Source organism: Rhamphochromis longiceps, linkage group LG17 (assembly GCF_057381845.1).
Source record: "Rhamphochromis longiceps isolate RC_006_pf linkage group LG17, R_longiceps_female_GT1.1, whole genome shotgun sequence".
Lineage (NCBI taxonomy): Eukaryota > Metazoa > Chordata > Actinopteri > Cichliformes > Cichlidae > Rhamphochromis > Rhamphochromis longiceps.
In genome coordinates, this window is record NC_140573.1 from 3,937,742 (window position 1) to 3,998,516 (window position 60,775).

Genomic DNA, 60,775 nt, shown 5'->3' on the forward strand with positions numbered 1-60,775 from the left:
GAAGTGGTGTCTTCATTTGTATATAGATTTACATTTACAGATCACCCCGTCCTTTGATTTTTCAGTGCTCAAAATCAGACATGTTTTATGTGGGTTTAACACTGGGGCAACCATTTATTTCCCATAATGTTTTTTTTTCTGCTACGTATTTTGCCAGCAGAGAAAATTAAGTCTTCAACACATCACTGACTTTTACAGTAGATTAATTGCGACATTCTTGTAAATGATTCAGGAATGATTAAGACACTCATTCATCAGAAACACAGCAAGCAGCTACGTTGGTAAGAGAACGTGTAAATAAAAAATGTTAAAGGAGTAGTGAGAAATGGGTAAGCTTTTGGAGATTTCTCCACATACAGTAGTGAATAGATGTGTGGCATGCTGTAGCAAGAGCGATACATGGAAAATGGTCTTGCTCAGTTCACACAAACAGTTCTTGTCAGTTTGCAGATTTTACAAAACACCTTTTAACAGAGGGTAAAACTGAAAGTTAAAAAAACGCAGCAGTCTCTCTAAAAATGTATGAAGTTCTCTAATACTTCTGGTAAATGGACTGGTTCTTATATAGCGCTTTTCTACTCTGTCTGAGCACTCAAAGTGCTTTATACATCTAATTCATTCACCCAAGCTTAAGTGCTCTTTCTAACATTCATACTCCGATGGATGCATCGGAGAGCAACATGGGGTTAGTATCTTGCCCAAGGATATTTGGCCTGGGATCGAACCACCAACCTTCTGGTTCGTGGCTGCCCTGCTCTGCCACCCCCTTCTGCTCTCGCCTCCTAAAATGTGGACTTTGTTGCTCTATAAACGAGGATTCTTAACGGCCGGTGTCCAGTATTGCCGCAGCAAGGCTCCACCACCGGTGCATGGATGACTTGGCAAGAAGACAGCATCTTCCATGGAAACAATGGGTTGCCAGGCCAACTGGTCTCTAGGTCTGTGCAACTGAGGCCTTAACTGGGAAGCATTTTTTGTGTGAGCCTTCAACAGACCAATATCATTAGACAAAAGCTTTGGTTTTGAATCAAAGTTGTTGTTTTTTTTTACCAGAATGAACTGAGCCCTTAGCCCTGTGTGCCTTTAAATGAGCACATTGCCCCAGAAACCTTTGTTTCTCCAAGTACTTGTGTATAAAAAAAACTATATATTAATGTTTGACCACATTTGGGAATCAGAGCAGAGAGAAGATGACAACAGGTGGCGCCATAGAGCCAACTGACTAGTCTTCTTTTTCTGCTGATGTCGCCCAGCTTCTGTAGGCTGCCACTGCCACTGGAGTGGAAAACTGCTGCCTACCTCCACTGTCTGTGCCACTATCAAAGCCCTACCCACCATGGCCACCTACTTTTGACTTCCATTGTTATATAAATTTAGCTGTTTGCTTCTTTGCTCCTTTGTTCATTCGCTTCTCTGGGATATTTCCCCTCTTTTGAAGGAAACAGATCAAGCAGGCATAACTGATTGTGTTAGTGACAGGAAGTAAAGCTAAACTAAAGACATATAAGACAAAAGACAAACAAAGCCAACTATTGACACTATCAACAGACGAACGTCTTATCAAACTGGGATTCTGGATGGTAAATTGAAATCACAAACAAAGCTGTTCTGTGAGTCTACATGGGTCTCTCTCTGTTTCTTTGGGGAAAACCAGAAATCACTGGTAAAATATTTATTCAATAATAGCAATTGCATAATTGTTTCAAATATGGAATTGGAGATAGTAATTCACAGGGTTGGATAGTAGATTACATAAAAATCAGAAATTCAAATGATAGAAAATATCTTACTTTAGTAATGTATTTTGTATTTGTGTAAGCACATGTGCACCTTAATCCAGCTCAAAAAATATTTCAATTGATCATATTTTAGCTAGAAGCCAGGTCAGGTTTGCTCTCATCAAAACTTAAATGCAAGTGTTTTCTCTCCAGAAGAAATGCCGAGATTTTTTGGAAAGTTTGTGCCCAAAAATAAAAAGCAGTTCTGCCAAAATGTTCATACTAAATTTACTAAATAAGATATTACTTTATATTCTGACAGTCCTTTCTCTCTTTACTTTCCCTTAACTAGTCACAGCAGATGCCTGCCCTCGCTGAGCCTGGTGCTGCTGGAGGTTTCTTTCTGTTAAAAGGGAACTTGTTTTTTCGCCTCTGTCACCAAGGACGTATAAGAATGATTTTGTTTTTCTCTCTGTAATAATGAATGTGGAATCCCTTGTTAATACAGTTTGCTAAGCCTCTGAAACTGAAAAGACTTATTCACTAAATCCATTACTAAGTGACTCAAAATTTGGCAGTTAATTATCCCAATATTGTTCTTAGCAATAAACCTACCCTTCCTCTAAACTGAAAACAAGGCATTTGGAATTTTCTTTAACATATCCACTCTTTTTAAAATCTTTGAATGTAAAAAAGTCACTGTATGCTGCTCATAAGCAGTATGTCATTATCAATTTACCATAATATCAGAAACTTGGATCAATATGGAAAAAGGAACAGACTTTGAACTGGAGGATTATGAATTCACATTTATAACTAGGCGAAACAAAGGAGGAGGAGGAGTGGCCTTGTATGTGGACAAATCCTTGAAATTTAATGTGGTGGAAAAGATGACGATGGTGATTGATAATGTACTAGAATGTATTACAGTTGAAATTTGTAAAGAAAAAAGTAAAAATGTAATCATTAGCTGTATATACAGAGCTCCAGGTAGTAGTATTGAGACATTTAAAGACTGGATAGAAGAAACATTTATTGAAATAGCTCGCAAAAAAGTTTTCATTTGTGGAGACTTCAATATTGATTTGCTAAACCCAAATAAACATAAAACCACTGAGGAATTTATAAACACAATGCACTGTATGAATCTATTCCCTAAAATTACTAGACCTACCAGGATTACATCACATTGTGCAACTCTCATAGACAACATTTTTGCAAATGACATTGAAAATAAGACTGTAAGTGGACTCCTGATTAACGACATAAGTGACCATCTTCCAATTTTTACAATCTATGATAGGAATTACAAGATCAATAAAATGGACAGTAAAAAAGAGTACAGACGAGTAAGAACAGAAGAAAGAATGAATGCATTTAAAAAAGATTTATTGAAGGAAAACTGGGGTGAAGTATATCAGGAACAGGACGTTAATAGTGCTTATAATAAATTCCTTAGAATATTTACATTACTGTACAATACCAACTGTCCAATAAAGCAATATAGTAGGAAACAGAAATATATGGACTGTCCATGGATAACAAAAGGTCTGCAAAATGCATGTATAAAGAAAAATGCTCTATACAGAGAGTTCTTAAGAACGAGAACTAAAGATGCTGAAATCAGATACAAAAGATATAAAAATAGGTTAACTAATATACTTAGATTTAGTAAAAAGGAATACTATAAGAAGCAATTAGATATAAATAGAAATAATAATAAAAGATTATGGGAAATCCTGAACAGTGTTATAAAATGTGGGACTGGACAAAAGAACTATCCCAAGTATTTCATTTGTAATGACCATGAAGAATACAATATGGATGTTGTGGCAAATAGTCTCAATGAATTCTTTGTAACTGCTGGACCAAATTTAGCAAGAACAATCACTCATCCTGGGAAAGCACAGGAAAAACCCGATACACTGATTGACAGAAATCCATATTCTATGTTTCTCACAGCCGTTGATGAAAATGAAGTTCTTGAAATTGTCAAAAAATGTAAAAATCACAAATCTTTGGATTGTAATGATATTGATATGATAGTGGTTAAAAGAGTCATTGAGGCTATTATAAAACCATTTACATACATCTGTAATTTATCATTTCAAACTGGTCGATTTCCAGACAGAATGAAAATAGGAAAAGTTATACCTCTATACAAATCTGGAAACAAACACCATTTCACAAACTACAGGCCTGTCTCTTTACTACCTCAATTCTCAAAAGTTCTTGAAAAACTGTTTAAAAACAGACTGGAAAATTTTATAGATAAACATAAACTACTCACTGAGAGTCAGTACGGATTCAGATCAAGCAGATCAACATCATCGGCACTATTAGATTCAATAGAATACATCACAAATTCCATAGACAAAAAGCAATATGTGGCTGGGTTATTCATAGACTTGACAAAGGCATTTGACACTATAGATCATGATATATTAATAAGAAAACTGGAACGTTATGGTGTCAGAGGGGTAGTTTTAGATTGGGTCCGGAGTTATTTAAGTGACAGAAAGCAGTTTGTGAAAATAAATGGTGGTTGCTCCTTATGTATGGACATTGCTTGTGGTGTACCCCAAGGGTCAGTTTTGGGTCCAAAATTCTTCAACTTGTACATTAACGACATCTGTAAAGTGTCCAAAGTATTAAAAATGGTTCTCTTTGCTGACGATACAAACATTTTTTGCTCTGGTGATGATCTGCAGAATTTATTGGAGGATATGACTAATGAAATAAGTAAAGTGAAGTTCTGGCTTGATAAAAACAAATTATCATTAAATTTGAATAAATCTAAACTTATGTTATTTGGAAATAGTAGTTTAAATACAAATGCAAAGATTCAAATAAATGGTGTTGATATTGAAAGAGTCAGTGAAAATAAATTTCTGGGGGTAATAATAGATGAAAAACTTAACTGGAGAGCTCACGTAAGATATATTCATTCCAAAGTATCACGAAGCATTGCAGTACTAAACAAGGCAAAACAGGTATTCGACAGAACATCACTTCATATTCTCTACTGTTCACTGGTTTCACCATACTTAAGCTATTGTGCAGAGGTCTGGGGCAATAACTATAAAACCACATTACATTCACTTTTTACTCTTCAAAAGAAAGCAATTCGAATCATCCACAATGCAGGTTATAGGGAACATACAAACTCACTATTTTTGCAGTCTGAAATATTGAAAATTGACGATACAGTGAAATTCCAAACAGCACAAATTCTATTCAAAGCAAAAAATAAAGAACTGCCAGGTAATATTCAGAGTATGTTTTTTTTGAAAGAAGGAAGTTATAATTTAAGGGGTTTTTGTAACTTCAAAACAATGAAGGTACGTACTACAAGAAAAGGCTTTTGTGTTTCTGTTCAAGGAGTGAAACTATGGAACAAACTGAATATGGAATTAAAGCAATGTCCAAACATAAAACTGTTCAAAAAGAGTTATAAAAATATGATCTTCTCGATCTATAAAGAAAAGGAAAATATTTAAATTAAGTGAATGTCTCTATTTAAAAACAAACAAACAAAAAATTCATGATGTGATATTATAGTATATAGTATATCAGAAATCTGTTCACTATTTTTATTACAAATTATATCAGTAAGGAAGCTGACTAAATATTCACTGATAATTTATGGGACAGGGGTGGGATTAAATAAGTGTATACTTCTTCCCACTCCCTTTCAACATGTAAATTAATCAGAATGTTTTTTTGTATGTAATTTGTATAGTATATTTTTTTTTCTCTCATTTCTTTTCTAAATGTACTTGTATATTGTTCACATGTTGAAATAAATTACCAATCAATCAATCAATCAGGTCAGTCTTTTTTGGTGGACTCTAAAGGAGGGTCGAGAACACAGCCTGCACTGCCTTAAAGGTTTATTGTGTAGAAAAACTGGTTAATGAAGAGGTATCTGCAGTGGGAAGAATCAGCTCACTGAGCAGGAATCTTCTTCTGCCAAAGAGGAGAAGCACATTTTGGTGGATGTCATTGTTGCAGTGAAGAAATGTGTGTTATGATCTTAACTCTGATTGAGTTTCTTTCTGTACCAGATTTCATGGGGCAGTGGGTGACAGGCGAGAGTTTTCCCAAGATGTATGAAAGGCAGGTGAATTTTCGATAAGTGAAAACACAATTCTGCTTTCCATGGGAACAGATCAGCTGGGGTTTGGTTGTGAGCTCAGTTGGAGAGTTGCTGAGAAGCTGAGAGAGATTGACTGGGGTTATCAATAAGCATCAGAGAACCTCAATAACACATGCATTACAAAAACGATCTGACAATGAGTGAGAGCTCGAGCTGGTGCTTGCATACAGGAGGGCAATAAACTGGTGATGAAGAGGCATGTTGTAGAGCGGGAACCTGTCAGTGGACGGAGTCAAAGGTATGAACTGCCCAACTCCACTTGAGAGCAGAAGAGATAGGAGAGAAAAAGCCTGACCAGTCCTGGACCGTGACACCAACATTATTACAGAAATCATAAATGTTTAAAAATGAAGAACTTCTTAAATAGTCTTTCAAACCACGGTTTGCTTATTTTTAGCTTCTATGGGAGACTATAAATTATAAGTTAATAATTCCTTAAAAGCCTTACGTTCCACTCTGCTTCTACTGCTGTAACTTTAATCATTGCATAATTCACAACCTCCTGTAAACATATACCTGCAAATATTACTCGCCCAAGTCTTTCTGCTTCCCTCCCTCCATGCACTTTAATCTACAAATCCGCCACTGTTCAGCAGTTCCCTCCTCTAAGACTAATCTGGGAATTCAAGTCACCACACACAATAACATTTTGTGTTGCAGTATGCGTTCTGCTGCTATGTTTTAGTATCTCTCCCCCTGGGGTGTGTAATGTGTCTTTTTCCCTCAGTGTTTTTCAGTTGTCTCATCACCCTCCTGTTCCTGAGGAACACCTGGGACACTTGTACAATGAACCAAGTTCAGCAAATCCAGGTTATCTTTACAATACCTGGATTCATTCATCTTATCTCCCGCCTAATCCTAACCACATGAAGCTGGTTATCGGCTCCATTAGCCAACCCAGTGTTTCCCAGTCAAACCATGACCAAGTTCACGTACAAGGGAGAGCTAATTAGCACCAAGAGCAATCATAGACACAGAAAGGTCTGCAGCAGCAAAGCAGTGTTTTGAGTGTGTATTACAAGATAGAAACAAATATTTATTTATTTATTTATTTAAATATTTGTCTGTGGCTTACAATGTAAACAGCCAATGCCACTGTATGAAATCTTTCACAATGTGAATGTGTGACGAGTGGCGATCAAGAATTAGAGGGTATGAATGAAGGAGGCTCTGTGTGCTGTGGACACATCAGAAAGGAAGTGACCATTATCCAGTTCTGAGTAATGAAAGCTGCAAACAAGCAGTAAACAAAGTAGAGATAAATGTTTTAAATGAGTTGAAGGAACCCTTCATTTACAGCAGGTACAGCAGTACAAGAAATCCTAAACAGTGGTTAGGAAAACTATGCAGCACGTAAAAGGTCATACTGGAGAGAGTTCTGTGGGACAGACTGGGGGAATATTAAAGCCAATGGAAAGAGGACAAGACCAAATGTTTCCAGTAGTCTGGATAAGTGGCTGACTAACAAGGAAAATGCATTATTAAAAGGATACTGTGTTTCTACTGAAAGATATGGTGGCTTACGATGAAGTGGGTAGCTTGGTGCCTATCAAACGGACTCTGCAAGTGACAGACTGCCAGAACCAGGCCAACAAGGAGTTAGAGGTGAGATGGCTGAAACTTTACTCTGTAAATGTTTGACCAGAGCTGCTGGAAATGAAGTCATAGTGTTATGATAGAATAACTGCACGACTAACCTCCCCTTCTGTTTTTGCCTCCTTCTGCAGGAACCCAGCAACAAGCACGTCCGTTCTCTCGGCAGGGTGACGTCGCTAGCCAACCTCATTTCTCCGGTAAAGAATGGGGTCTTCCGGCGCTTCGCCCAAACCATCAAGGTAAGCGCTCACGGCATCCAATGGAAACACAGCGCATTGGGGGGACAGGGACATCCCTTTCAACATGTCTGACATGTGGTGTTCTTTCTTTCTGAAGGCCTCTTTCTGGGGCGATGGCAAGTTGCCAGGCATGCCCCAGAAGCCTTGCAGCAAGGCAGCGGCCCCCACACCACCTAAAAGGAGGAACAGCACCTTATGGTCCGAGACATTAGACATCCACCAGAAAGGAACTTTCTCCACCAAAGAGATCAAGCGGCAAGAGGTGAGTCCAGGAGTCCAGACAGGGATGAATTCTACATGCTTGCTAGACTAGTTCACACGTCTTTGTGTCAAATGGTTTAAATTGGACTAGAAGCCATTCAGCCATCTTGGCTAAGCTCACTATGGTTTAGGCTACGATGTAATGACAACCTGATTTACATGTTTACTAAAAAAACATCTGTCTGTGCCTTCTCCCATTCCTCAGGCCATATTTGAGCTGTTTCGTGGAGAACAGCATCTGATTGAGGACCTGCAGCTTGCATGCAAGGTTTGTCATTTTAAAAGCTCTGAGGCAGCGGGAGTACATATAAAGCAAACAGATTAAATCAGTCTGGCAGGCTTTGAATGCAGCGCAGCCAGGAGCTATAAAAAGACAGGGATTGTTCCTCTGTCTTTTTTTTTTTTGTACCCCTAAAACTGTTGACCAAGATATTTTTAGTAGCCGCTCCCAAAGCTCTGCCCAGATATTACTGATCACTTTGCTCCATCCACAGGCGTACCACGACCCGATGCTGAAGCTGTCCATCATGTCGGAGGAGGAGCTTACTCACATTTTTGGCAACTTGGATGCCTACATCCCACTGCACGAGGACCTTCTGGTGCAGCGCTCCAAAGCCACAGGGCCAGACAGGACCGTGGGCCAGATTGGGCAAATTGTTATTAGCTGGGTAAGTGTCTTTGACTTTTTGAGCCATCAAAAGCTTTTACGCTAGTAAAACCGTATTTTGAATTAGCAGTTAGATAAAGAGTCCCTCCTTCCTTTGCAGCTGCCCAGGCTCAATGCCTACAAAGACTACTGCAGTAACCAGCTGGCAGCCAAGGCGCTGCTGGACCAGAAGAAGCAAGACCCACGTGTGCAGGACTTCCTGCAGCGGTGCCTCGAGTCACCTTTTAGTTGGAAACTGGACCTGTGGAGCTTCCTGGACATTCCCAGATCCCGCCTGGTCAAGTACCCCCTACTGCTCAAGGAAATCCTGAGACACACTCCAGCAGAACACCCCGATGCTGCCAGCCTGCAGGAAGCTGTAAGTCCAGGAGACAAACTGGTTCAACACACTGATCCATCATAGTGCCTCTCCCATGTAATAATTAGGCTGCTTGTGTGTTCAGATCACTGTCATCCAGGGAGTTTTGTCTGACATCAACAAGAAGAAAGGGGAGTCCGAGTGCCAGTACTACATCGACAAGCTGGAGTATCTGGACGACAGGCAGAGGGACGCTCGCATCGAACGGTGCAAGAGTCTTCTGTGTCACGGGGAGCTGCGCAACAAGAGCGGCACGGTGAGCACAGCGCACACTTCCAAGTCGTCCTTCGGTGCTTCTCTTTGCATGTTAACACGAGGCTGCCGTCCCACATGAGGCGGGCTATGTGCTCAGATGATGCTCTGGTTTGAAAGTTTCTGTTTTTCCTGGAAATTCTTTCAGAAGCTGCACGTGTTCCTGTTCACCGACCTGCTGATCCTGACCCGCCTCGTCACCAGGAACGAGCGCCAGTGCTTCCAGGTGTACCGGCAGCCAATCGCAGTGCAGGATCTGGTGCTGGAGGACCTGCAAGATGGCGATGTCAGAATGGGCGGCTTTTTCAGAGGAGCCTTCAGCAATGCAGACAAAGGTAAGGCTCGTCCCAGAAAGTGTCCGCTAGTAGCCTGAGCAGCACTTTGCCCCCGTTCCTAATGACGCTCTCTGCTTTCTCTGCAGCCAAGAACATTTTCCGGGTACGTTCCCAAGACCCGAGCCAGGCACAGTCACACACTCTGCAGGTCAACGACGTCTTCCACAAGCAGCAGTGGCTCAACTGCCTCCGTAGTGCCATTGCCGTCCACCAGCCTCTGAGCGAGCCCTCCAGCCCCAGCCCGCCTACAGGCAGCGTCCGTTCCAAGCGCCGCCCTTCCTCCGTTTCTGCCATCATCCACATGGAGGAAGCAGACGAGAACTACCCGCAGCCAGGCTCTCAGTCGGCCCCCGCCTCACTGTGCAACAGCCCCACCACTGCGTCCCCTTCGCCTCGCTCCCCGCCATCGTCCACGACGTCCGTGTCATCGACGTCATCCTCACCCACGACACATAAAACCAAAAAGGACAAGAAGGCTCTGTGTTCTTTAGGGAAGAGAAAAGAGGCGATGGTGTGAGGTGGAGCGTTGGTAGAGAACGTGGATGGACCTCTTTGTTTTTCCTGTACATAAAACAGCACAGCACATTTATGAGTGTCTGCGTGTTATTACAGCAGTGTTCTGTTACTGTCCTCCTTGGCAGCTATTTACCTTACTCCTCCATCCAAGTGCATCCCATAGAGACACAGTATTCTGGAGGGGGGTGCACGTGGTTCAGCTCTAAAAGGGAAGCATGACAAGAAGTAAACCCACGGTTCACACTCGGTGTGGCCAGTTTGCTGAGTTCTTGAAGAAAGAGTTGGTGCATCAGATCCTGTTTACTATAAAGTTCATATTTAAACATTCTTTTAGACCTTTCTTTGGGGGATAATACACTTTATATTTTCAGATCTATCCTAGTATTGTTTTAGGTATTGTAAAGCAGCAGAGTTTTAGCTGTTAGGGCAGGTTTTTGAACATTTGCCGATGTCAAGGTGAAAGACAAAAAGCCGACCCCTAAAAAGGTGAGGTGTACCACACAAACAGATTTCTGTCATAGTTGGGTTTTTAGACTGAGCAGAAGATGTCTTATTTTTATACATTCCTTAAATAACAGATGCTAGAAGCCAGACATTATTTTATTTTATTTACTACAGAGGCATTAATTTAATTCCAGAACAGATGATATGTCAGCAAAAAACCGTGATGAACTCATATCGCAGACGAGATGATGAGTTTTGTTTAAGACAAAATTTTGAACTGGGCCACGTTGGTTTCTTAAAAAGCTGATTCCTGAGAATGAGGCGGATCACTTTTCAGTGTAGGATCTTGCATGGAGCTTTAGTTGTGGACGCCGCTTGCACCTGAAGAGGCGGCATGATGTATGCAACTGTCCCGAGGGACGGGACTGAGCGACGATGAAAGTTGTTGAAGGCAGAAGAGAACGAAGACGAGAACGATTAGGAAGTGAAACGCTCAGTGTGACATGTGTAACTCCCATCAACAGTATTTCCTGCTTCCCATTTGAAACCTTCCTGGGTAAACTGAAAAAGATTGTGCGGAGGCCTCATAAACCTGTGGAACAAATTGTCAAGCGCGTCTATGAGACGCAAAGTATTCAGAAGAAAAGAGAGGATGTCTGTTCCCGCTCCTCTTAAACGGCTTCATAAGTCTGGACCAATAACAAGTGATCTTGGAACTTTTAAGCAGTACAGAAAATACACTGATGGACAGACATGTGTTTCTTGCTCCATGGGAGATAACTGTTTCAATGTAGGGGGAACAATTCTTATTGTGGCAAACATTTTACAGGATTGCCAAGTTGTCAAAGCACTGTGTCAGGTCTTTGAAAACTGTAATGCCTTTTTCAGCTATCCATTGGACTCAACATGCCTTGGAATTTACTTTGTTTCAAATCTGTCTAAACAAATGAATCTTGTATTACTTGATGAATTAAAACAGAAAATGGTGCTTTTGCCACTGAAGGCAAGGCAAGGCAAGTTTATTTGTATAGCACAATTCAACAACAAGCTGATTCAAAGTGCTTTACAGAGACATTAGAAACAAAAACAAATAAAAGGCATGATTTAAAATTGATTAAAACAAGCAAACAAACAAAACAGTATATAAAATCAAAACAGATAAAATCAGAACAATAGATAAAATCAGTAGTTAAATGTAAGTTTTGAAATTTAAGCTTAAAAGTGTGGATTTGGTGCTTTATTCAAATGCAGCTGAGAACAGGTGAGTCTTCAACCTGGATTTAAATAAACTGAGTGTTTCAGCTGATCTGAGGCCTTCTGGGAGTTTGTTCCAGATATAAGGAGCATAAAAGCTGAATGCAGCTTCTCCGTGTCTGGTTCTGACTCTGGGAACTGATAAAAGACCGGATCCAGATGACCTGAGGGATCTGGAAGGTTCATACTGGGTCAGGAGGTCACTGATGTATTTTGGTCCTAAACCATTCAGAGCTTTATAGACCAGCATCAGAACTTTAAAGTCTATCCTCTGACGGACAGGCAGCCAGTGTAAAGACCTCAGAGCTGGACTGATGTGGTCCACTTTTTTAGTCTTAGTGAGGACTCGAGCAGCAGAGTTCTGAATGAGCTGTAGTTGTCTGACTGATTTTTTAGGTAGACCTGTAAAGATGCTGTTACAGTAATCAAGCCTACTAAAGATGAATGCATGGACTAGTTTTTCCAGGTCCTGTTGGGACATCAGATCTTTTATCCTTGATATATTCTTGAGGTGATAGTAAGCTGATTTTGTTATTGTCTTAATGTGTTTTTCTAAGTTTAGGTCTGCATCCATCACTACACCCAAATTTCTCGCCTGGTTTGTGGTTTTTAGATGTATAGATTGAAGTTCTCTGGTGACCTGTAATCGTTTTTCTTTGGCGCCAAAGACTATTACTTCAGTTTTGTTTTTGTTTAGTTGGAGAAAATTGTGGCACAACCAGTCATTAATTTCCTCAATGCATTTACCAAGAGCCTGTACAGGGCCTCGGTCTCCTGGTGACATTGTGATATATATTTGTGTGTCATCTGCATAGCTGTGGTAGTTTATTTTGTTGTTCTTTATAATCTGTGCCAGTGGGAGCATGTAAATGTTAAACAGAAGGGGTCCCAAGATGGAACCTTGGGGAACTCCACATGTGATACTTGTCTGCTCAGATGTGAAGTTACCTATTGATACAAAGTATTTCCTGTTTTCTAAGTATGTTTTGAACCAGTTTAGTACAGTTCCTGAAAGACCTGCCCAGTTCTCCAGTCGTTTGAGTAATATGTTGTGGTCAACTGTATCAAATGCTGCACTGAGATCCAGTAAAACTAAGACTGACATTTTTCCACTGTCTGTATTCAGACATATGTCATTGAACACTTTGGTCAGAGCGGTTTCAGTGCTGTGATTCTGTCTAAAACCTGACTGGAAGGCATCATAGCAGTTATTCTGTTTTAAGAAGTAATTGAGCTGTTGAGAAACTGCTTTTTCAATGATCTTACTTAAAAATGGGAGATTTGAGATCGGCCTGTAGTTGTTCATTTGTGTCTTGTCAAGATTGTCCTTTTTCAGTATAGGTTTTATTACAGCAGTTTTTAGTGGTTCTGGAAACACGCCTGATATTAAAGAAAAGTTGACGATCTGTAACAGGTCTGACTCCAAAGTCTTTGAGACCTTTTTGAAAAAACTTGTTGGCAGGACATCTAAACAGCAGGAGGAGGAGTTCAGTTGACCTAAGATGTCCTCCAGGTCTTTGCTGTTAATCGGGTGAAACTGTTTCATGGTGTTTAAACAGTTTTTTGGTGGACACAGTACATATCCTGGATCTGCTGTTGATGTACCAATTGCTTGTCTAATTTTTTGGATTTTTTCTGTGAAGAATTTGGCAAAGTCATTGCAGGCCATGGTCGAATGAAGTTCAGCTGCCACTGACACAGGAGGGTTTGTTAGCCTGTCAACTGTAGAAAATAAGACCCGAGCATTATGGCTGTTTTTAGTGATGATGTCAGAGAAGTAGGATCTCCTTGCACTCCTCAGTTGTAAATTATAATTGTGAAGTTTCTCTTTATAGATGTCATAATGAACCTGGAGGTTTGTTTTTCTCCATCTGCGCTCAGCTTTCCTACACTCTCTTTTTTCATTTTTCACCAGTGTGGAGTTTCTCCATGGAGATGTCTTCCTTCCAGAGATAACCTTCACCTTAATGGGAGCAATAGTGTCCATTACATTTAACATGTTAGCATTGAAGCTATTGACGAGCTCATTGACTGACCCTCTGGACAGGTCAGGTGTTAATGGGAAGACCTGGTTAAAAACTGCACTACTGTGTTTAGTTATACACCGTTTTGTGATCACTGTTGTTGATATATTTATGTGGGCTGAGATTTTACTTTCAAAGAAAACACAGTAATGATCAGACACGTACGGTGGCCCCTAGAGACAAAGCACGTACAAATTCCAAAACACTTACAAAATCCAAAACACGTGCAAAATCCAAAACACATGCAAGCTCCAAAACACTTACAAAATAAAAAACACATGCAAAAGACAAAACACGTACAAAATACAAAAAACATGCAAAATACAAAACACGTACAAAATACAAAACACGTGCAAACTCCAAAGCACTTACAAAATAAAAAACACATGCAAAAGACAAAACACGTACAAAATCCAAAACACGTGCAAACTCCAAAGCACTTACAAAATCCAAAACACGTGCAAACTCCAAAACACGTACAAAATCCAAAACACATGCAAACTCCAAAACACGTACAAAATACAAAACACATGCAAAATACAAAACACGTACAAAATACAAAACACGTACAATATACAAAACACGTGCAAAATACAAAACACGTGCAAACTCCAAAACACTTACAAAATACAAAACACATGCAAAATCCAAAACACGTACAAAATACAAAACACGTGCAAACTCCAAAACACGTACAAAATACAAAACGCGTGCAAAATCCAAAACACGTACAAAATACAAAACACGTGCAAACTCCAAAACACATGCAAAATACAAAACACATGCAAAATACAAAACACGTGCAAAATACAAAACACATGCAAAATACAAAACACGTACAAAATACAAAACACGTGCAAAATACAAAACACGTGCAAAATCCAAAACACGTGCAAACCCCAAAACACGCGCAAACTCCAAAACACATGCAAAATCCAAAACACAACGGAAGTGCTCCAGGACGCTAGGGGCAGTGTTGAGCTTTTGTTACCTAGTAACTACACAAGCCAGGAAGTACCAATGACCGGATTTGGGGTCTGCAGCCTTAAAGGCCGCATTTTAAGGCCGATTATGTCACAGCGACACGACAAAGACTGTCCCAATTCAAAGGCTGCTCGAAATGCGGCCCTCAAATGCGTCCTTAATTTCCCTGAATTTTAAGGATGGGTCTGTGTAGCCTTCATGGCCCAACATATCCCAGACTTCATAGCGCGGCGGTGGTTTGGATAATTTTGCCGAAAAAAAAACAGCGGAAGCGGAGCGGAAGCGGAGCGGACGAAGAGTAAACTTCCAGAAGTAAGTACTGAATATTATGTCACTTATTTATGCGCAAATGTTTTTATAATGAAGAACATTAAAACATTACTGTTGGCAACATGTCGGGAAAGTTATGTGACATTAGCGACGTTTGTACTAACTTGGTTTTAAAGCCTTCACTTCAAAATATTCGCCGTTCAATAGCTGACTTTAATCTTACAGAGAATGTGATGATTTTATGCGTAATTAAAGTCAGTCATGTCAGTCAGCTGACGGTTCACTCCTTAAGCTGAAAGAAAGATGCTTTAATCACAGGAGTCACACATGTGTCCACTGTACCATCTGGGAACTCTTCTTGTTTAGCACTCGTAATGACACAAACACTAAATCCTCCTTCTCTGGTGCTATTTTGTAGCAGTGTGTACACCTGAGACTGTCACCTGTCTGTCTGTCCTGCACTCTCTCTCTGTTTCTTTCTCTCTGATTGTGGAATAAAAGTATGAACATGTATTTATAAGTCACACTTGTGTTTGAATCCTGCAGCTTATCACACATTTGATTTCTATGTGTGACACCTGCAAGTGTCCAGAGTGAGGACAGACTGAGGGACCCACTGCATTACATCATCTGTGAGGCTTTGCACCCCTGATGATCCACCAGGACAATCTCAGCAGTATGTGAGGAAGAGGAGGAGGAAGAGCCAGCAGCAGCTGACAGATGGAGAGAATAGACAGACTGTTCCCTGTTTGTGAAGGACTGCTAGAAAAGTTTAAAATAACTAATTGTCTGTCCTGAATCAGTCTTATTAGGTAATGTTCAAATAATTTTATCATTCCAGTGTTTCCAGTGTGGGAGAAAGTACTCAGGGCCTTCAAGTTACGCACTATGAAAGGCAGCAACAAGTTTGATGTTCAGAAACCTAAAGTCTGTATCAGCAGCAGAATGGAACTAAAAATAAATGTTTGTTTCAGTTCTATGAAGCTTTGAGTATTTTGGATCAGTAGCTGCTGTGTTTGTTGCATCATATTGCTGTAATTGTTTATATGCTTTATATATTCTGAGGTAAGTTGATCTATAGTGTTACATCATATTCTATAAGGATGTTATGTGTTTGTATACTTTCTGCCCAGTTTGACCCATTTAGCAGACGTCAGCCTGTTTAAAGCTCTGATATCTATTCTGTATGACTTAAAGCAGTTATGACATGGTCTGATTTTCTCACCCAATAAAGGAATATTTAATACATCAGTCTACTCTTCATTTTATCAGAAACATATATATACTATTATATATTGTACATATATTTATTAGTTTCAGATGTAGCCATTCTTGTTTTTTGCTTGTTTACATTATTGTATTTTGCACAACTCTGTTGCTTGTGAAGCTCGCACACAAGAATTTCACTCACATGTGCTGTACCAATGTACCTGCACATGTGATGTGACAATAAAAGTGATTTGATTTGAAACAGCTCACAGCTTGTACATTTTCTTTTTACACATGTATGTAAGCATTTGAGCCAAATTTAGTAATGCCAACATACTGAAGGAACAACATTTGTCTCTTATATATGATACACCTATATATGCACTGTCAATATACATTTTGAACCAGCTGCAGATGTCAGAGTAACAACTGACTGACCCCCACATAAAGTGCGTTACAGTAGTCCACAGGGGAAGAAATAAAAGCATGGATCACGGTTTCAAAGTGCTGCCTAGAAAGAAACGATTTCACTCTTGCCAGTCGCCTTAAATTATAAAAATGGACTGGTCCAACTTAAAACCAAGGGCAGTAACAACAGGTTTAAAATAAACCTCCAGGGGTTCCAAATGAAAAGAAGAGGACTCACAGGGGCCACTGGGTCCAAACACCAACAAATCTGTTTTCTTTTCATTCAAATTTAAAAAGTTTAGAGCCAACCAAGCTTTAATGTCATCTAGGCATGTCAAGAGAGGTTTTATTCAGATGCCATCCTTCGGCTTCAGTGGCAAATAAATTTGGCAGTCATTCCTATATACTTGTCTTTGAGTGAAGATTTAAGGTGGTAAGACATGTAAATAACTGCAACTTGAATCTGTACTGAAGCTCAGTATTTGACACAGAGTTCATGTTCACTGCTATAATGCCTAATAATGACTAATATAATAACCATAATATTGGCCATATTATATTTACATTACCAAAGTGATATGACTTTAGTCTCATGAACAACATTAGCTAATTGTTATTTACTAGCTAATCTTAAATGACTGTTCAGTACAGAAATGAAGCCCAAAAATCATGTTTTACTGTCCTGTGGTCTCAGCCTCAGATACTTATCAAATCACACAAAGCTCTTGTAGAAACAAACCAACAAATGAAAAAAAATATGTTCTCCTTCATTTCTGTCAAAAAAAGTTGTATGACACGTTTCCAGCTGTTAGTATCATAGTTGCTAGGCAACCTGGGAAGCGCAACGGAGACTAGAGCCCATGTGTTTGCAACAAACTTGCCGTTTATTTTACAAATCGAGCTCAACACTGCCCCTAGCGTCCTGGAGCACTTCCGTTGTGATTTGGAGTTTGCATGTGTTTTGAATTTTGTACGTGTTTTGGATTTTGCACGTGTTTTGTATTTTGTACGTGTTTTGTATTTTGCATGTGTTTTGAATTTTGTACGTGTTTTGGATTTTGCACGTGTTTTGGAGTTTGCACGTGTTTTGAATTTTGTACGTGTTTTGGATTTTGCACGTGTTTTGGATTTTGCATGTGTTTTGGATTTTGTATGTGTTTTGGAGTTTGCATGTGTTTTGAATTTTGTACGTGTTTTGGATTTTGTATGTGTTTTGGAGTTTGCACGTGTTTTGAATTTTGTACGTGCTTTGGATTTTGCACGTGTTTTGGATTTTGTATGTGTTTTGGAGTTTATACATGCTTTGTCTCTAGGGGCCACCGTAGACACGCCCACATCAGACACAGTAACCTTTGAAATGCTCAGGCCCTTGGAGATCAGTAGGTCAAGAGTGTGTCCTCTATTATGTGTGGCCTCTGTTACATGCTGAGTCAGCCCAAAGTTGCCCAGAGTGTTACTCAGGTCTTTAGTCCCTTTGTCCTGAGGGTTGTCCACATGGATGTTAAAATCCCCAACAATAATTACACAGTCGAAATCAACACAGATCACAGACAGCAGTTCACCTAGGTCATTAAAAAAGTCTGTGCAGTATTTGGGAGGCCTGTAAACATTAAGAAACACAACTTTGGATGGGGCCTTCAGCTGTAAAGCCACATATTCAAAAGACTGAAAACTTCCAGGAGATAGCTGCTTACATTGAAATGATTCATTAAATAAGACAGCGACCCCCCCTCCTCTCCTGCTCACCCTGGCCTCACTGATAAAACTGTAGTTAGGAGGGGTCGTCTCGATGAGAACAGCTCCACTGTTACTTTGGTCCAACCAAGTTTCAGTTAAAAACATAAAATCAAGGCTGTGCTCAGTGATTAAATCATTAATTAAAAATGTTTTCCCAGCTAAAGATCTATTGTTTAATAAAGCCAACTTAAGTGTTTTAGAGGTATTACTTGTCCCCTCGTGTTTGGGAGCAGTCTGTGGCACACAAGGTATGTTTACTATGTTTAAAGATCTTTTAGAGTGCAGCTCTCTGTGTTTTGACCAGGCCACATGTCTCCTTCTGTCACCTAAAAGTACAGAGATTTTAAAACCTTCTAGTAAACAGCGTCCCAGCTTCTCCTGGGAAAAGTCACCACTGCCATAATCCTCGCAGCCCGGACCCTCCACACATCACACATCAGGCATGAAGGTGGTAAGGAGGAACTAAGGGGGGCGGGGCGGGGCAATGTAACTTTGATTGCTCTGTTGAGGGTGGGGCTCGATGGCGAACCTTTGGCCGCTCTGGTGGGGGGTTTATGGGGGAAAAAAGGGATTGGGCTGGGGGGTAGATCTGAGCCCAGCATTGACCCGCTCCATCATCTCCTCAGTGAATTTCAGGTGTGGGGAGGAGGGAGAAAGGGAGGGGGAGGAGGGTGATGGAGGTGATGGCCTGTCAGGGGTTTGGGGGACTGGGGAAGATCGTGGTCCCTGGTCCTGGTCCTGGTCGTTGGTGTTGCTGAGAGAGTTGGAGGCAAATAGGGACCCCTCTTCTTGCCTTAGATGTCTCTCCTTTCTGAGGCTCTTCCTCAGATGCCATGGATGTCTCTCCTTTCTGAGGCTCTTCCCGGGTGGGGGCAAATGGAGCTCCTCCTCAAGGTTTCTGCTGGGCTTTGTCTGTTCTTGGAGTACTGTTTAGTTCCTCTTTATGAGATAACTCCTCGTTTATCTCAGCCTTGGCACCAAGCACAGATGGATGACGTATGGAATAAAACAAGTTGGAGGTGAACAGTTTCACCCCTGACTTGTTAAAATTAAATCCATTTGCTTTGAACAGATGCCTGCGTTCCCAAAAAATATTAAAGTTGTCGATAAAATGCACTGAGTGGTCAGCACATGCTGATATAAGCCATTTATTCAGTGTAAATAACCTGCTGAATCTCTCGTCTCCTCCTCTGACAGGTCCACTGATGAATACAGCTGCATTCAGAGAGTTTACAGTATTTAGTAATCCAGTAAAGTCCCGTTTCAGAACCTCCGACTGTTGTTTGGACACATCGTTTGACCCTGTATGCAGAACAATGTTTGTCACAGTTGGATATTCATCTGCAATTTGAAGAATTCTCTCCTTCAGGTTGTTGACCATATCCTTAGGAAAGCAGAGGACTTTAGTGTTCTTACCGCACATCCTTTGTACATCCTTTACGGCAGAGTCACCCACAATCAGAGTTTCAGGCCTAGCCTTTAGCTTTCCCTGTGGTCTTTTACTTTTCAACAGATTTTCGGACCTTACTTCGCTGCTTTTAGATGGATGGTTGTCCGATATAGATCCAGGGTCCTTTGATAGTGGAGCAAATCTGTTCTGCAGTTTCACATTCAGTTGTTTTGAAGGTTTGTTGTTAACCTTCCTATTCACGGTTGTCCAGTCCTGTTTCCTCTCGTATACAGGGGTAGAAGAGCTTCTCTGTCTCGTAGGAAGTGAAGGCCAGTCGGTTTCAGAGATTTCAGCTCGCTGTGCTCTGCCCGTGATACGTCCTCCCCCTTCCAGGAGACATGATTTATGTCTTGGTTTTGCACCAAGACAGTCCAAGGGGGGATTATCACTTGAGGATTTATAATAATGCACAGAGTCTACTTTCTTGGTCATGTTATCTGTGCTCCTTAGCTGTGTACTAGCTTGCTCATCGCCATTGTTTTGAATCAAAGGCAAGGTTGTTTCATTTCCACACAGTCCATTTACCTCCACGTTTACTTCTAAGCGATGAATTTTTGTCTCCAGTACTGCAATCTTCTGCAGGAGGCTGTGGTAGTCATCTGTGGAGAGGGAAGGCATCTTGTTGCTAGTTAGCCTAGTGGTTAGCACCTTTCCATGCTATTGAGGCTGTTCGGTGCCCAGACGCTGTAATCAGGCTTCAACTGTGTCTAGGCCACAGACACACGGAGCGCTGAGGATAAGGTAACTATAAAAATGTTGCTGTTTCTGTTAAGAACACTTTAGTCCTAATGATCTATAAGTGTCCAGAAGCTATCGCGGGTAAGCTCATACGGAAAAAAGGGAAAAAATCAGCATAAAAATCAATTAAAGAAGCAAAGCATTTAAGAGCAAAGAGATGAAGCGTCCACACTCACCACTGAAGTCTGGATATGTGGCATTGCCACTGCTGTACTAGTTGGCTTCTTTTTGCTTTCTCACCAGCATGCTACCATTTGCAGTTGTTGATTTTCTGGATGGTGGAGGTGCATCCATAATTCCTTGCAAGTGGTTTACAGGACCAGCGGAAGATTCTTGTTTCTGGCCACCAGGGAGAGTCAATATCAATAAGGATGGAGTTACTCCAGATGCAAACTGGTCACAGTACAGAGTTCGCATCTTGGGGAAAGCTGGTAAGAAGCATTTTTGTTTATTGCTACCAAATATTCTGTCATTAAAGACAGAACAAAAAATTTCCCTGTAATTTCACTAACAACATTTTGTTGATGTATGTCAAAAATTTACAGAAAACTATGAAAATCCCAGGGTGAAACTGCAGAGGTCTGAAGCAACCTCTGATCTGCAGACTGAGTCAGATTCTGGAAGCAGATTGGGAAAAGGGAAGCGGAAAAGGAGGTAATTATGTGTCTTAAAAACGCCTTAAAAGCAACAATTTATTGTGGTGATTATAAGAAAAACAAAAACAAGCTGACAGTATCTTTAGCAGACCATTGCTGCTCACCAGATTTAGATATGATCTTAAAATAGCACTTTGTAACTTTTTGACTTTTAAAAATCAGTTTTAGACTCCTTTTGATGCCGGACTGTACATTAATGTTTTTAGTTTGTAGGACTAACCAGTAATTAAATTGTTTGTGGGGTTTTTTAATATTTTTTTCATTTTAAGGCCAGTGATCCAGGGCAGCACGGTGGCACGGTGGTTAGCACTATTGCCGCACAGCAAGAAGGTCCTGAGTTCAATTCCACCATCATGCCGGGGTCTTTCTGTGTGGAGTTTGCATGTTCTCCCCGTGTCTGCGTGGGTTCCCTCCGGGTACTCCGGCTTCCTCCCACCGTCCAAAGACATGCAGCTTGTGGGGATAGGTTAATTGGATAATCCAAATTGCCACTAGGTGTGAATGTGAGTATGAATGGTTGTCTGTCCTTGTGTGTTAGCCCTGCGACAGACTGGCGACCTGTCCAGGGTGTACCCCGCCTCTCGCCCTATGACAGCTGGGATTGGCTCCAGCACCCCCCGCGACCCTGAAAAGGATAAGCGGAAGCGAATGAATGGATGGATGGATGGATGATCCAGTTAAGCTCGGATGAGGATTGGGACAACGCTGCAGAACAGCCAGAGACCTCATCACCATCAGCAATGGAGAATAGACATTCAAGTGAAACTCCCCACCAGAACGTCACTCATCCATTTGTTCAGCTACCACCACCCTCAACTCCTTCACCTGTGGTTTCACAACCAGTTCCAAGACAACTTGTACAAGCCACCAATACCAGCATGTTTGTACGTGTTCTAACCCTCCTGGAAGACATTAAGGAGACTCAGAGGATCCACAGTCGAATACTACAGTCTCTCCTCAGTGCAATGAAGTAGTGGAAGGTGAGCTCCACAAAAGTTGCTGTTTTTGAAAATAAAATAGATAAAATAAAAGAAGTGATGTCATTTTCGCGGAAATGTAGTTTTTGTTTTTTTTTACCATCAGGGCCTCATGAGCTTATACTGGTGTTTTTAAAAGTTATCTTTGACTTTATGACTTTCGGTGTCGTTTCTGGGATGCTTAGGACTCATACTGCACTGCTGGAAATAGTTTATTTTGATGCATATGCTGCTTTTTTGCAAACTTTCAGTGTAGTATTTATTTTCGTTTTTCCTACAGTATATAAAAATTGGTGTATTTCAAAAATAAAACTATGAAGACACTCAAAATAAATTTCCTGTGGTGGGAAACTATTTTGTGCAACTTTTTTGTATTTACAGTTTTGAGGGATAAGCCTCTTAAATTTCTCTAACTAGAAATATATGTTAAAAAAGCAAAAACGATTTTCAAATTTTTGGGAGTTTATTGCACTTTTTTGCAATTTATGTAATTACTATGCACTTAATGCAGACATATTATTAAAATCTGGGCTATAATGGTTGTATTGATGTATAGCAACTTGAAATGCTCCCAAAAATGGCTCCACAGCATGTAAAAATAGAATATAAGCTCTGGCAGACTTGGTTCTATGGTAAGTCTTAAAGGGTTAATGTTTCCATTAGCACTGAGAACTGTGTTGGTTGTCATGGTTTCTGTCAGTTAGGAGCAATGGTTGATATTTAAAATAACATGGATACCAATGTTTTATCTTTTTACTGTCATTCTCTCTCTGTGCAGTAGAATCATAAATCTTTATCATAGTAAGTTACTGTTTTAGTCTTTCAGCCCTTCACCAAACTGTCTTCACATGATAAGAGCCTCTGTCCTGTAGATGACTGAAGGTAAGGAGCTCAAGACTGATGGGATAACATGAAAAAATCAGCCTGTTTCCTGCCTCTGGCCCTTATCCTGATGAATTTGGTAAAAAGAAACAATGCCTCAGAGTATCCATCAGTTATTCAGCTAATGTATGTGCAGAACAGTGTAATTAATGAGCCCTGCTGCACAGATCGTGTCTCTCTTGGACATATTTTCTACTATTCAGTTAACTTTGGATTTAAAAGTAAAATCAGAAATCTGAACTAAATGTAGAAGAATGTAACAAATGGTTTGTCAGTGTGAGGCAGAGTGATGAGGGAGCCCCATGCCAGAAAAAGCCAAACAGGGGGAAGGTGTATCTGTTCCGTCTTTTTACGTGCTTATAACTCTTGATTTTCTGCCACCTTTTTTCTCTCTGGTGTGGATTACTTGAAGCCAACTCGTGAGGATTAAAAGGATACTGTGTTTCTACTGAAAGATATGGTGGCTTACGATGAAGTGGGTAGCTTGGTGCCTATCAAACGGACTCTGCAAGTGACAGACTGCCAGAACCAGGCCAACAAGGAGTTAGAGGTGAGATGGCTGAAACTTTACTCTGTAAATGTTTGACCAGAGCTGCTGGAAATGAAGTCATAGTGTTATGATAGAATAACTGCACGACTAACCTCCCCTTCTGTTTTTGCCTCCTTCTGCAGGAACCCAGCAACAAGCACGTCCGTTCTCTCGGCAGGGTGACGTCGCTAGCCAACCTCATTTCTCCGGTAAAGAATGGGGTCTTCCGGCGCTTCGCCCAAACCATCAAGGTAAGCGCTCACGGCATCCAATGGAAACACAGCGCATTGGGGGGACAGGGACATCCCTTTCAACATGTCTGACATGTGGTGTTCTTTCTTTCTGAAGGCCTCTTTCTGGGGCGATGGCAAGTTGCCAGGCATGCCCCAGAAGCCTTGCAGCAAGGCAGCGGCCCCCACACCACCTAAAAGGAGGAACAGCACCTTATGGTCCGAGACATTAGACATCCACCAGAAAGGAACTTTCTCCACCAAAGAGATCAAGCGGCAAGAGGTGAGTCCAGGAGTCCAGACAGGGATGAATTCTACATGCTTGCTAGACTAGTTCACATGTCTTTGTGTCAAATGGTTTAAATTGGACTAGAAGCCATTCAGCCATCTTGGCTAAGCTCACTATGGTTTAGGCTACGATGTAATGACAACCTGATTTACATGTTTACTAAAAAAACATCTGTCTGTGCCTTCTCCCATTCCTCAGGCCATATTTGAGCTGTTTCGTGGAGAACAGCATCTGATTGAGGACCTGCAGCTTGCATGCAAGGTTTGTCATTTTAAAAGCTCTGAGGCAGCGGGAGTACATATAAAGCAAACAGATTAAATCAGTCTGGCAGGCTTTGAATGCAGCGCAGCCAGGAGCTATAAAAAGACAGGGATTGTTCCTCTGTCTTTTTTTTTGTACCCCTAAAACTGTTGACCAAGATATTTTTAGTAGCCGCTCCCAAAGCTCTGCCCAGATATTACTGATCACTTTGCTCCATCCACAGGCGTACCACGACCCGATGCTGAAGCTGTCCATCATGTCAGAGGAGGAGCTTACTCACATTTTCGGCAACTTGGATGCCTACATCCCACTGCACGAGGACCTTCTGGCGCAGCTCTCCAAAGCCATGGGGCCAGACAGGACCGTGGGCCAGATTGGGCAAATTGTTATTAGCTGGGTAAGTGTCTTTGACTTTTTGAGCCATCAAAAGCTTTTACGCTAGTAAAACCGTATTTTGAATTAGCAGTTAGATAAAGAGTCCCTCCTTCCTTTGCAGCTGCCCAGGCTCAATGCCTACAAAGACTACTGCAGTAACCAGCTGGCAGCCAAGGCGCTGCTGGACCAGAAGAAGCAAGACCCACGTGTGCAGGACTTCCTGCAGCGGTGCCTCGAGTCACCTTTTAGTCGGAAACTGGACCTGTGGAGCTTCCTGGACATTCCCAGATCCCGCCTGGTCAAGTACCCCCTACTGCTCAAGGAAATCCTGAGACACACTCCAGCAGAACACCCCGATGCTGCCAGCCTGCAGGAAGCTGTAAGTCCAGGAGACAAACTGGTTCAACACACTGATCCATCATAGTGCCTCTCCCATGTAATAATTAGGCTGCTTGTGTGTTCAGATCACTGTCATCCAGGGAGTTTTGTCTGACATCAACAAGAAGAAAGGGGAGTCCGAGTGCCAGTACTACATCGACAAGCTGGAGTATCTGGACGACAGGCAGAGGGACGCTCGCATCGAACGGTGCAAGAGTCTTCTGTGTCACGGGGAGCTGCGCAACAAGAGCGGCACGGTGAGCACAGCGCACACTTCCAAGTCGTCCTTCGGTGCTTCTCTTTGCATGTTAACACGAGGCTGCCGTCCCACATGAGGCGGGCTATGTGCTCAGATGATGCTCTGGTTTGAAAGTTTCTGTTTTTCCTGGAAATTCTTTCAGAAGCTGCACGTGTTCCTGTTCACCGACCTGCTGATCCTGACCCGCCCCGTCACCAGGAACGAGCGCCAGTGCTTCCAGGTGTACCGGCAGCCAATCGCAGTGCAGGATCTGGTGCTGGAGGACCTGCAAGATGGCGATGTCAGAATGGGCGGCTTTTTCAGAGGAGCCTTCAGCAATGCAGACAAAGGTAAGGCTCGTCCCAGAAAGTGTCCGCTAGTAGCCTGAGCAGCACTTTGCCCCCGTTCCTAATGACGCTCTCTGCTTTCTCTGCAGCCAAGAACATTTTCCGGGTACGTTCCCAAGACCCGAGCCAGGCACAGTCACACACTCTGCAGGTCAACGACGTCTTCCACAAGCAGCAGTGGCTCAACTGCCTCCGTAGTGCCATTGCCGTCCACCAGCCTCTGAGCGAGCCCTCCAGCCCCAGCCCGCCTACAGGCAGCGTCCGTTCCAAGCGCCGCCCTTCCTCCGTTTCTGCCATCATCCACATGGAGGAAGCAGACGAGAACTACCCGCAGCTAGGCTCTCAGTCGGCCCCCGCCTCACTGTGCAACAGCCCCACCACTGCGTCCCCTTCGCCTCGCTCCCCGCCATCGTCCACGACGTCCGTGTCATCGACGTCATCCTCACCCACGACACATAAAACCAAAAAGGACAAGAAGGCTCTGTGTTCTTTAGGGAAGAGAAAAGAGACGATGGTGTGAGGTGGAGCGTTGGTAGAGAACGTGGATGGACCTCTTTGTTTTTCCTGTACATAAAACAGCACAGCACATTTATGAGTGTCTGCGTGTTATTACAGCAGTGTTCTGTTACTGTCCTCCTTGGCAGCTATTTACCTTACTCCTCCATCCAAGTGCATCCCATAGAGACACAGTGTTCTGGAGGGGGGTGCACGTGGTTCAGCTCTAAAAGGGAAGCATGAAAAGAAGTAAACCCACGGTTCACACTCGGTGTGGCCAGTTTGCTGAGTTCTTGAAGAAAGAGTTGGTGCATCAGATCCTGTTTACTATAAAGTTCATATTTAAACATTCTTTTAGACCTTTCTTTGGGGGATAATACACTTTATATTTTCAGATCTATCCTAGTATTGTTTTAGGTATTGTAAAGCAGCAGAGTTTTAGCTGTTAGGGCAGGTTTTTGAACATTTGCCGATGTCAAGGTGAAAGACAAAAAGCCGACCCCTAAAAAGGTGAGGTGTACCACACAAACAGATTTCTGTCATAGTTGGGTTTTTAGACTGAGCAGAAGATGTCTTATTTTTATACATTCCTTAAATAACAGATGCTAGAAGCCAGATATTATTTTATTTTATTTACTACAGAGGCATTAATTTCATTCCAGAACAGATGATATGTCAGCAAAAAACCGTGATGAACTCATATCGCAGACGAGATGATGAGTTTTGTTTAAGACAAAATTTTGAACTGAGCCACGTTGGTTTCTTAAAAAGCTGATTCCTGAGAATGAGGCGGATCACTTTTCAGTGTAGGATCTTGCATGGAGCTTTAGTTGTGGACGCCGCTTGCACCTGAAGAGGCGGCATGATGTATGCAACTGTCCCGAGGGACGGGACTGAGCGACGATGAAAGTTGTTGAAGGCAGAAGAGAACGAAGACGAGAACGATTAGGAAGTGAAACGCTCAGTGTGACATGTGTAACTCCCATCAACAGTATTTCCTGCTTCCCATTTGAAACCTTCCTGGGTAAACTGAAAAAGATTGTGCGGAGGCCTCATAAACCTGTGGAACAAATTGTCAAGCGCGTCTATGAGACGCAAAGTATTCAGAAGAAAAGAGAGGATGTCTGTTCCCGCTCCTCTTAAACGGCTTCATAAGTCTGGACCAATAACAAGTGATCTTGGAACTTTTAAGCAGTACAGAAAATACACTGATGGACAGACATGTGTTTCTTGCTCCATGGGTGTAGGTTTTGCTTATAATAACCAGTCCGCTGTAACTGTATGCCAGGCGTTTATTAGCAGCCAACATGAACGTCCGTACACTCGTAACCGGAAGTACACATCACATCTAGAGAGAACCACAGCGACACCTGCTGGAACTCTCCGTAACGGCAGCAACAGGAGGCAGTATGGACAAACATAACATTGCTGTTATCTACATCCCCCTTTTCAGTTTTTTTTTTCTTCTTCTTAATTTTGCACTTTTCAGGCAAACCCAAATCAAACAACACCACAGTGATGGAAGAACTTATCAGGTTATGGATTACACAAAATGAGGCTTCAAATATCAAATGAAATTCACAGTAATCATTGTCATAACTGCGACAAGTATGCAACAACATAACACGAGATAAAACACATTTCAAAACAGAAAATACAGCACAAGTGTGCTTTTAATCCACGTATTTACTATTCGGTTTAGACACTCTACCAGAATTGGTTCGGTACAAGTTGTCATCAGAGCGTACTTGGCATTTTGTGGGTGTTATCACCTGTTCTGACTGTTGTGTGCCATGTTGTGGTGGGTCGAGTTGAACTTGAACTGTTTCATGTTTGTTGGTTTGTGTTTTATTAGGTTCAGTTTCATCCGCTCGTCGAGATGAGTCCAGTTCATCTTGTGTTGTAGCGAGCTTTTCGGGTTGAGGCTCGCTCACAGGCAGAAGATGTTGTCTGTTGCGCCTGTATTCTTTTCCACCCGACTCAACGACATATGAGCGAGGTTCAGCACACACTCTACTTACAACTCCAATCTTGTCATGTCCTCTCTGTGTTTGTAGTCTCACCACCTCGTTTGGTGTTAATGGACTGAGCAGCTTGCTGGACTTGTCGTAGTGCTGTTTTTGAGTTTTACGCTTTTTTGTGAGTTGAGTTTTGATAGTGGTTGTCACTTTTGCTGTTGGTGTTAGCAGTTTTTTGCACACGGGAAGGGTTGACCACGTTCGTCTTGATAGCAGCCTCTGTGCTGGTGAGCCAAGAATGTTGTCTCGTGGCGTGTTGCGTAGATGTAACAGGTTCAAATAGAAATCAGTTCCATCTCTTTTTGATGTTTCAAGGAGTCTTTTAGCACTCCGGACAGCTCTTTCACTGAGTCCATTTGACTGAGGGAACTCAGGGCTGCTTGTGACGTGTATGAACTCCCAGTGTGTGGCAAACTCCCGAAAGGTCTGGCTGGTAAACTGGGTGCCATTGTCTGAGTACAGTTTCTGTGGTATCCCATGTACTGAGAAGTGGTGTTTGAGTTTGTTAATGACTGAGGCAGATGTTAGGTTTTCAAGTTTATCTATTTCAAACCATCCAGAATATGAATCCACGAGCACGAGGTAGTGGCGATTGTCCCATTCGAATATGTCTGTGGCTGTGATGGACCAGGGAAGATCAGGAATTTGATGTAGTTTCAGGGGTTGTTTTTGTTGGTGAGGCTTTAGACTGTTGCAAATGCTGCATGATTTGACTTTGTTCTCAATGTCAGAGTTTATTGTCAGCCAGAATACGCTGTCCCTTGCTCTCCTTTTTTAAGTCTGAACTTGCACTTTTTTGGATTCAGTTTGAGTTTTACTTGTCTGGCTCGCTCCAGGACCTTTTTTAAATTTTTGTCATGCTCCTCTATTCCTTTGCCTCCCACTATGATGTCATCCACTATCACTGCGCATGGATATCCCATGAATATTTGTTCCATGGCTCTCTGGAAGACTTCAGAAGCGGTGTTGATGCCAAAGGGCATCCTCAGGAATTTGAATCTGCCGAAAGGTGTTGCAAACGTAGTGAGAAGAGATGAGGCAGGATCTAGTTTGATTTGCCAGAAGGAGCTCTTTGCATCCAGAACTGAGAAGATGGTTGCTCCCGACATCTGAGCAGCTACTTCCTCCACAGTTCGCATGGGATGGTGAGGTCGCATTAGTGCCTTGTTCAGATCCCTTGGATCAATGCAGATACGAACATCATCTGTATTCTTTTTGTGTGTTGCGACCATGTTAGATACCCATTCCGTGGGCTCCTCCACTGGTTCAATTACTCCCAGGGCCTGCATTCTTTGAAGTTCCTCTTTAACTCTTTTCTGCATAGGAACAGGAACGCGTCTTGGAGGGTTGACGACAGGTGACACGTTTGGAGTGAGTTTCATTGAGTAAGTTATAGGTAAGTTACTGACTTCATCTTTAAACAGGTCTGTGTATTCATGAAACACTTTCTGCGCCAGTGTCTCATCCTGATCTGTGTCAACCTGGTAGACTTCCTTGCTGAAACTAACCAGTTTCATTCGCACGCTGTCCTTTAATCCGATGATGGGTTGCACATCGTGTTTTACAACTTGGAATTGCAGGTCATATAACTGTCCAGCTAGCTTACACTTGAGAGTAACTGTGCCTGTGGTCTTGATCTTCGTGCCTCCGAAAGCAACAAGATTTACCTGTTTTTGTGACTTGAGTAGGGTTTCGTTGTTGCCGATCTTTCTGTAAGTGTCTAGTGAGATTACGTTACATTTTGCCCCAGTGTCTACTTTTAGTTTGAGAGCCTTATCAAAAACTTTGACTGTGCAGTATCCTTCTTTGTTGTGATTGTTCTCACCCTCCATTGTTAGGTGCTCAATGCAAAATGTCCCATCACTGTCTGGGTCAGCATCCTCTGAAATTTGGTTCACTTGCTTGCCTCTGTGATGTGGTTTTGCTGATCTGCATTGTTTTTTGTAATGATTATATTTTTGCAGACGTGACACTGTTGTCCGAAAGCAGGACATTGCTCCCTTTTGGCTGGATGCGAACCGCCACAGTTTCTGCAATTTTGAATGTTCGTTAGAGGTTTATTTATTTTCCTTTTGAACTTGCCATGTTTAATCTGTACAGTGTCCACACTAGCAGATGTAATATGCTTTGGTGTAGAGAGGGCTTTGCTATGTTGATCTGTGAGCTCGCTTATTTGGCATATACGCACCGCCTTGGCAAGAGTGAGTTCCGTCTCTTTAAGAAGGGAACGTCTGACGCTGTCACTGGTTATACCACATACTAATCTGTCTCTGATTAACTCGTCTTGTAGTGCACCAAAGCTGCAGGTTCTGGCCATGTTCTTTAACGTGCTCACGTATGCTTCAATGGTTTCATCGGGTTTCTGTTGTCTTTTGTTAAAGTTATGCCTCTCCATTATGACATTGGTCTCTGGGTTGCAGATCTCCCTGAACTTTCTCTTTAGACATGCGGGGTCTTCCCTCGATTCCGCGGCGACTTCTACTATGCCTTCAGCTGATATGACTGCGGGGGCATACGTGAATGATCGCTCCCTTTCAATGGCCTCTGGTCCTGCCAGATTGAGGAGTATATAGGGCTTAGTCCTAGCATTTTTGTCACTGTGGGCAGCGGCGATAAAGATGTCATATTCGCGCTCGAACTTACGCCAGTTTTCAGCGACGTTGCCGTCAAAGATGAGAGGATCTGGGCGCCGGAATCCGTCCGCCATGTTGTGCGGTGATTGCTTTTTTCGTCGTCCTTACCGGCTCCGCTTTTCTTCTTGGACTGTGCAGGATTTCTAAGATATCCCACTTCTGACACCATGTAGGTTTTGCTTATAATAACCAGTCCGCTGTAACTGTATGCCAGGCGTTTATTAGCAGCCAACATGAACGTCCGTACACTCGTAACCGGAAGTACACATCACATCTAGAGAGAACCACAGCGACACCTGCTGGAACTCTCCGTAACGGCAGCAACAGGAGGCAGTATGGAGAAACATAACATTGCTGTTATCTACAATGGGAGAGAACTGTTTCAATGTAGGGGGAACAATTCTTATTGTGGCAAACATTTTACAGGATTGCCAAGTTGTCAAAGCACTGTGTCAGGTCTTTGAAAACTGTAATGCCTTTTTCAGCTATCCATTGGACTCAACATGCCTTGGAATTTACTTTGTTTCAAATCTGTCTAAACAAATGAATCTTGTATTACTTGATGAATTAAAACAGAAAATGGTGCTTTTGCCACTGAAGTCTGGATATGTGGCATTGCCACTGCTGTACTAGTTGGCTTCTTTTTGCTTTCTCACCAGCATGCTACCATTTGCAGTTGTTGATTTTCTGGATGGTGGAGGTGCATCCATAATTCCTTGCAAGTGGTTTACAGGACCAGCGGAAGATTCTTGTTTCTGGCCACCAGGGAGAGTCAATATCAATAAGGATGGAGTTACTCCAGATGCAAACTGGTCACAGTACAGAGTTCGCATCTTGGGGAAAGCTGGTAAGAAGCATTTTTGTTTATTGCTACCAAATATTCTGTCATTAAAGACAGAACAAAAAATTTCCCTGTAATTTCACTAACAACATTTTGTTGATGTATGTCAAAAATTTACAGAAAACTATGAAAATCCCAGGGTGAAACTGCAGAGGTCTGAAGCAACCTCTGATCTGCAGACTGAGTCAGATTCTGGAAGCAGATTGGGAAAAGGGAAGCGGAAAAGGAGGTAATTATGTGTCTTAAAAACGCCTTAAAAGCAACAATTTATTGTGGTGATTATAAGAAAAACAAAAACAAGCTGACAGTATCTTTAGCAGACCATTGCTGCTCACCAGATTTAGATATGATCTTAAAATAGCACTTTGTAACTTTTTGACTTTTAAAAATCAGTTTTAGACTCCTTTTGATGCCGGACTGTACATTAATGTTTTTAGTTTGTAGGACTAACCAGTAACTAAATTGTTTGTGGGGTTTTTTAATATTTGTTTTCATTTTAAGGCCAGCGATCCAGGGCAGCACGGTGGCACGGTGGTTAGCACTGTTGCCGCACAGCAAGAAGGTCCTGAGTTCAATTCCACCATCAGGCCGGGGTCTTTCTGTGTGGAGTTTGCATGTTCTCCCCGTGTCTGCGTGGGTTCCCTCCGGGTACTCCGGCTTCCTCCCACTGTCCAAAGACATGCAGCTTGTGGGGATAGGTTAATTGGATAATCCAAATTGCCACTAGGTGTGAATGTGAGTATGAATGGTTGTCTGTCCTTGTGTGTTAGCCCTGCGACAGACTGGCGACCTGTCCAGGGTGTACCCCGCCTCTCGCCCTATGACAGCTGGGATTGGCTCCAGCACCACCACCCTCAACTCCTTCACCTGTGGTTTCACAACCAGTTCCAAGACAACTTGTACAAGCCACCAATACCAGCATGTTTGTACGTGTTCTAACCCTCCTGGAAGACATTAAGGAGACTCAGAGGATCCACAGTCGAATGCTACAGTCTCTCCTCAGTGCAATGAAGTAGTGGAAGGTGAGCTCCACAAAAGTTGCTGTTTTTGAAAATAAAATAGATAAAATAAAAGAAGTGATGTCATTTTCGCGGAAATGTAGTTTTTTTTTTTTTTTTTTTTTACCATCAGGGCCTCATGAGCTTATACTGGTGTTTTTAAAAGTTATCTTTGACTTTATGACTTTCGGTGTCGTTTCTGGGATGCTTAGGACTCATACTGCACTGCTGGAAATAGTTTATTTTGATGCATATGCTGCTTTTTTGCAAACTTTCAGTATAGTATTTATTTTCGTTTTTCCTGCAGTATATAAAAATTGGTGTATTTCAAAAATAAAACTATGAAGACACTCAAAATAAATTTCCTGTGGTGGGAAACTATTTTGTGCAACTTTTTTGTATTTACAGTTTTGAGGGATAAGCCTCTTAAATTTCTCTAACTAGAAATATATGTTAAAAAAGCAAAAACGATTTTCAAATTTTTGGGAGTTTATTGCACTTTTTTGCAATTTATGTAATTATTATTCACTTAATGCAGACATATTATTAAAATCTGGGCTATAATGGTTGTTTTGATGTATAGCAACTTGAAATGCTCCCAAAAATGGCTCCACAGCATGTAAAAATAGAATATAAGCTCTGGCAGACTTGGTTCTATGGTAAGTCTTAAAGGGTTAATGTTTCCATTAGCACTGAGAACTGTGTTGGTTGTCATGGTTTCTGTCAGTTAGGAGCAATGGTTGATATTTAAAATAACATGGATACCAATGTTTTATCTTTTTACTGTCATTCTCTCTCTGTGCAGTAGAATCATAAATCTTTATCATAGTAAGTTACTGTTTTAGTCTTTCAGCCCTTCACCAAACTGTCTTCACATGATAAGAGCCTCTGTCCTGTAGACGACTGAAGGTAAGGAGCTCAAGACTGATGGGACAAGATGAAAAAATCAACCTGTTTCCTGCCTCTGGCCCTTATCCTGATGAATTTGGTAAAAAGAAACAATGCCTCAGAGTATCCATCAGTTATTCAGCTAATGTATGTGCAGAACAGTGTAATTAATGAGCCCTGCTGCACAGATCGTGTCTCTCTTGGACATATTTTCTACTATTCAGTTAACTTTGGATTTAAAAGTAAAATCAGAAATCTGAACTAAATGTAGAAGAATGTAACAAATGGTTTGTCAGTGTGAGGCAGAGTGATGAGGGAGCCCCATGCCAGAAAAAGCCAAACAGGGGGAAGGTGTATCTGTTCCGTCTTTTTACGTGCTTATAACTCTTGATTTTCTGCCACCTTTTTTCTCTCTGGTGTGGATTACTTGAAGCCAACTCGTGAGGATTAAAAGGATACTGTGTTTCTACTGAAAGATATGGTGGCTTACGATGAAGTGGGTAGCTTGGTGCCTATCAAACGGACTCTGCAAGTGACAGACTGCCAGAACCAGGCCAACAAGGAGTTAGAGGTGAGATGGCTGAAACTTTACTCTGTAAATGTTTGACCAGAGCTGCTGGAAATGAAGTCATAGTGTTATGATAGAATAACTGCACGACTAACCTCCCCTTCTGTTTTTGCCTCCTTCTGCAGGAACCCAGCAACAAGCACGTCCGTTCTCTCGGCAGGGTGACGTCGCTAGCCAACCTCATTTCTCCGGTAAAGAATGGGGTCTTCCGGCGCTTCGCCCAAACCATCAAGGTAAGCGCTCACGGCATCCAATGGAAACACAGCGCATTGGGGGGACAGGGACATCCCTTTCAACATGTCTGACATGTGGTGTTCTTTCTTTCTGAAGGCCTCTTTCTGGGGCGATGGCAAGTTGCCAGGCATGCCCCAGAAGCCTTGCAGCAAGGCAGCGGCCCCCACACCACCTAAAAGGAGGAACAGCACCTTATGGTCCGAGACATTAGACATCCACCAGAAAGGAACTTTCTCCACCAAAGAGATCAAGCGGCAAGAGGTGAGTCCAGGAGTCCAGACAGGGATGAATTCTACATGCTTGCTAGACTAGTTCACATGTCTTTGTGTCAAATGGTTTAAATTGGACTAGAAGCCATTCAGCCATCTTGGCTAAGCTCACTATGGTTTAGGCTACGATGTAATGACAACCTGATTTACATGTTTACTAAAAAAACATCTGTCTGTGCCTTCTCCCATTCCTCAGGCCATATTTGAGCTGTTTCGTGGAGAACAGCATCTGATTGAGGACCTGCAGCTTGCATGCAAGGTTTGTCATTTTAAAAGCTCTGAGGCAGCGGGAGTACATATAAAGCAAACAGATTAAATCAGTCTGGCAGGCTTTGAATGCAGCGCAGCCAGGAGCTATAAAAAGACAGGGATTGTTCCTCTGTCTTTTTTTTTTTTGTACCCCTAAAACTGTTGACCAAGATATTTTTAGTAGCCGCTCCCAAAGCTCTGCCCAGATATTACTGATCACTTTGCTCCATCCACAGGCGTACCACGACCCGATGCTGAAGCTGTCCATCATGTCAGAGGAGGAGCTTACTCACATTTTCGGCAACTTGGATGCCTACATCCCACTGCACGAGGACCTTCTGGCGCAGCTCTCCAAAGCCACGGGGCCAGACAGGACCGTGGGCCAGATTGGGCAAATTGTTATTAGCTGGGTAAGTGTCTTTGACTTTTTGAGCCATCAAAAGCTTTTACGCTAGTAAAACCGTATTTTGAATTAGCAGTTAGATAAAGAGTCCCTCCTTCCTTTGCAGCTGCCCAGGCTCAATGCCTACAAAGACTACTGCAGTAACCAGCTGGCAGCCAAGGCGCTGCTGGACCAGAAGAAGCAAGACCCACGTGTGCAGGACTTCCTGCAGCGGTGCCTCGAGTCACCTTTTAGTCGGAAACTGGACCTGTGGAGCTTCCTGGACATTCCCAGATCCCGCCTGGTCAAGTACCCCCTACTGCTCAAGGAAATCCTGAGACACACTCCAGCAGAACACCCCGATGCTGCCAGCCTGCAGGAAGCTGTAAGTCCAGGAGACAAACTGGTTCAACACACTGATCCATCATAGTGCCTCTCCCATGTAATAATTAGGCTGCTTGTGTGTTCAGATCACTGTCATCCAGGGAGTTTTGTCTGACATCAACAAGAAGAAAGGGGAGTCCGAGTGCCAGTACTACATCGACAAGCTGGAGTATCTGGACGACAGGCAGAGGGACGCTCGCATCGAACGGTGCAAGAGTCTTCTGTGTCACGGGGAGCTGCGCAACAAGAGCGGCATGGTGAGCACAGCGCACACTTCCAAGTCGTCCTTCGGTGCTTCTCTTTGCATGTTAACACGAGGCTGCCGTCCCACATGAGGCGGGCTATGTGCTCAGATGATGCTCTGGTTTGAAAGTTTCTGTTTTTCCTGGAAATTCTTTCAGAAGCTGCACGTGTTCCTGTTCACCGACCTGCTGATCCTGACCCGCCCCGTCACCAGGAACGAGCGCCAGTGCTTCCAGGTGTACCGGCAGCCAATCGCAGTGCAGGATCTGGTGCTGGAGGACCTGCAAGATGGCGATGTCAGAATGGGCGGCTTTTTCAGAGGAGCCTTCAGCAATGCAGACAAAGGTAAGGCTCGTCCCAGAAAGTGTCCGCTAGTAGCCTGAGCAGCACTTTGCCCCCGTTCCTAATGACGCTCTCTGCTTTCTCTGCAGCCAAGAACATTTTCCGGGTACGTTCCCAAGACCCGAGCCAGGCACAGTCACACACTCTGCAGGTCAACGACGTCTTCCACAAGCAGCAGTGGCTCAACTGCCTCCGTAGTGCCATTGCCGTCCACCAGCCTCTGAGCGAGCCCTCCAGCCCCAGCCCGCCTACAGGCAGCGTCCGTTCCAAGCGCCGCCCTTCCTCCGTTTCTGCCATCATCCACATGGAGGAAGCAGACGAGAACTACCCGCAGCCAGGCTCTCAGTCGGCCCCCGCCTCACTGTGCAACAGCCCCACCACTGCGTCCCCTTCGCCTCGCTCCCCGCCATCGTCCACGACGTCCGTGTCATCGACGTCATCCTCACCCACGACACATAAAACCAAAAAGGACAAGAAGGCTCTGTGTTCTTTAGGGAAGAGAAAAGAGGCGATGGTGTGAGGTGGAGCGTTGGTAGAGAACGTGGATGGACCTCTTTGTTTTTCCTGTACATAAAACAGCACAGCACATTTATGAGTGTCTGCGTGTTATTACAGCAGTGTTCTGTTACTGTCCTCCTTGGCAGCTATTTACCTTACTCCTCCATCCAAGTGCATCCCATAGAGACACAGTATTCTGGAGGGGGGTGCACGTGGTTCAGCTCTAAAAGGGAAGCATGACAAGAAGTAAACCCACGGTTCACACTCGGTGTGGCCAGTTTGCTGAGTTCTTGAAGAAAGAGTTGGTGCATCAGATCCTGTTTACTATAAAGTTCATATTTAAACATTCTTTTAGACCTTTCTTTGGGGGATAATACACTTTATATTTTCAGATCTATCCTAGTATTGTTTTAGGTATTGTAAAGCAGCAGAGTTTTAGCTGTTAGGGCAGGTTTTTGAACATTTGCCGATGTCAAGGTGAAAGACAAAAAGCCGACCCCTAAAAAGGTGAGGTGTACCACACAAACAGATTTCTGTCATAGTTGGGTTTTTAGACTGAGCAGAAGATGTCTTATTTTTATACATTCCTTAAATAACAGATGCTAGAAGCCAGATATTATTTTATTTTATTTACTACAGAGGCATTAATTTCATTCCAGAACAGATGATATGTCAGCAAAAAACCGTGATGAACTCATATCGCAGACGAGATGATGAGTTTTGTTTAAGACAAAATTTTGAACTGAGCCACGTTGGTTTCTTAAAAAGCTGATTCCTGAGAATGAGGCGGATCACTTTTCAGTGTAGGATCTTGCATGGAGCTTTAGTTGTGGACGCCGCTTGCACCTGAAGAGGCGGCATGATGTATGCAACTGTCCCGAGGGACGGGACTGAGCGACGATGAAAGTTGTTGAAGGCAGAAGAGAACGAAGACGAGAACGATTAGGAAGTGAAACGCTCAGTGTGACATGTGTAACTCCCATCAACAGTATTTCCTGCTTCCCATTTGAAACCTTCCTGGGTAAACTGAAAAAGATTGTGCGGAGGCCTCATAAACCTGTGGAACAAATTGTCAAGCGCGTCTATGAGACGCAAAGTATTCAGAAGAAAAGAGAGGATGTCTGTTCCCGCTCCTCTTAAACGGCTTCATAAGTCTGGACCAATAACAAGTGATCTTGGAACTTTTAAGCAGTACAGAAAATACACTGATGGACAGACATGTGTTTCTTGCTCCATGGGAGATAACTGTTTCAATGTAGGGGGAACAATTCTTATTGTGGCAAACATTTTACAGGATTGCCAAGTTGTCAAAGCACTGTGTCAGGTCTTTGAAAACTGTAATGCCTTTTTCAGCTATCCATTGGACTCAACATGCCTTGGAATTTACTTTGTTTCAAATCTGTCTAAACAAATGAATCTTGTATTACTTGATGAATTAAAACAGAAAATGGTGCTTTTGCCACTGAAGTCTGGATATGTGGCATTGCCACTGCTGTACTAGTTGGCTTCTTTTTGCTTTCTCACCAGCATGCTACCATTTGCAGTTGTTGATTTTCTGGATGGTGGAGGTGCATCCATAATTCCTTGCAAGTGGTTTACAGGACCAGCGGAAGATTCTTGTTTCTGGCCACCAGGGAGAGTCAATATCAATAAGGATGGAGTTACTCCAGATGCAAACTGGTCACAGTACAGAGTTCGCATCTTGGGGAAAGCTGGTAAGAAGCATTTTTGTTTATTGCTACCAAATATTCTGTCATTAAAGACAGAACAAAAAATTTCCCTGTAATTTCACTAACAACATTTTGTTGATGTATGTCAAAAATTTACAGAAAACTATGAAAATCCCAGGGTGAAACTGCAGAGGTCTGAAGCAACCTCTGATCTGCAGACTGAGTCAGATTCTGGAAGCAGATTGGGAAAAGGGAAGCGGAAAAGGAGGTAATTATGTGTCTTAAAAACGCCTTAAAAGCAACAATTTATTGTGGTGATTATAAGAAAAACAAAAACAAGCTGACAGTATCTTTAGCAGACCATTGCTGCTCACCAGATTTAGATATGATCTTAAAATAGCACTTTGTAACTTTTTGACTTTTAAAAATCAGTTTTAGACTCCTTTTGATGCCGGACTGTACATTAATGTTTTTAGTTTGTAGGACTAACCAGTAACTAAATTGTTTGTGGGGTTTTTTAATATTTGTTTTCATTTTAAGGCCAGCGATCCAGGGCAGCACGGTGGCACGGTGGTTAGCACTGTTGCCGCACAGCAAGAAGGTCCTGAGTTCAATTCCACCATCAGGCCGGGGTCTTTCTGTGTGGAGTTTGCATGTTCTCCCCGTGTCTGCGTGGGTTCCCTCCGGGTACTCCGGCTTCCTCCCACTGTCCAAAGACATGCAGCTTGTGGGGATAGGTTAATTGGATAATCCAAATTGCCACTAGGTGTGAATGTGAGTATGAATGGTTGTCTGTCCTTGTGTGTTAGCCCTGCGACAGACTGGCGACCTGTCCAGGGTGTACCCCGCCTCTCGCCCTATGACAGCTGGGATTGGCTCCAGCACCACCACCCTCAACTCCTTCACCTGTGGTTTCACAACCAGTTCCAAGACAACTTGTACAAGCCACCAATACCAGCATGTTTGTACGTGTTCTAACCCTCCTGGAAGACATTAAGGAGACTCAGAGGATCCACAGTCGAATGCTACAGTCTCTCCTCAGTGCAATGAAGTAGTGGAAGGTGAGCTCCACAAAAGTTGCTGTTTTTGAAAATAAAATAGATAAAATAAAAGAAGTGATGTCATTTTCGCGGAAATGTAGTTTTTTTTTTTTTTTTTTTTTACCATCAGGGCCTCATGAGCTTATACTGGTGTTTTTAAAAGTTATCTTTGACTTTATGACTTTCGGTGTCGTTTCTGGGATGCTTAGGACTCATACTGCACTGCTGGAAATAGTTTATTTTGATGCATATGCTGCTTTTTTGCAAACTTTCAGTGTAGTATTTATTTTCGTTTTTCCTACAGTATATAAAAATTGGTGTATTTCAAAAATAAAACTATGAAGACACTCAAAATAAATTTCCTGTGGTGGGAAACTATTTTGTGCAACTTTTTTGTATTTACAGTTTTGAGGGATAAGCCTCTTAAATTTCTCTAACTAGAAATATATGTTAAAAAAGCAAAAACGATTTTCAAATTTTTGGGAGTTTATTGCACTTTTTTGCAATTTATGTAATTATTATTCACTTAATGCAGACATATTATTAAAATCTGGGCTATAATGGTTGTTTTGATGTATAGCAACTTGAAATGCTCCCAAAAATGGCTCCACAGCATGTAAAAATAGAATATAAGCTCTGGCAGACTTGGTTCTATGGTAAGTCTTAAAGGGTTAATGTTTCCATTAGCACTGAGAACTGTGTTGGTTGTCATGGTTTCTGTCAGTTAGGAGCAATGGTTGATATTTAAAATAACATGGATACCAATGTTTTATCTTTTTACTGTCATTCTCTCTCTGTGCAGTAGAATCATAAATCTTTATCATAGTAAGTTACTGTTTTAGTCTTTCAGCCCTTCACCAAACTGTCTTCACATGATAAGAGCCTCTGTCCTGTAGACGACTGAAGGTAAGGAGCTCAAGACTGATGGGACAAGATGAAAAAATCAACCTGTTTCCTGCCTCTGGCCCTTATCCTGATGAATTTGGTAAAAAGAAACAATGCCTCAGAGTATCCATCAGTTATTCAGCTAATGTATGTGCAGAACAGTGTAATTAATGAGCCCTGCTGCACAGATCGTGTCTCTCTTGGACATATTTTCTACTATTCAGTTAACTTTGGATTTAAAAGTAAAATCAGAAATCTGAACTAAATGTAGAAGAATGTAACAAATGGTTTGTCAGTGTGAGGCAGAGTGATGAGGGAGCCCCATGCCAGAAAAAGCCAAACAGGGGGAAGGTGTATCTGTTCCGTCTTTTTACGTGCTTATAACTCTTGATTTTCTGCCACCTTTTTTCTCTCTGGTGTGGATTACTTGAAGCCAACTCGTGAGGATTAAAAGGATACTGTGTTTCTACTGAAAGATATGGTGGCTTACGATGAAGTGGGTAGCTTGGTGCCTATCAAACGGACTCTGCAAGTGACAGACTGCCAGAACCAGGCCAACAAGGAGTTAGAGGTGAGATGGCTGAAACTTTACTCTGTAAATGTTTGACCAGAGCTGCTGGAAATGAAGTCATAGTGTTATGATAGAATAACTGCACGACTAACCTCCCCTTCTGTTTTTGCCTCCTTCTGCAGGAACCCAGCAACAAGCACGTCCGTTCTCTCGGCAGGGTGACGTCGCTAGCCAACCTCATTTCTCCGGTAAAGAATGGGGTCTTCCGGCGCTTCGCCCAAACCATCAAGGTAAGCGCTCACGGCATCCAATGGAAACACAGCGCATTGGGGGGACAGGGACATCCCTTTCAACATGTCTGACATGTGGTGTTCTTTCTTTCTGAAGGCCTCTTTCTGGGGCGATGGCAAGTTGCCAGGCATGCCCCAGAAGCCTTGCAGCAAGGCAGCGGCCCCCACACCACCTAAAAGGAGGAACAGCACCTTATGGTCCGAGACATTAGACATCCACCAGAAAGGAACTTTCTCCACCAAAGAGATCAAGCGGCAAGAGGTGAGTCCAGGAGTCCAGGCAGGGATGAATTCTACATGCTTGCTAGACTAGTTCACATGTCTTTGTGTCAAATGGTTTAAATTGGACTAGAAGCCATTCAGCCATCTTGGCTAAGCTCACTATGGTTTAGGCTACGATGTAATGACAACCTGATTTACATGTTTACTAAAAAAACATCTGTCTGTGCCTTCTCCCATTCCTCAGGCCATATTTGAGCTGTTTCGTGGAGAACAGCATCTGATTGAGGACCTGCAGCTTGCATGCAAGGTTTGTCATTTTAAAAGCTCTGAGGCAGCGGGAGTACATATAAAGCAAACAGATTAAATCAGTCTGGCAGGCTTTGAATGCAGCGCAGCCAGGAGCTATAAAAAGACAGGGATTGTTCCTCTGTCTTTTTTTTTTTTGTACCCCTAAAACTGTTGACCAAGATATTTTTAGTAGCCGCTCCCAAAGCTCTGCCCAGATATTACTGATCACTTTGCTCCATCCACAGGCGTACCACGACCCGATGCTGAAGCTGTCCATCATGTCAGAGGAGGAGCTTACTCACATTTTCGGCAACTTGGATGCCTACATCCCACTGCACGAGGACCTTCTGGCGCAGCTCTCCAAAGCCACGGGGCCAGACAGGACCGTGGGCCAGATTGGGCAAATTGTTATTAGCTGGGTAAGTGTCTTTGACTTTTTGAGCCATCAAAAGCTTTTACGCTAGTAAAACCGTATTTTGAATTAGCAGTTAGATAAAGAGTCCCTCCTTCCTTTGCAGCTGCCCAGGCTCAATGCCTACAAAGACTACTGCAGTAACCAGCTGGCAGCCAAGGCGCTGCTGGACCAGAAGAAGCAAGACCCACGTGTGCAGGACTTCCTGCAGCGGTGCCTCGAGTCACCTTTTAGTTGGAAACTGGACCTGTGGAGCTTCCTGGACATTCCCAGATCCCGCCTGGTCAAGTACCCCCTACTGCTCAAGGAAATCCTGAGACACACTCCAGCAGAACACCCCGATGCTGCCAGCCTGCAGGAAGCTGTAAGTCCAGGAGACAAACTGGTTCAACACACTGATCCATCATAGTGCCTCTCCCATGTAATAATTAGGCTGCTTGTGTGTTCAGATCACTGTCATCCAGGGAGTTTTGTCTGACATCAACAAGAAGAAAGGGGAGTCCGAGTGCCAGTACTACATCGACAAGCTGGAGTATCTGGACGACAGGCAGAGGGACGCTCGCATCGAACGGTGCAAGAGTCTTCTGTGTCACGGGGAGCTGCGCAACAAGAGCGGCACGGTGAGCACAGCGCACACTTCCAAGTCGTCCTTCGGTGCTTCTCTTTGCATGTTAACACGAGGCTGCCGTCCCACATGAGGCGGGCTATGTGCTCAGATGATGCTCTGGTTTGAAAGTTTCTGTTTTTCCTGGAAATTCTTTCAGAAGCTGCACGTGTTCCTGTTCACCGACCTGCTGATCCTGACCCGCCCCGTCACCAGGAACGAGCGCCAGTGCTTCCAGGTGTACCGGCAGCCAATCGCAGTGCAGGATCTGGTGCTGGAGGACCTGCAAGATGGCGATGTCAGAATGGGCGGCTTTTTCAGAGGAGCCTTCAGCAATGCAGACAAAGGTAAGGCTCGTCCCAGAAAGTGTCCGCTAGTAGCCTGAGCAGCACTTTGCCCCCGTTCCTAATGACGCTCTCTGCTTTCTCTGCAGCCAAGAACATTTTCCGGGTACGTTCCCAAGACCCGAGCCAGGCACAGTCACACACTCTGCAGGTCAACGACGTCTTCCACAAGCAGCAGTGGCTCAACTGCCTCCGTAGTGCCATTGCCGTCCACCAGCCTCTGAGCGAGCCCTCCAGCCCCAGCCCGCCTACAGGCAGCGTCCGTTCCAAGCGCCGCCCTTCCTCCGTTTCTGCCATCATCCACATGGAGGAAGCAGACGAGAACTACCCGCAGCCAGGCTCTCAGTCGGCCCCCGCCTCACTGTGCAACAGCCCCACCACTGCGTCCCCTTCGCCTCGCTCCCCGCCATCGTCCACGACGTCCGTGTCATCGACGTCATCCTCACCCACGACACATAAAACCAAAAAGGACAAGAAGGCTCTGTGTTCTTTAGGGAAGAGAAAAGAGGCGATGGTGTGAGGTGGAGCGTTGGTAGAGAACGTGGATGGACCTCTTTGTTTTTCCTGTACATAAAACAGCACAGCACATTTATGAGTGTCTGCGTGTTATTACAGCAGTGTTCTGTTACTGTCCTCCTTGGCAGCTATTTACCTTACTCCTCCATCCAAGTGCATCCCATAGAGACACAGTATTCTGGAGGGGGGTGCACGTGGTTCAGCTCTAAAAGGGAAGCATGACAAGAAGTAAACCCACGGTTCACACTCGGTGTGGCCAGTTTGCTGAGTTCTTGAAGAAAGAGTTGGTGCATCAGATCCTGTTTACTATAAAGTTCATATTTAAACATTCTTTTAGACCTTTCTTTGGGGGATAATACACTTTATATTTTCAGATCTATCCTAGTATTGTTTTAGGTATTGTAAAGCAGCAGAGTTTTAGCTGTTAGGGCAGGTTTTTGAACATTTGCCGATGTCAAGGTGAAAGACAAAAAGCCGACCCCTAAAAAGGTGAGGTGTACCACACAAACAGATTTCTGTCATAGTTGGGTTTTTAGACTGAGCAGAAGATGTCTTATTTTTATACATTCCTTAAATAACAGATGCTAGAAGCCAGATATTATTTTATTTTATTTACTACAGAGGCATTAATTTCATTCCAGAACAGATGATATGTCAGCAAAAAACCGTGATGAACTCATATCGCAGACGAGATGATGAGTTTTGTTTAAGACAAAATTTTGAACTGAGCCACGTTGGTTTCTTAAAAAGCTGATTCCTGAGAATGAGGCGGATCACTTTTCAGTGTAGGATCTTGCATGGAGCTTTAGTTGTGGACGCCGCTTGCACCTGAAGAGGCGGCATGATGTATGCAACTGTCCCGAGGGATGGGACTGAGCGACGATGAAAGTTGTTGAAGGCAGAAGAGAACGAAGACGAGAACGTTTAGGAAGTGAAACGCTCAGTGTGACATGTGTAACTCCCATCAACAGTATTTCCTGCTTCCCATTTGAAACCTTCCTGGGTAAACTGAAAAAGATTGTGCGGAGGCCTCATAAACCTGTGGAACAAATTGTCAAGCGCGTCTATGAGACGCAAAGTATTCAGAAGAAAAGAGAGGATGTCTGTTCCCGCTCCTCTTAAACGGCTTCATAAGTCTGGACCAATAACAAGTGATCTTGGAACTTTTAAGCAGTACAGAAAATACACTGATGGACAGACATGTGTTTCTTGCTCCATGGGAGATAACTGTTTCAATGTAGGGGGAACAATTCTTATTGTGGCAAACATTTTACAGGATTGCCAAGTTGTCAAAGCACTGTGTCAGGTCTTTGAAAACTGTAATGCCTTTTTCAGCTATCCATTGGACTCAACATGCCTTGGAATTTACTTTGTTTCAAATCTGTCTAAACAAATGAATCTTGTATTACTTGATGAATTAAAACAGAAAATGGTGCTTTTGCCACTGAAGTCTGGATATGTGGCATTGCCACTGCTGTACTAGTTGGCTTCTTTTTGCTTTCTCACCAGCATGCTACCATTTGCAGTTGTTGATTTTCTGGATGGTGGAGGTGCATCCATAATTCCTTGCAAGTGGTTTACAGGACCAGCGGAAGATTCTTGTTTCTGGCCACCAGGGAGAGTCAATATCAATAAGGATGGAGTTACTCCAGATGCAAACTGGTCACAGTACAGAGTTCGCATCTTGGGGAAAGCTGGTAAGAAGCATTTTTGTTTATTGCTACCAAATATTCTGTCATTAAAGACAGAACAAAAAATTTCCCTGTAATTTCACTAACAACATTTTGTTGATGTATGTCAAAAATTTACAGAAAACTATGAAAATCCCAGGGTGAAACTGCGGAGGTCTGAAGCAACCTCTGATCTGCAGACTGAGTCAGATTCTGGAAGCAGATTGGGAAAAGGGAAGCGGAAAAGGAGGTAATTATGTGTCTTAAAAACGCCTTAAAAGCAACAATTTATTGTGGTGATTATAAGAAAAACAAAAACAAGCTGACAGTATCTTTAGCAGACCATTGCTGCTCACCAGATTTAGATATGATCTTAAAATAGCACTTTGTAACTTTTTGACTTTTAAAAATCAGTTTTAGACTCCTTTTGATGCTGGACTGTACATTAATGTTTTTAGTTTGTAGGACTAACCAGTAACTAAATTGTTTGTGGGGTTTTTTAATATTTGTTTTCATTTTAAGGCCAGCGATCCAGGGCAGCACGGTGGCACGGTGGTTAGCACTGTTGCCGCACAGCAAGAAGGTCCTGAGTTCAATTCCACCATCAGGCCGGGGTCTTTCTGTGTGGAGTTTGCATGTTCTCCCCGTGTCTGCGTGGGTTCCCTCCGGGTACTCCGGCTTCCTCCCACTGTCCAAAGACATGCAGCTTGTGGGGATAGGTTAATTGGATAATCCAAATTGCCACTAGGTGTGAATGTGAGTATGAATGGTTGTCTGTCCTTGTGTGTTAGCCCTGCGACAGACTGGCGACCTGTCCAGGGTGTACCCCGCCTCTCGCCCTATGACAGCTGGGATTGGCTCCAGCACCACCACCCTCAACTCCTTCACCTGTGGTTTCACAACCAGTTCCAAGACAACTTGTACAAGCCACCAATACCAGCATGTTTGTACGTGTTCTAACCCTCCTGGAAGACATTAAGGAGACTCAGAGGATCCACAGTCGAATGCTACAGTCTCTCCTCAGTGCAATGAAGTAGTGGAAGGTGAGCTCCACAAAAGTTGCTGTTTTTGAAAATAAAATAGATAAAATAAAAGAAGTGATGTCATTTTCGCGGAAATGTAGTTTTTTTTTTTTTTTTTTTTTTTACCATCAGGGCCTCATGAGCTTATACTGGTGTTTTTAAAAGTTATCTTTGACTTTATGACTTTCGGTGTCGTTTCTGGGATGCTTAGGACTCATACTGCACTGCTGGAAATAGTTTATTTTGATGCATATGCTGCTTTTTTGCAAACTTTCAGTATAGTATTTATTTTCGTTTTTCCTGCAGTATATAAAAATTGGTGTATTTCAAAAATAAAACTATGAAGACACTCAAAATAAATTTCCTGTGGTGGGAAACTATTTTGTGCAACTTTTTTGTATTTACAGTTTTGAGGGATAAGCCTCTTAAATTTCTCTAACTAGAAATATATGTTAAAAAAGCAAAAACGATTTTCAAATTTTTGGGAGTTTATTGCACTTTTTTGCAATTTATGTAATTATTATTCACTTAATGCAGACATATTATTAAAATCTGGGCTATAATGGTTGTTTTGATGTATAGCAACTTGAAATGCTCCCAAAAATGGCTCCACAGCATGTAAAAATAGAATATAAGCTCTGGCAGACTTGGTTCTATGGTAAGTCTTAAAGGGTTAATGTTTCCATTAGCACTGAGAACTGTGTTGGTTGTCATGGTTTCTGTCAGTTAGGAGCAATGGTTGATATTTAAAATAACATGGATACCAATGTTTTATCTTTTTACTGTCATTCTCTCTCTGTGCAGTAGAATCATAAATCTTTATCATAGTAAGTTACTGTTTTAGTCTTTCAGCCCTTCACCAAACTGTCTTCACATGATAAGAGCCTCTGTCCTGTAGACGACTGAAGGTAAGGAGCTCAAGACTGATGGGACAAGATGAAAAAATCAACCTGTTTCCTGCCTCTGGCCCTTATCCTGATGAATTTGGTAAAAAGAAACAATGCCTCAGAGTATCCATCAGTTATTCAGCTAATGTATGTGCAGAACAGTGTAATTAATGAGCCCTGCTGCACAGATCGTGTCTCTCTTGGACATATTTTCTACTATTCAGTTAACTTTGGATTTAAAAGTAAAATCAGAAATCTGAACTAAATGTAGAAGAATGTAACAAATGGTTTGTCAGTGTGAGGCAGAGTGATGAGGGAGCCCCATGCCAGAAAAAGCCAAACAGGGGGAAGGTGTATCTGTTCCGTCTTTTTACGTGCTTATAACTCTTGATTTTCTGCCACCTTTTTTCTCTCTGGTGTGGATTACTTGAAGCCAACTCGTGAGGATTAAAAGGATACTGTGTTTCTACTGAAAGATATGGTGGCTTACGATGAAGTGGGTAGCTTGGTGCCTATCAAACGGACTCTGCAAGTGACAGACTGCCAGAACCAGGCCAACAAGGAGTTAGAGGTGAGATGGCTGAAACTTTACTCTGTAAATGTTTGACCAGAGCTGCTGGAAATGAAGTCATAGTGTTATGATAGAATAACTGCACGACTAACCTCCCCTTCTGTTTTTGCCTCCTTCTGCAGGAACCCAGCAACAAGCACGTCCGTTCTCTCGGCAGGGTGACGTCGCTAGCCAACCTCATTTCTCCGGTAAAGAATGGGGTCTTCCGGCGCTTCGCCCAAACCATCAAGGTAAGCGCTCACGGCATCCAATGGAAACACAGCGCATTGGGGGGACAGGGACATCCCTTTCAACATGTCTGACATGTGGTGTTCTTTCTTTCTGAAGGCCTCTTTCTGGGGCGATGGCAAGTTGCCAGGCATGCCCCAGAAGCCTTGCAGCAAGGCAGCGGCCCCCACACCACCTAAAAGGAGGAACAGCACCTTATGGTCCGAGACATTAGACATCCACCAGAAAGGAACTTTCTCCACCAAAGAGATCAAGCGGCAAGAGGTGAGTCCAGGAGTCCAGGCAGGGATGAATTCTACATGCTTGCTAGACTAGTTCACATGTCTTTGTGTCAAATGGTTTAAATTGGACTAGAAGCCATTCAGCCATCTTGGCTAAGCTCACTATGGTTTAGGCTACGATGTAATGACAACCTGATTTACATGTTTACTAAAAAAACATCTGTCTGTGCCTTCTCCCATTCCTCAGGCCATATTTGAGCTGTTTCGTGGAGAACAGCATCTGATTGAGGACCTGCAGCTTGCATGCAAGGTTTGTCATTTTAAAAGCTCTGAGGCAGCGGGAGTACATATAAAGCAAACAGATTAAATCAGTCTGGCAGGCTTTGAATGCAGCGCAGCCAGGAGCTATAAAAAGACAGGGATTGTTCCTCTGTCTTTTTTTTTTTTGTACCCCTAAAACTGTTGACCAAGATATTTTTAGTAGCCGCTCCCAAAGCTCTGCCCAGATATTACTGATCACTTTGCTCCATCCACAGGCGTACCACGACCCGATGCTGAAGCTGTCCATCATGTCAGAGGAGGAGCTTACTCACATTTTCGGCAACTTGGATGCCTACATCCCACTGCACGAGGACCTTCTGGCGCAGCTCTCCAAAGCCACGGGGCCAGACAGGACCGTGGGCCAGATTGGGCAAATTGTTATTAGCTGGGTAAGTGTCTTTGACTTTTTGAGCCATCAAAAGCTTTTACGCTAGTAAAACCGTATTTTGAATTAGCAGTTAGATAAAGAGTCCCTCCTTCCTTTGCAGCTGCCCAGGCTCAATGCCTACAAAGACTACTGCAGTAACCAGCTGGCAGCCAAGGCGCTGCTGGACCAGAAGAAGCAAGACCCACGTGTGCAGGACTTCCTGCAGCGGTGCCTCGAGTCACCTTTTAGTCGGAAACTGGACCTGTGGAGCTTCCTGGACATTCCCAGATCCCGCCTGGTCAAGTACCCCCTACTGCTCAAGGAAATCCTGAGACACACTCCAGCAGAACACCCCGATGCTGCCAGCCTGCAGGAAGCTGTAAGTCCAGGAGACAAACTGGTTCAACACACTGATCCATCATAGTGCCTCTCCCATGTAATAATTAGGCTGCTTGTGTGTTCAGATCACTGTCATCCAGGGAGTTTTGTCTGACATCAACAAGAAGAAAGGGGAGTCCGAGTGCCAGTACTACATCGACAAGCTGGAGTATCTGGACGACAGGCAGAGGGACGCTCGCATCGAACGGTGCAAGAGTCTTCTGTGTCACGGGGAGCTGCGCAACAAGAGCGGCACGGTGAGCACAGCGCACACTTCCAAGTCGTCCTTCGGTGCTTCTCTTTGCATGTTAACACGAGGCTGCCGTCCCACATGAGGCGGGCTATGTGCTCAGATGATGCTCTGGTTTGAAAGTTTCTGTTTTTCCTGGAAATTCTTTCAGAAGCTGCACGTGTTCCTGTTCACCGACCTGCTGATCCTGACCCGCCCCGTCACCAGGAACGAGCGCCAGTGCTTCCAGGTGTACCGGCAGCCAATCGCAGTGCAGGATCTGGTGCTGGAGGACCTGCAAGATGGCGATGTCAGAATGGGCGGCTTTTTCAGAGGAGCCTTCAGCAATGCAGACAAAGGTAAGGCTCGTCCCAGAAAGTGTCCGCTAGTAGCCTGAGCAGCACTTTGCCCCCGTTCCTAATGACGCTCTCTGCTTTCTCTGCAGCCAAGAACATTTTCCGGGTACGTTCCCAAGACCCGAGCCAGGCACAGTCACACACTCTGCAGGTCAACGACGTCTTCCACAAGCAGCAGTGGCTCAACTGCCTCCGTAGTGCCATTGCCGTCCACCAGCCTCTGAGCGAGCCCTCCAGCCCCAGCCCGCCTACAGGCAGCGTCCGTTCCAAGCGCCGCCCTTCCTCCGTTTCTGCCATCATCCACATGGAGGAAGCAGACGAGAACTACCCGCAGCCAGGCTCTCAGTCGGCCCCCGCCTCACTGTGCAACAGCCCCACCACTGCGTCCCCTTCGCCTCGCTCCCCGCCATCGTCCACGACGTCCGTGTCATCGACGTCATCCTCACCCACGACACATAAAACCAAAAAGGACAAGAAGGCTCTGTGTTCTTTAGGGAAGAGAAAAGAGACGATGGTGTGAGGTGGAGCGTTGGTAGAGAACGTGGATGGACCTCTTTGTTTTTCCTGTACATAAAACAGCACAGCACATTTATGAGTGTCTGCGTGTTATTACAGCAGTGTTCTGTTACTGTCCTCCTTGGCAGCTATTTACCTTACTCCTCCATCCAAGTGCATCCCATAGAGACACAGTATTCTGGAGGGGGGTGCACGTGGTTCAGCTCTAAAAGGGAAGCATGACAAGAAGTAAACCCACGGTTCACACTCGGTGTGGCCAGTTTGCTGAGTTCTTGAAGAAAGAGTTGGTGCATCAGATCCTGTTTACTATAAAGTTCATATTTAAACATTCTTTTAGACCTTTCTTTGGGGGATAATACACTTTATATTTTCAGATCTATCCTAGTATTGTTTTAGGTATTGTAAAGCAGCAGAGTTTTAGCTGTTAGGGCAGGTTTTTGAACATTTGCCGATGTCAAGGTGAAAGACAAAAAGCCGACCCCTAAAAAGGTGAGGTGTACCACACAAACAGATTTCTGTCATAGTTGGGTTTTTAGACTGAGCAGAAGATGTCTTATTTTTATACATTCCTTAAATAACAGATGCTAGAAGCCAGATATTATTTTATTTTATTTACTACAGAGGCATTAATTTCATTCCAGAACAGATGATATGTCAGCAAAAAACCGTGATGAACTCATATCGCAGACGAGATGATGAGTTTTGTTTAAGACAAAATTTTGAACTGAGCCACGTTGGTTTCTTAAAAAGCTGATTCCTGAGAATGAGGCGGATCACTTTTCAGTGTAGGATCTTGCATGGAGCTTTAGTTGTGGACGCCGCTTGCACCTGAAGAGGCGGCATGATGTATGCAACTGTCCCGAGGGACGGGACTGAGCGACGATGAAAGTTGTTGAAGGCAGAAGAGAACGAAGACGAGAACGATTAGGAAGTGAAACGCTCAGTGTGACATGTGTAACTCCCATCAACAGTATTTCCTGCTTCCCATTTGAAACCTTCCTGGGTAAACTGAAAAAGATTGTGCAGAGGCCTCATAAACCTGTGGAACAAATTGTCAAGCGCGTCTATGAGACGCAAAGTATTCAGAAGAAAAGAGAGGATGTCTGTTCCCGCTCCTCTTAAACGGCTTCATAAGTCTGGACCAATAACAAGTGATCTTGGAACTTTTAAGCAGTACAGAAAATACACTGATGGACAGACATGTGTTTCTTGCTCCATGGGAGATAACTGTTTCAATGTAGGGGGAACAATTCTTATTGTGGCAAACATTTTACAGGATTGCCAAGTTGTCAAAGCACTGTGTCAGGTCTTTGAAAACTGTAATGCCTTTTTCAGCTATCCATTGGACTCAACATGCCTTGGAATTTACTTTGTTTCAAATCTGTCTAAACAAATGAATCTTGTATTACTTGATGAATTAAAACAGAAAATGGTGCTTTTGCCACTGAAGTCTGGATATGTGGCATTGCCACTGCTGTACTAGTTGGCTTCTTTTTGCTTTCTCACCAGCATGCTACCATTTGCAGTTGTTGATTTTCTGGATGGTGGAGGTGCATCCATAATTCCTTGCAAGTGGTTTACAGGACCAGCGGAAGATTCTTGTTTCTGGCCACCAGGGAGAGTCAATATCAATAAGGATGGAGTTACTCCAGATGCAAACTGGTCACAGTACAGAGTTCGCATCTTGGGGAAAGCTGGTAAGAAGCATTTTTGTTTATTGCTACCAAATATTCTGTCATTAAAGACAGAACAAAAAATTTCCCTGTAATTTCACTAACAACATTTTGTTGATGTATGTCAAAAATTTACAGAAAACTATGAAAATCCCAGGGTGAAACTGCGGAGGTCTGAAGCAACCTCTGATCTGCAGACTGAGTCAGATTCTGGAAGCAGATTGGGAAAAGGGAAGCGGAAAAGGAGGTAATTATGTGTCTTAAAAACGCCTTAAAAGCAACAATTTATTGTGGTGATTATAAGAAAAACAAAAACAAGCTGACAGTATCTTTAGCAGACCATTGCTGCTCACCAGATTTAGATATGATCTTAAAATAGCACTTTGTAACTTTTTGACTTTTAAAAATCAGTTTTAGACTCCTTTTGATGCCGGACTGTACATTAATGTTTTTAGTTTGTAGGACTAACCAGTAACTAAATTGTTTGTGGGGTTTTTTAATATTTGTTTTCATTTTAAGGCCAGCGACCCAGGGCAGCACGGTGGCACGGTGGTTAGCACTGTTGCCGCACAGCAAGAAGGTCCTGAGTTCAATTCCACCATCAGGCCGGGGTCTTTCTGTGTGGAGTTTGCATGTTCTCCCCGTGTCTGCGTGGGTTCCCTCCGGGTACTCCGGCTTCCTCCCACTGTCCAAAGACATGCAGCTTGTGGGGATAGGTTAATTGGATAATCCAAATTGCCACTAGGTGTGAATGTGAGTATGAATGGTTGTCTGTCCTTGTGTGTTAGCCCTGCGACAGACTGGCGACCTGTCCAGGGTGTACCCCGCCTCTCGCCCTATGACAGCTGGGATTGGCTCCAGCACCACCACCCTCAACTCCTTCACCTGTGGTTTCACAACCAGTTCCAAGACAACTTGTACAAGCCACCAATACCAGCATGTTTGTACGTGTTCTAACCCTCCTGGAAGACATTAAGGAGACTCAGAGGATCCACAGTCGAATGCTACAGTCTCTCCTCAGTGCAATGAAGTAGTGGAAGGTGAGCTCCACAAAAGTTGCTGTTTTTGAAAATAAAATAGATAAAATAAAAGAAGTGATGTCATTTTCGCGGAAATGTAGTTTTTTTTTTTTTTTTTTTTTTTTTTACCATCAGGGCCTCATGAGCTTATACTGGTGTTTTTAAAAGTTATCTTTGACTTTATGACTTTCGGTGTCGTTTCTGGGATGCTTAGGACTCATACTGCACTGCTGGAAATAGTTTATTTTGATGCATATGCTGCTTTTTTGCAAACTTTCAGTATAGTATTTATTTTCGTTTTTCCTGCAGTATATAAAAATTGGTGTATTTCAAAAATAAAACTATGAAGACACTCAAAATAAATTTCCTGTGGTGGGAAACTATTTTGTGCAACTTTTTTGTATTTACAGTTTTGAGGGATAAGCCTCTTAAATTTCTCTAACTAGAAATATATGTTAAAAAAGCAAAAACGATTTTCAAATTTTTGGGAGTTTATTGCACTTTTTTGCAATTTATGTAATTATTATTCACTTAATGCAGACATATTATTAAAATCTGGGCTATAATGGTTGTTTTGATGTATAGCAACTTGAAATGCTCCCAAAAATGGCTCCACAGCATGTAAAAATAGAATATAAGCTCTGGCAGACTTGGTTCTATGGTAAGTCTTAAAGGGTTAATGTTTCCATTAGCACTGAGAACTGTGTTGGTTGTCATGGTTTCTGTCAGTTAGGAGCAATGGTTGATATTTAAAATAACATGGATACCAATGTTTTATCTTTTTACTGTCATTCTCTCTCTGTGCAGTAGAATCATAAATCTTTATCATAGTAAGTTACTGTTTTAGTCTTTCAGCCCTTCACCAAACTGTCTTCACATGATAAGAGCCTCTGTCCTGTAGACGACTGAAGGTAAGGAGCTCAAGACTGATGGGACAAGATGAAAAAATCAACCTGTTTCCTGCCTCTGGCCCTTATCCTGATGAATTTGGTAAAAAGAAACAATGCCTCAGAGTATCCATCAGTTATTCAGCTAATGTATGTGCAGAACAGTGTAATTAATGAGCCCTGCTGCACAGATCGTGTCTCTCTTGGACATATTTTCTACTATTCAGTTAACTTTGGATTTAAAAGTAAAATCAGAAATCTGAACTAAATGTAGAAGAATGTAACAAATGGTTTGTCAGTGTGAGGCAGAGTGATGAGGGAGCCCCATGCCAGAAAAAGCCAAACAGGGGGAAGGTGTATCTGTTCCGTCTTTTTACGTGCTTATAACTCTTGATTTTCTGCCACCTTTTTTCTCTCTGGTGTGGATTACTTGAAGCCAACTCGTGAGGATTAAAAGGATACTGTGTTTCTACTGAAAGATATGGTGGCTTACGATGAAGTGGGTAGCTTGGTGCCTATCAAACGGACTCTGCAAGTGACAGACTGCCAGAACCAGGCCAACAAGGAGTTAGAGGTGAGATGGCTGAAACTTTACTCTGTAAATGTTTGACCAGAGCTGCTGGAAATGAAGTCATAGTGTTATGATAGAATAACTGCACGACTAACCTCCCCTTCTGTTTTTGCCTCCTTCTGCAGGAACCCAGCAACAAGCACGTCCGTTCTCTCGGCAGGGTGACGTCGCTAGCCAACCTCATTTCTCCGGTAAAGAATGGGGTCTTCCGGCGCTTCGCCCAAACCATCAAGGTAAGCGCTCACGGCATCCAATGGAAACACAGCGCATTGGGGGGACAGGGACATCCCTTTCAACATGTCTGACATGTGGTGTTCTTTCTTTCTGAAGGCCTCTTTCTGGGGCGATGGCAAGTTGCCAGGCATGCCCCAGAAGCCTTGCAGCAAGGCAGCGGCCCCCACACCACCTAAAAGGAGGAACAGCACCTTATGGTCCGAGACATTAGACATCCACCAGAAAGGAACTTTCTCCACCAAAGAGATCAAGCGGCAAGAGGTGAGTCCAGGAGTCCAGGCAGGGATGAATTCTACATGCTTGCTAGACTAGTTCACATGTCTTTGTGTCAAATGGTTTAAATTGGACTAGAAGCCATTCAGCCATCTTGGCTAAGCTCACTATGGTTTAGGCTACGATGTAATGACAACCTGATTTACATGTTTACTAAAAAAACATCTGTCTGTGCCTTCTCCCATTCCTCAGGCCATATTTGAGCTGTTTCGTGGAGAACAGCATCTGATTGAGGACCTGCAGCTTGCATGCAAGGTTTGTCATTTTAAAAGCTCTGAGGCAGCGGGAGTACATATAAAGCAAACAGATTAAATCAGTCTGGCAGGCTTTGAATGCAGCGCAGCCAGGAGCTATAAAAAGACAGGGATTGTTCCTCTGTCTTTTTTTTTTTTGTACCCCTAAAACTGTTGACCAAGATATTTTTAGTAGCCGCTCCCAAAGCTCTGCCCAGATATTACTGATCACTTTGCTCCATCCACAGGCGTACCACGACCCGATGCTGAAGCTGTCCATCATGTCAGAGGAGGAGCTTACTCACATTTTCGGCAACTTGGATGCCTACATCCCACTGCACGAGGACCTTCTGGCGCAGCTCTCCAAAGCCACGGGGCCAGACAGGACCGTGGGCCAGATTGGGCAAATTGTTATTAGCTGGGTAAGTGTCTTTGACTTTTTGAGCCATCAAAAGCTTTTACGCTAGTAAAACCGTATTTTGAATTAGCAGTTAGATAAAGAGTCCCTCCTTCCTTTGCAGCTGCCCAGGCTCAATGCCTACAAAGACTACTGCAGTAACCAGCTGGCAGCCAAGGCGCTGCTGGACCAGAAGAAGCAAGACCCACGTGTGCAGGACTTCCTGCAGCGGTGCCTCGAGTCACCTTTTAGTCGGAAACTGGACCTGTGGAGCTTCCTGGACATTCCCAGATCCCGCCTGGTCAAGTACCCCCTACTGCTCAAGGAAATCCTGAGACACACTCCAGCAGAACACCCCGATGCTGCCAGCCTGCAGGAAGCTGTAAGTCCAGGAGACAAACTGGTTCAACACACTGATCCATCATAGTGCCTCTCCCATGTAATAATTAGGCTGCTTGTGTGTTCAGATCACTGTCATCCAGGGAGTTTTGTCTGACATCAACAAGAAGAAAGGGGAGTCCGAGTGCCAGTACTACATCGACAAGCTGGAGTATCTGGACGACAGGCAGAGGGACGCTCGCATCGAACGGTGCAAGAGTCTTCTGTGTCACGGGGAGCTGCGCAACAAGAGCGGCACGGTGAGCACAGCGCACACTTCCAAGTCGTCCTTCGGTGCTTCTCTTTGCATGTTAACACGAGGCTGCCGTCCCACATGAGGCGGGCTATGTGCTCAGATGATGCTCTGGTTTGAAAGTTTCTGTTTTTCCTGGAAATTCTTTCAGAAGCTGCACGTGTTCCTGTTCACCGACCTGCTGATCCTGACCCGCCCCGTCACCAGGAACGAGCGCCAGTGCTTCCAGGTGTACCGGCAGCCAATCGCAGTGCAGGATCTGGTGCTGGAGGACCTGCAAGATGGCGATGTCAGAATGGGCGGCTTTTTCAGAGGAGCCTTCAGCAATGCAGACAAAGGTAAGGCTCGTCCCAGAAAGTGTCCGCTAGTAGCCTGAGCAGCACTTTGCCCCCGTTCCTAATGACGCTCTCTGCTTTCTCTGCAGCCAAGAACATTTTCCGGGTACGTTCCCAAGACCCGAGCCAGGCACAGTCACACACTCTGCAGGTCAACGACGTCTTCCACAAGCAGCAGTGGCTCAACTGCCTCCGTAGTGCCATTGCCGTCCACCAGCCTCTGAGCGAGCCCTCCAGCCCCAGCCCGCCTACAGGCAGCGTCCGTTCCAAGCGCCGCCCTTCCTCCGTTTCTGCCATCATCCACATGGAGGAAGCAGACGAGAACTACCCGCAGCCAGGCTCTCAGTCGGCCCCCGCCTCACTGTGCAACAGCCCCACCACTGCGTCCCCTTCGCCTCGCTCCCCGCCATCGTCCACGACGTCCGTGTCATCGACGTCATCCTCACCCACGACACATAAAACCAAAAAGGACAAGAAGGCTCTGTGTTCTTTAGGGAAGAGAAAAGAGACGATGGTGTGAGGTGGAGCGTTGGTAGAGAACGTGGATGGACCTCTTTGTTTTTCCTGTACATAAAACAGCACAGCACATTTATGAGTGTCTGCGTGTTATTACAGCAGTGTTCTGTTACTGTCCTCCTTGGCAGCTATTTACCTTACTCCTCCATCCAAGTGCATCCCATAGAGACACAGTATTCTGGAGGGGGGTGCACGTGGTTCAGCTCTAAAAGGGAAGCATGACAAGAAGTAAACCCACGGTTCACACTCGGTGTGGCCAGTTTGCTGAGTTCTTGAAGAAAGAGTTGGTGCATCAGATCCTGTTTACTATAAAGTTCATATTTAAACATTCTTTTAGACCTTTCTTTGGGGGATAATACACTTTATATTTTCAGATCTATCCTAGTATTGTTTTAGGTATTGTAAAGCAGCAGAGTTTTAGCTGTTAGGGCAGGTTTTTGAACATTTGCCGATGTCAAGGTGAAAGACAAAAAGCCGACCCCTAAAAAGGTGAGGTGTACCACACAAACAGATTTCTGTCATAGTTGGGTTTTTAGACTGAGCAGAAGATGTCTTATTTTTATACATTCCTTAAATAACAGATGCTAGAAGCCAGATATTATTTTATTTTATTTACTACAGAGGCATTAATTTCATTCCAGAACAGATGATATGTCAGCAAAAAACCGTGATGAACTCATATCGCAGACGAGATGATGAGTTTTGTTTAAGACAAAATTTTGAACTGAGCCACGTTGGTTTCTTAAAAAGCTGATTCCTGAGAATGAGGCGGATCACTTTTCAGTGTAGGATCTTGCATGGAGCTTTAGTTGTGGACGCCGCTTGCACCTGAAGAGGCGGCATGATGTATGCAACTGTCCCGAGGGACGGGACTGAGCGACGATGAAAGTTGTTGAAGGCAGAAGAGAACGAAGACGAGAACGTTTAGGAAGTGAAACGCTCAGTGTGACATGTGTAACTCCCATCAACAGTATTTCCTGCTTCCCATTTGAAACCTTCCTGGGTAAACTGAAAAAGATTGTGCGGAGGCCTCATAAACCTGTGGAACAAATTGTCAAGCGCGTCTATGAGACGCAAAGTATTCAGAAGAAAAGAGAGGATGTCTGTTCCCGCTCCTCTTAAACGGCTTCATAAGTCTGGACCAATAACAAGTGATCTTGGAACTTTTAAGCAGTACAGAAAATACACTGATGGACAGACATGTGTTTCTTGCTCCATGGGAGATAACTGTTTCAATGTAGGGGGAACAATTCTTATTGTGGCAAACATTTTACAGGATTGCCAAGTTGTCAAAGCACTGTGTCAGGTCTTTGAAAACTGTAATGCCTTTTTCAGCTATCCATTGGACTCAACATGCCTTGGAATTTACTTTGTTTCAAATCTGTCTAAACAAATGAATCTTGTATTACTTGATGAATTAAAACAGAAAATGGTGCTTTTGCCACTGAAGTCTGGATATGTGGCATTGCCACTGCTGTACTAGTTGGCTTCTTTTTGCTTTCTCACCAGCATGCTACCATTTGCAGTTGTTGATTTTCTGGATGGTGGAGGTGCATCCATAATTCCTTGCAAGTGGTTTACAGGACCAGCGGAAGATTCTTGTTTCTGGCCACCAGGGAGAGTCAATATCAATAAGGATGGAGTTACTCCAGATGCAAACTGGTCACAGTACAGAGTTCGCATCTTGGGGAAAGCTGGTAAGAAGCATTTTTGTTTATTGCTACCAAATATTCTGTCATTAAAGACAGAACAAAAAATTTCCCTGTAATTTCACTAACAACATTTTGTTGATGTATGTCAAAAATTTACAGAAAACTATGAAAATCCCAGGGTGAAACTGCGGAGGTCTGAAGCAACCTCTGATCTGCAGACTGAGTCAGATTCTGGAAGCAGATTGGGAAAAGGGAAGCGGAAAAGGAGGTAATTATGTGTCTTAAAAACGCCTTAAAAGCAACAATTTATTGTGGTGATTATAAGAAAAACAAAAACAAGCTGACAGTATCTTTAGCAGACCATTGCTGCTCACCAGATTTAGATATGATCTTAAAATAGCACTTTGTAACTTTTTGACTTTTAAAAATCAGTTTTAGACTCCTTTTGATGCCGGACTGTACATTAATGTTTTTAGTTTGTAGGACTAACCAGTAACTAAATTGTTTGTGGGGTTTTTTAATATTTGTTTTCATTTTAAGGCCAGCGATCCAGGGCAGCACGGTGGCACGGTGGTTAGCACTGTTGCCGCACAGCAAGAAGGTCCTGAGTTCAATTCCACCATCAGGCCGGGGTCTTTCTGTGTGGAGTTTGCATGTTCTCCCCGTGTCTGCGTGGGTTCCCTCCGGGTACTCCGGCTTCCTCCCACTGTCCAAAGACATGCAGCTTGTGGGGATAGGTTAATTGGATAATCCAAATTGCCACTAGGTGTGAATGTGAGTATGAATGGTTGTCTGTCCTTGTGTGTTAGCCCTGCGACAGACTGGCGACCTGTCCAGGGTGTACCCCGCCTCTCGCCCTATGACAGCTGGGATTGGCTCCAGCACCACCACCCTCAACTCCTTCACCTGTGGTTTCACAACCAGTTCCAAGACAACTTGTACAAGCCACCAATACCAGCATGTTTGTACGTGTTCTAACCCTCCTGGAAGACATTAAGGAGACTCAGAGGATCCACAGTCGAATGCTACAGTCTCTCCTCAGTGCAATGAAGTAGTGGAAGGTGAGCTCCACAAAAGTTGCTGTTTTTGAAAATAAAATAGATAAAATAAAAGAAGTGATGTCATTTTCGCGGAAATGTAGTTTTTTTTTTTTTTTTTTTTTTTACCATCAGGGCCTCATGAGCTTATACTGGTGTTTTTAAAAGTTATCTTTGACTTTATGACTTTCGGTGTCGTTTCTGGGATGCTTAGGACTCATACTGCACTGCTGGAAATAGTTTATTTTGATGCATATGCTGCTTTTTTGCAAACTTTCAGTATAGTATTTATTTTCGTTTTTCCTGCAGTATATAAAAATTGGTGTATTTCAAAAATAAAACTATGAAGACACTCAAAATAAATTTCCTGTGGTGGGAAACTATTTTGTGCAACTTTTTTGTATTTACAGTTTTGAGGGATAAGCCTCTTAAATTTCTCTAACTAGAAATATATGTTAAAAAAGCAAAAACGATTTTCAAATTTTTGGGAGTTTATTGCACTTTTTTGCAATTTATGTAATTATTATTCACTTAATGCAGACATATTATTAAAATCTGGGCTATAATGGTTGTTTTGATGTATAGCAACTTGAAATGCTCCCAAAAATGGCTCCACAGCATGTAAAAATAGAATATAAGCTCTGGCAGACTTGGTTCTATGGTAAGTCTTAAAGGGTTAATGTTTCCATTAGCACTGAGAACTGTGTTGGTTGTCATGGTTTCTGTCAGTTAGGAGCAATGGTTGATATTTAAAATAACATGGATACCAATGTTTTATCTTTTTACTGTCATTCTCTCTCTGTGCAGTAGAATCATAAATCTTTATCATAGTAAGTTACTGTTTTAGTCTTTCAGCCCTTCACCAAACTGTCTTCACATGATAAGAGCCTCTGTCCTGTAGACGACTGAAGGTAAGGAGCTCAAGACTGATGGGACAAGATGAAAA

At 43.1% G+C, this 60,775-nt stretch overlaps 7 protein-coding genes across 7 annotated transcripts; all 7 read left to right on the top strand.

The window, feature by feature from the left end:
• The first annotated feature begins 7,364 nt into the window (after nucleotides 1–7,364).
• LOC146649114 (neuroepithelial cell-transforming gene 1 protein-like) lies at nucleotides 7,365–10,797 on the top strand. The gene is made up of 9 exons (XM_085386412.1): nucleotides 7,365–7,482; nucleotides 7,605–7,712; nucleotides 7,810–7,974; nucleotides 8,179–8,241; nucleotides 8,468–8,641; nucleotides 8,741–8,998; nucleotides 9,084–9,254; nucleotides 9,399–9,585; nucleotides 9,672–10,797. Exons 1-9 carry the CDS (start codon nucleotides 7,390–7,392, stop codon nucleotides 10,100–10,102), a joined length of 1,650 nt encoding a protein of 549 aa, XP_085242538.1. The 5' UTR covers nucleotides 7,365–7,389; the 3' UTR covers nucleotides 10,103–10,797.
• Nucleotides 10,798–20,863: 10,066 nt separating this feature from the next.
• On the top strand, nucleotides 20,864–22,249 carry LOC146649115 (uncharacterized). Its single transcript, XM_085387559.1, has 4 exons — nucleotides 20,864–21,050; nucleotides 21,165–21,273; nucleotides 21,545–21,566; nucleotides 21,953–22,249. Exons 1-4 carry the CDS (start codon nucleotides 20,864–20,866, stop codon nucleotides 22,247–22,249), a joined length of 615 nt encoding a protein of 204 aa, XP_085243685.1.
• Nucleotides 22,250–23,403: 1,154 nt separating this feature from the next.
• On the top strand, nucleotides 23,404–26,495 carry LOC146649116 (neuroepithelial cell-transforming gene 1 protein-like). The gene is made up of 9 exons (XM_085387321.1): nucleotides 23,404–23,684; nucleotides 23,807–23,914; nucleotides 24,012–24,176; nucleotides 24,381–24,443; nucleotides 24,667–24,840; nucleotides 24,940–25,197; nucleotides 25,283–25,453; nucleotides 25,598–25,784; nucleotides 25,871–26,495. Exons 1-9 carry the CDS (start codon nucleotides 23,592–23,594, stop codon nucleotides 26,299–26,301), a joined length of 1,650 nt encoding a protein of 549 aa, XP_085243447.1. The 5' UTR covers nucleotides 23,404–23,591; the 3' UTR covers nucleotides 26,302–26,495.
• A 7,358-nt stretch (nucleotides 26,496–33,853) lies between these two features.
• Nucleotides 33,854–37,780, top strand: LOC146649117 (neuroepithelial cell-transforming gene 1 protein-like). The gene is made up of 9 exons (XM_085387281.1): nucleotides 33,854–34,225; nucleotides 34,348–34,455; nucleotides 34,553–34,717; nucleotides 34,922–34,984; nucleotides 35,211–35,384; nucleotides 35,484–35,741; nucleotides 35,827–35,997; nucleotides 36,142–36,328; nucleotides 36,415–37,780. The coding sequence occupies exons 1-9, from the start codon at nucleotides 34,133–34,135 to the stop codon at nucleotides 36,843–36,845; spliced, it is 1,650 nt and encodes a 549-aa protein (XP_085243407.1). The 5' UTR covers nucleotides 33,854–34,132; the 3' UTR covers nucleotides 36,846–37,780.
• A 2,418-nt stretch (nucleotides 37,781–40,198) lies between these two features.
• On the top strand, nucleotides 40,199–44,238 carry LOC146649118 (neuroepithelial cell-transforming gene 1 protein-like). The gene is made up of 9 exons (XM_085387328.1): nucleotides 40,199–40,989; nucleotides 41,112–41,219; nucleotides 41,317–41,481; nucleotides 41,686–41,748; nucleotides 41,975–42,148; nucleotides 42,248–42,505; nucleotides 42,591–42,761; nucleotides 42,906–43,092; nucleotides 43,179–44,238. The coding sequence occupies exons 1-9, from the start codon at nucleotides 40,897–40,899 to the stop codon at nucleotides 43,607–43,609; spliced, it is 1,650 nt and encodes a 549-aa protein (XP_085243454.1). The 5' UTR covers nucleotides 40,199–40,896; the 3' UTR covers nucleotides 43,610–44,238.
• A 3,235-nt stretch (nucleotides 44,239–47,473) lies between these two features.
• Nucleotides 47,474–51,304, top strand: LOC146649119 (neuroepithelial cell-transforming gene 1 protein-like). Its single transcript, XM_085387237.1, has 9 exons — nucleotides 47,474–47,755; nucleotides 47,878–47,985; nucleotides 48,083–48,247; nucleotides 48,452–48,514; nucleotides 48,741–48,914; nucleotides 49,014–49,271; nucleotides 49,357–49,527; nucleotides 49,672–49,858; nucleotides 49,945–51,304. The coding sequence occupies exons 1-9, from the start codon at nucleotides 47,663–47,665 to the stop codon at nucleotides 50,373–50,375; spliced, it is 1,650 nt and encodes a 549-aa protein (XP_085243363.1). The 5' UTR covers nucleotides 47,474–47,662; the 3' UTR covers nucleotides 50,376–51,304.
• Nucleotides 51,305–54,242: 2,938 nt separating this feature from the next.
• LOC146649120 (neuroepithelial cell-transforming gene 1 protein-like) lies at nucleotides 54,243–57,816 on the top strand. The gene is made up of 9 exons (XM_085387271.1): nucleotides 54,243–54,524; nucleotides 54,647–54,754; nucleotides 54,852–55,016; nucleotides 55,221–55,283; nucleotides 55,510–55,683; nucleotides 55,783–56,040; nucleotides 56,126–56,296; nucleotides 56,441–56,627; nucleotides 56,714–57,816. The coding sequence occupies exons 1-9, from the start codon at nucleotides 54,432–54,434 to the stop codon at nucleotides 57,142–57,144; spliced, it is 1,650 nt and encodes a 549-aa protein (XP_085243397.1). The 5' UTR covers nucleotides 54,243–54,431; the 3' UTR covers nucleotides 57,145–57,816.
• The last annotated feature ends 2,959 nt before the right edge of the window (nucleotides 57,817–60,775 follow it).

What these genes read in the sequence shown, in the direction of transcription:
- LOC146649114 (XM_085386412.1), top strand. Translation starts at nt 7,390, where the DNA reads ATGGTGGCTTACGATGAAGTGGGTAGCTTGGTGCCTATCAAACGGACT. An exon ending in AGGCCAACAAGGAGTTAGAG is followed by an intron (nt 7,483 to 7,604) that starts GTGAGATGGCTG and finishes CTCCTTCTGCAG; the next exon opens with GAACCCAGCAACAAGCACGT. An exon ending in GCTTCGCCCAAACCATCAAG is followed by an intron (nt 7,713 to 7,809) that starts GTAAGCGCTCAC and finishes TTCTTTCTGAAG; the next exon opens with GCCTCTTTCTGGGGCGATGG.
- LOC146649117 (XM_085387281.1), top strand. Translation starts at nt 34,133, where the DNA reads ATGGTGGCTTACGATGAAGTGGGTAGCTTGGTGCCTATCAAACGGACT. An exon ending in GGCAAATTGTTATTAGCTGG is followed by an intron (nt 35,385 to 35,483) that starts GTAAGTGTCTTT and finishes CTTCCTTTGCAG; the next exon opens with CTGCCCAGGCTCAATGCCTA. An exon ending in TGCGCAACAAGAGCGGCATG is followed by an intron (nt 35,998 to 36,141) that starts GTGAGCACAGCG and finishes AAATTCTTTCAG; the next exon opens with AAGCTGCACGTGTTCCTGTT.
- LOC146649120 (XM_085387271.1), top strand. Translation starts at nt 54,432, where the DNA reads ATGGTGGCTTACGATGAAGTGGGTAGCTTGGTGCCTATCAAACGGACT. An exon ending in GCTTCGCCCAAACCATCAAG is followed by an intron (nt 54,755 to 54,851) that starts GTAAGCGCTCAC and finishes TTCTTTCTGAAG; the next exon opens with GCCTCTTTCTGGGGCGATGG. An exon ending in ACCTGCAGCTTGCATGCAAG is followed by an intron (nt 55,284 to 55,509) that starts GTTTGTCATTTT and finishes CTCCATCCACAG; the next exon opens with GCGTACCACGACCCGATGCT.
- LOC146649118 (XM_085387328.1), top strand. Translation starts at nt 40,897, where the DNA reads ATGGTGGCTTACGATGAAGTGGGTAGCTTGGTGCCTATCAAACGGACT. An exon ending in GCTTCGCCCAAACCATCAAG is followed by an intron (nt 41,220 to 41,316) that starts GTAAGCGCTCAC and finishes TTCTTTCTGAAG; the next exon opens with GCCTCTTTCTGGGGCGATGG. An exon ending in TGCGCAACAAGAGCGGCACG is followed by an intron (nt 42,762 to 42,905) that starts GTGAGCACAGCG and finishes AAATTCTTTCAG; the next exon opens with AAGCTGCACGTGTTCCTGTT.
- LOC146649116 (XM_085387321.1), top strand. Translation starts at nt 23,592, where the DNA reads ATGGTGGCTTACGATGAAGTGGGTAGCTTGGTGCCTATCAAACGGACT. An exon ending in GGCAAATTGTTATTAGCTGG is followed by an intron (nt 24,841 to 24,939) that starts GTAAGTGTCTTT and finishes CTTCCTTTGCAG; the next exon opens with CTGCCCAGGCTCAATGCCTA. An exon ending in TGCGCAACAAGAGCGGCACG is followed by an intron (nt 25,454 to 25,597) that starts GTGAGCACAGCG and finishes AAATTCTTTCAG; the next exon opens with AAGCTGCACGTGTTCCTGTT.
- LOC146649115 (XM_085387559.1), top strand. Translation starts at nt 20,864, where the DNA reads ATGCTACCATTTGCAGTTGTTGATTTTCTGGATGGTGGAGGTGCATCC. An exon ending in TCGCATCTTGGGGAAAGCTG is followed by an intron (nt 21,051 to 21,164) that starts GTAAGAAGCATT and finishes AAAAATTTACAG; the next exon opens with AAAACTATGAAAATCCCAGG. An exon ending in CAGTGATCCAGGGCAGCACG is followed by an intron (nt 21,567 to 21,952) that starts GTGGCACGGTGG and finishes TGGATGATCCAG; the next exon opens with TTAAGCTCGGATGAGGATTG.
- LOC146649119 (XM_085387237.1), top strand. Translation starts at nt 47,663, where the DNA reads ATGGTGGCTTACGATGAAGTGGGTAGCTTGGTGCCTATCAAACGGACT. An exon ending in AAGAGATCAAGCGGCAAGAG is followed by an intron (nt 48,248 to 48,451) that starts GTGAGTCCAGGA and finishes CCCATTCCTCAG; the next exon opens with GCCATATTTGAGCTGTTTCG. An exon ending in ACCTGCAGCTTGCATGCAAG is followed by an intron (nt 48,515 to 48,740) that starts GTTTGTCATTTT and finishes CTCCATCCACAG; the next exon opens with GCGTACCACGACCCGATGCT.